The sequence below is a fragment of the Perna viridis genome, chromosome 7 (assembly GCF_037379345.1).
Source record: "Perna viridis isolate PV_CMFRI_1.1 ecotype Kerala chromosome 7, ASM3737934v1, whole genome shotgun sequence".
Taxonomy (NCBI): Eukaryota; Metazoa; Mollusca; class Bivalvia; order Mytilida; family Mytilidae; genus Perna; species Perna viridis.
In genome coordinates this window covers 44,717,385-44,789,473 of record NC_142451.1, presented here as the reverse complement: position 1 = coordinate 44,789,473, position 72,089 = coordinate 44,717,385, and the positions used below count along the sequence as shown (strand labels likewise).

The following is a 72,089-nucleotide window of genomic DNA, read 5'->3' as shown; positions in this document are numbered from 1 at the left end:
ATACACATCGGAATGTTACGTGAGCTTGTTTACATGATTAAGGTGGGCGATAATTTACACACACACACAAGCCACGCCCGATAAGTCGCTTAAGCCGCATATGACAATCGAAAATCGACCACAGTTGCGGTCCCAAAGCTTGTTTTTTTTTATTATTTTGACATATTTGTATCACCCCTTTTTGTTGACGCTTCGGTCTGTTTTGCAGAGTAATCTCCTCTACATTTCTTTTCTTTAAATATTTTCAAAAAAAAAATTAAAAAAAAAACAAACTAACACAACAAAAGAAAACAAAAAATAGTAAAACTCAATTATATTTTTGGATTTTAGATTTTTGCTATGATGTATTGAAAGTGAACAAAAATGAAAGATTCTGATACATTTAGGTCTAAACCAAACTTAAAACTGACAAGCGTCAGCACAAACACACACCGAAATCTTTTCCTAGAACTCGAGTTTAATTTAAATGTATTTTTCACGCCACATTTTAATATTTGATATCCATGAATTATATTTGTCATATCTATTATTATATCTAATGTTATTTCACAAATAGGCCATTGCCAACACTGTTTAATCTTGATAATAAGCTGTTTTATCTTTTAACCTCAAACATTGTTGTTTTATTTTTAATTCCAGACCAAAAAAAGCGGTCCATTCAGAGATAAGACCAATTAGAAAAAGCGGTCCTTTCAGAGATAAGACCAATTAGAAAAAAGCGGTCCATTCAGAGATAAAACCAATTATAAAACAAGTGGTTCATTTAGAGATAAGACCAATAAGATGCTATCCACAGACCCCAAAAAGGCGATCCATTCAGAGATAAGACCAATAAGATGCTATCCACTGATATCCTTTTTTATTTGTTTTCATTTGAAAAAGAAGAAACTTGTTTTGTTTTGCATTTTGTCTTTTGAATATAAATGAAAATGTAGATTTCTAAATTTAAAAATTAAAGATAAAAAAATGAAAAAAACATACATTTTTCCAGCTTCTTCTGTTTGATTTATTCATCATATGTTCATTATAAACACAAATATTTTGGTAATTGCATTTTGTTAGACTTAACAGATTTTTAATGCATTCAAATATTTTAAATTTCAAACTCTAAACTGGTAAAAAGATTTTTTTATGCTTAATGGTTTTCTCTGAATATTGGAATTAAAAGTGATAATAAAGATCTGTCCAGTAATACATACCATTATGTTTAAACTAAAATGGTCTAAAACGTATTTGAAAAAAGTTTCCGTTACTGATAAGAAGCTGATTTCATGAATATCATAAAAAAATTTTTTTAAATATTGAAAAAACAAATAAAACTAACCTTACAGAACTATACACTAGTTAAGTAAGTGACAATACCACAATTCACAAGGATTGCTTGTTACATGTCATCCTTCATAATTTTTGCCGATTAGATCAACGTCTCTGTTATGATGGTGAACCATTGACTTTTATACTAGTAATACCTGGGTTAAATGTCACATGAGAAATCAGCCAATTACATACAAGATTTCAAACCATGAAGGATTATTCGGAGAGATAATATAGGTATAATTCTATCTACTTTATAGCTTGGTTTTGCCAATAAGACCTTACCGTTTTATGTATTCCAGTCAAGAATGCACTTAACGGTGTTTAGTAACTACTTTTCTAAATCGGTTTGTGGGCCCAAGATAATTCTACTTATGACTACAAACCATTAATGCATATGTCCATCTTAATTATCCAACTGTTATGCAGCTAATCATGTTCCTGGTGGTTTTATCTTCTGTAAACTATAACGATCGGGTCATTCTATAAGAACCCAGGATTTGTTTGATTCACCAAACCCTCTCTCACTGAAATTCATGATTTGTCCGACAATGGGCGTAAAATTACAATCAATCAATGAACGTAAATTTCACAACAATATTTTTTTGAGATAAAGACAAAAATGCTTAAAAACGGAAACACAATGCATAACACTAAATTAAGTCTTAAATAAAACTTGTACAGGACATTGTGATAAAATGCAAAAAAAAAAATAAAAATAACTCTGATTTCTTAGTTCTAACGTATGCTACTAATAAACTCAAAAGAATAGATAATGTAGGATTGTTGCATTTTTAGTGTTGGATTCTCTTATTTAAAATTTAGAGATCAATTATGCTCTGCACGTGAGATTTATATTTCTCTTAGTGCGTCCTGTAAGCATAACTTAATTTAACATTGACTTGAAATTATGCTTCAATTATACTGTTGAATATTCGAATCTTCACAGCAGCAAATTACCACAAATCAAAATACAGCATTAGGTTTTCTTGCTCTTTGATATTAATGACAGCAACAAGTGTGAACCAATGTATGAAAGGTTCTAATTTTGTTTAGCGTATGTAATCAAGTAGTCCTTACTAAATAGCGGATCAATCAGGTTATTCATTTCAAGCCGCCTTTCAATTAGTAGACTTTTACTTTAAGTTACAGTTAAAGCAGGTCAATGAGTGTAATGCCATATCAGTTTTCACAGACCCCAATAAAGCAAAAATATTGTCTACGATACATGACAAATTTGTTGTCGTACCAGCATAAAAAGCCCAAAACAACATTGTTTTTTATATGCAAACAGTATTACATCCAATTAATTATTGCTATGATATGAAGACGAATAAAAACATTCACTAAGACCTATACTGCCACTACACGGTCCAAAGAAGAGACAATGGAAAACCATATATCTGGGCTTAAATCATGTCTGATTGTTTTTTGTTTTGTTTTGGCGGAAATATAAGAAGTGCAGGGTGGAACGGAAATGATAAGAACAAACTCCAGTTGGAGCGGATGGGCTCCTTGACAAAATGGTGGTATTCATGTAAAAAGGGTGGTTATGCTTGACAAAAGTGTGGTATTCACAAATTATGGGTAGTATACTAGAATATATCATGCTTTCTGCTGCTGATGAGAGGTTGCTCCTTGAAACATGTGTACATCATATCGACATTTACAATATATAAACTGGTATTTTTTTTATTTAAGAACGACTGGGTCGATACCACTGCTGGTGGACCTGAGGTCCCCGAGGGTATTCACCAATCCAGTAGTCAAACCTGTCTGACCCCGAATAATATTATATTTTATCTACCCTATTTATGAAATCTTCTCGCATTCCAAATTTTAAAATACGTAAAACACCGAAGCTTCATTCCTTTCATTGCACATGGTAGAACCTCTCGGTGATTGATTGGGTTTACCTCTTTCGATAGTTTTGGTTATGAGTAGTTCTTGTATACAACTAATATTTTGATTATAATCTTCCTACATATTTGATTTTAATTCTGCTGATGAGAGGTTACTCCTTGACACACGTGTACAGCAAATCGAAATTTACAATATATAAAACTGGTATTTTTTATATGAAAAACGACTGGGTCGATACCACTGCTGGTGGACCTGAGGTCCCCGAGGGTGTTCATCAATCCAGTAGTCAGACCTGTCTGACCCCGAATAATATATTTTATCTACCCTATTTATGAAATCTTCCAGCATTCCAAATTTTAAAATACATAAAACACCGAAGCTTCATTCCTTTCATTGCATATGGTAGACTCGGTGATGGATTTGGCTTCCTCTTTCGATAGTTTTGATTATGAGTACTTCTTGTATACAAGTAATATTTTGATTATGATCTTCCTACATATTTGATTTTAATGCTGCTGATGTGAGGTTACTCCTTGAAACATGTGTACAGCATATCGAAATTTACAACTGGTATTGTTTTTTTTTTTGTACAGGATAGTTTTTTAAAAACGCCAAATAATTAACAATATTCTATAAGTCAATTTTCTATAAATATTAACTATGGCCCGTAACGCCCTCATACCTGGGAAACTGTCTCTCTGCCTATTACTGGTAAAGAGTGTGTCTGACCACTTATCTTTCAGGTCATCAACCCTGAAAAACGTCTGAAAAGTTAGAAATGAGCATATACATATGGTACTTAGATAACAATATCTTACTTACGTGGATTAAATTTAATTTATATAGAAAGATAATTAAAAAAAAAACAAACAAAAAGTTCAAGGTTATTTACAAATCCCATTCTTTCTTACGAAGTGAACTCAATTTAAACTGTTTTTTAGTTTTGTTTGTTTGTCAACATAAAGGTAAAATATTTCAATGTAAAACAAAAAAGTACTGTTTCATTAACTTTTACGACACACCTAGAAATAATTTTATCACCAAAATACTGTATCAAGAGTTCATTGTTATTATCATATCTCATTTTTTCTTATGGAATGAACTCAATTTAAACTGTATTGTGGTATTATTTGCCAAGATAAAAGTGAAAAGTTCATTATAAAAGAACAAAATATCCTTTTCATTTAATTTAACGACATGCTAAGAAATAATTATATCATTAAAACTTTGTATTAAGAGCTGTACTGGGGAAACAAACGTTCTGCGTTCCGTTATATTTTATGAAGACATAAGCAAGGTTAGATGCAGAGATTAGAAAAGTAGAAGCGACATCCCAGTCTTATCATTCAAGAATAGGCAAGACAGAAACAACATCAAAGTCTCATCATTCATATAATAGGAAAGTTTGAAGCGACGGCCAATTCTAATCATTCAAAGGATAGGCAAGGTAGAAGTAACATCCAGGTCTCATCATTCAAAGGATAGACAAGGTAGAAACAACATCCAGGTCTCATCATTCAAAGGATAGACAAGGTAGAAACAACATCCAGGTCTCATCATTCAAATAATAGGCAATGTAGAAGCAACATCCAGGTCTCATCATTCAAAGGATAGACAAGGTAGAAGCAACATCCAGGTCTCATCATTCAAAGGATCGACAAGGTAGAAACAACATCCAGGTCTCATCATTCAAAGGATCGACAAGGTAGAAACAACATCCAGGTCTCACCATTCAAAGGATGGACAAGGTAGAAACAACATCCAGGTCTCATCATTCAAAGGATAGGCAAAGTAAAAACAACATCCAGGTCTCATCATTCAAAGGATAGGTAAGATAGAAACAACATCCAGGTCTCACCATTTAAAGGATAGGCAAGGTAGAAACAACATCCAGGTCGCATCATTCAAAGAATAGGCAAGGTAGAACCAACATCCAGGTCTCATCGTTCAAAGAATAGGCAAGGTAGAACCAACATCCAGGTCTCATCATTCAAAGGATAGACAAGGTAGAAGCAACATCTAAGTCTCATCATTCAAAGGATAGACAAGGTAGAAGCAACATCCAGGTCTCATCATTCAAAGGATAAACAAGGTAGAAACAACATCCAGGTCTCACCATTTAAATGATAGACAAGGTAGAAACAACATCCAGTCTCACCATTTAAAGGATAGGCAAGGTAGAAACAACATCCAGGTCTCATTATTCAAATGATAGGCAAGGTAGAAACAACATCCAGGTCTCATCATTCAAATGATAGGCAAGGTAGAAACAAAATCCAGGTCTCATCATTTAAAAGACGCGGATACTGCAACAATAGAGAATTTAGACGCCGTTCTGTTTTGTAAAAAAATATGTTTGTTAGGTATCATACAAAATTAAAAGAAGAAATAAATATGGACCGAATTTTATTTCCATTGTTGACAAAACTACATTTTTTCAAAAGAACAAAAAATGTTAAAATTTCTTTCTTTTTTTTATTTTCAGTGTATTTTAATAAAAATAAGGACTCAAGTTCACCTGAGTAATGCGGAAAATCTTGTTTTTTCCCTTGATTCTGATCGTGCAAATAGACAAATTAAAATCAAAACTGTAGGATTTTTTGTACCATGATTCATCCCCTGCCTTATTCGTACAACGACACTCAACCTAGGGTAATTTAATTTGACTTTGTAACAAGCTTTCTAATTGGTTGGTTCTCTCATTTTGTATAACCTGACTTGGTACTATAACGTCATTACCGTCGATTGGTCCGCACTCCGCAATTCAAATATTCACAAACAAAATCACAGTTTGGATTTTCACACACTAGAAATTAAATTATAAGGAATGTTTCAAATATTTGAATAGGTTATACTCAATAACCTAGTTTGGACCAGTTTACACCTTAGCGGTTTACAAGTATAAACTGCTGCAAGAAATAAGAATTAATCCTTAAATATATTCGTTAACATTATTCTTTAAAAATATTAATGTAAAGCATTTGCATTAGTCTGCATCTTTACAGAAAATAGTCGGTAATTCACTAATATCTATTGACCCAGATCTTCTCCATGTCTACATCAATTAATGATTTATCGTAATGATTACCAATTTTAATAAGTTGATATCCAGTATGAGATCAATAAAAATTATACAGATATAACTATTATGTAAAACAAATATTTGCATGCACGAATCAAATCGACGAGCATTCTTCGCTTTGTTTTGATATGTCTTTTGTATGTCGTTTTCGAAACTCAACTTCGCTTACAGACAAGGGACACATACAAGTATCATTTGCGCTGACACATTTACATTGAACGACTCTGTCATATCTGATAATATTAATATTGACAGTAAGGATATTTATTCCTACCATTCGTACTATTCACATTTTCCATTTTTAGAAGTGGGAGACAATCTTTACATGACTGAAGACGAAATAGTATTCATACTTTGTATTCTTATCAAAGGACTGATATGAACATTGCTATCTCCAATTATTGTCAGCATGTTGGTCTAACAGTATGTTATTAATAAGTCATGTTAGTACAGTATAAGACCAGTATGCTTAATTAATATCCTGTTAAAAGCATGTCATCCAAACGTGATAAGCTTTAATACTCATAGACAATAAAAATGCCCATAAGAATCATCTTATTGTGTGAATACTAATGTATACTTTTAAATACTTGATTAGACGCTCATTGGTGACTCGCTACAACAAAAAGTTATCGAATTGAAAAATGGTTTGAACGGAGGTAGATCAATCAATTTTTAATTTCTCAGTAATTATACTGTTGGAAATAATTTGTCAGAGGATTATGCTTTCATACATTGTTTAGGGAATTTATTCATCTATTATACTCGGCTTCAAATAATGTCCGACCTATTCATATTGGAAGTAAAATAGAGAATGATATGATAATTTATACCTATCGTTGTTCAAATTGTTTTGAACAACCGGCTAAATCGTATCATAAAACGACGTCTTTCTATAATTTAAGTAGTTAAAATTTGACCAATCGAATTTGTGAACAACGACACTTAGCAATAAAACATGGCGGAATCCGTAGGATTTGTCGTAAAGAATATACCCGTACGAACTGATGTTGAAATTCTATGCATAACTAATAAAATAAAAGATAACTCCGTCTCCAGGGAATATAATAATTGAACACATGTATAGATAAATCAATAACCGGCTCCAACTGACGTCGAATGTAGTGCTTATGTCTTTAACAGTTGTGATAAATAAATTAATAACATTATTCCAGCATCATTCAAAACATGTTCAATTCAACAGGTTCTGAAAGACGGAAAACATATTTATCACTAAAATATATTTAAAACAATCACAGAAGTCATATTTGAAAATATGGGGTGTTATAAAAGAGTTAATATATGCAAAGAAATTTTAAAAGTTTCTAAAAACTTCAAGTAATCATTCTTTACCAGACACGACCCTTATTTTGGTAGGAGGGCAGGCGTCTTACAAAAAGAAGGAACTATTTATTCTTCTACCTCTGATGTTTTAGGTAGAGTTCGTTGCATTTCGTCTTTGTAAGAAATTTATGTATCATTTTGTGTTAGAATCGGGCAGTGAGTGGGACATACTTTTTCTCAATTTATTCTTGTTTGCTTCAAATTCATCTAGAAAACGACTGAAAAACTTTTTAAAATCATAATGAAGCATCTGTGACGTTTTGATTCCTTATATAGGAAAAAAGTGGAAAACCTTTCCCACCATTTTGCATATTATTTTACAACTAAATTTGAGCTATCATATCTTTAAAACGCAAATTTTAAAAAGCACTTCAATGGATATTTCTGAAGGTTATGAGGTATAAATACCTAGATAATACCAAAACGATTATGTGTGTATGTTTGTTTTTATGTGCCACACCTTACACATATTTGCCTGATTTGTAGACAGAGTAGTACTTAATGTGTTTTTCCTTGTCAGTTTTGTGTTACAACAATAAGAAAGTTAAAAGTTAATGTACATGAATATTGATAGTCTAGTCATTCTCAGTGGTTACAAATAATGCTTACGCGGGCAGATATTGTATTTTCTTTTTTTCTTTCTATACGACATCTACAGAAGCATAAATAAAGACATGCTTTTAGCACACGTCTTAGACTTTTCTCCATAGTAAGATAAATTGTAAAGTTTAATTTAATTGTTAAATTTCGCCTTAAGCATATGAGCTTGAAAATAACGGTTATAGTACAGGTAAAAACTATTCCACAAAGAACAGAGAAAGGCAGACCAGTTATCTGTGTTCCGACAGCCGAGTCGTCATCAATGTAAGTTTTATGTTGGCAACAGTTTGCTTTCCTTTCATAGATAGAAGACCACATTTTCTCCGCGTGAAAAAAATAGGTTAAAACGGATAAAAAGAATGAAAAAATTACTGCAATATGTCAACTGAGAAGAGTTGTTGTCAATATCGACGTGATATGGAAAATTTGAGACGCTATTTGTAAAGAAAATGTGACAATGTAAGTAAAATAATTGACTGCAACGACTCCCGGATTGAACGACGGTATGTGCCCATTTAAAAGTATAACAGATATGCTCCTCCTGGCCATCAATATAGCGTATATCGTGTAACAAATTGCCAAGTAGCTTAAAAGTGCTCCAATGTCAGTATTATTTACTATACTCGGCGTCTCATGAATAACATACTGTTAAAATTTGAATAAAAATATTTTCTGCGACTTTATTGACACCTACCTCGTTTAAATTGTCTTAAATGACTTGCTCATTCGTTTAGCCAAACGGTTTCTCCCTAAACATTGAATCGTTAAATTCCGGTCAGATTTTAATTCTTGGTGCCAATATTTACATTGTAAAACGTCGGCCATGTTTACAGTGATTGGGTTGCTAGGAGATGTTGCTTACGTTTAAATGGTTTGTCCAAAAACCGAAGAACCCAGAATGCATTGTCACCGGAGTTCGACGGAAACTTACGAACTTCGTTTGTAAACAAATCGTCCCGTAGAAACCAACATGGCGGATATTAGTATGGGATTTTCCCTTAAGGATGATTTAAGCTAATAAGCGACTCGTTGGTACTAACACGTCATGCATATATGCGAACTATCTTCATATTAAATAAAAGAGAGACAATTCTAGCGGTAAGTCCCGACGGTTTAAAAAGTAGAGCTTCAATTCGAAAATGTGTTGTATGTGACGTCGAGTATCAGCAAAACGCAATCATAACAAATGTGTTGAAAAGAATACCTACAATCATTAGTCCAATTTGCAAATAACCAATCATTGAAGGTAGTAGAATTTCAACACATGGCAAATCGTTTGCACTACAGGAAGAAACAGATAAGCATTTGTATCTTTTTTGAAACTTGTTAATGTCAGGTAAAGTTAATAAGGATATACCATTGTCCTTTCCTCGATTCGAAAGGTCGATCCTTCTACCCATACAAAATGTGTTTTTAATACATGTGAGTATGTTAAAATGTGATTCAAGGTTGGGAAGAATACATATTTTTGTTTTTGATATATTTTCCAAATGTTATAGTTAACAGAAATAAACATATGACTTTTCATATATTCCTTGATTTTAGAAGATAAATATTATAAAGAAAGTACTGTACAATTCAAAATAAAGGGAGATAACTCTGTAAAGGACAATAAAATAAATAGAATCTATTTGATTATCTCTTAAGAGCAGACAGATTGGAAGTGAATAGTTATACCTTTCACGATAGAGACCTATAAAGACATACAAAGTAACTTAATAACAAAAATAAACATATGTGAAATATATGATGATCATATGGCTATCACGTGTTCAATATCATATAATTATCATCACATATTAAAGAATGTGTAGGTTCTTAGAAAGACTACTACTTCATAAATGAAATTTAATAATGGAATCTACACAAGATATTTATTTCTATAATTTTTATGATATGATATAATATTTAAAAGGCACACAGAACAAACCTATTATAATGAGTAATTACTGATGTGGTTGGAGATTGATGTCGTATCACCTTCTATCAACAATAATTATCTAGTTCTATGAAATTCAGGTTTTATTGTTCTCAGACAAAGACATAACAATGATTAAAAAAAGTGAATGATTATTATTACTCCTGAATGTATATTGTCGAATGTAGCTTGAACTATATAACAAAGGACAACAAATTCCTGTGTAAGTTTGCTGTAATTTGTTTTTTGGGTTTGTTTTTTTTTTTGGTTTTTTTTTTGTTCTGTTTTTGTTTTGTTTTGTTTTTTGTTTTTTTTTGTTTTTTTTTAAATTTCCTTGTCATTGAGTACCAACCCCGTTCGATTGGTCAGACTCAAAATATAAATGTCAATTGGATGAAAATATGGCTAGAGTAAAATAGAAATGAATTTACATTGTTGAAAAATATATCTCAATGCTTTCTTCCAGACATTATTTATTTTATTTTCAAACTCCTCTATGTATAACACGTCTTTACTTTTTAATCAATCTTTTATGCACTGAATTGAAAGTGTTTGAGGTCTAAAATTGATATTTTCGAGTTTAAGTAGGTCAATGAGTGCCAAGGATATATCAGTTTTCAAAGACCCCGATGTAGCAAAAACATTGTCTACTATACATGACAAATATGTTGTCGTACCAGCAGACAAAGCCCAAAACAACATTGTTTTTGTCTGCCGAACGTTTTATATCCAATGTTTATTATCAGAGGTAGACGTAGAAAATAATAGCAGTGATAAGACCTATACTGCTACCTCTGTCTCCAAAGAAGAGATTGTGGAAAAACATAAATCTGTGCTATCCTCTTTTGGTCTCTCTACCAAGAACGATGATTGTGATTTACCGTTTATGTACTGGATTCCTAAACTTCACAAGAATGCATACAAACAACGTTTCATAGCTGGATCTGCAAAATGTACCACCAAATCTCTTTCAAAACTTTTAACTTCTATACTCACAACTGTCAAAGAGGGTCTGCAGTCCTACCACAACACTTGTTACTCCCATAGTGGTATTAATTCAATGTGGATCCTGAAAAATTCGAAAGATCGTTTGGAGACAATCAGTTCATGACTATTATCTGAATATAATAGCATTAAAACCTATGATTTTACAACACTGTATACTTCTATTCCCCATACTCAGTTAAAATCCCGACTTAAAAACATTATACATCGTTGTTTTTCCAAAAAGATGGTACAAATATAAAAATATATAAAAGCCAGTGTAGCGAATAGAAACGTCACATTCTGAGACGTTTGTATAATATTGATTTGTTGTGACATGCATCATTAATTTGATCCTCTATCCTACATAATAACATCTAAATGAACTGTCTCGTACTACCATACATCGTGTACTAAGTTACAGCCCTAGATTAATCCTACGAGGAGGAATGATCCGGTCAGCGAAAGCTATATTTTTATATAGCCTAGCTGGTCGAGTGGTCTAGGGCGCTGGACTTTGTGCAGGCGGTGTTGCCATAGATGTCACAGCGGTACGAGTTCGAGTCCCGCGCGCGGAGGAAACGACCAAAAATTTGCATCGCAAATTTGAAGTTCTAACATCGTTGGGAACTTTTCAGACCTTTCTATACGTTTACATATCTTCCCTGTATCAATTTGATCCGATGGAGCAGTGTAGCGATTAGAGTCGTCACATTCTGAGACGTTTGTATATATATAAATAATCAAGCAACCAAGATTCAATTGAAAATCAAATGAATATATTCCAAGAATAAAGTCTAGACAGGGGAAAAACAAAAAAAGAGAACAAGGAAATAGAAGAAAATGACCAACCCGGATTTGACGAAAAACGAGACCATTAACAAGGTGTACCGGTCGGGTAAGTGTCCTCTTCTCATCTAGAATCTTCAGTACGATAACCCTGTTTTAAAGCCGAATTGTGAGAAGTCTAGCACGGTACAAAAAGTTTCTGTAGTTTTGGCAAGCTCTCGCGTAACGTATGAAATGTGATATAAACACTCCAATAGCAAGTTCTAACGGAATGATTCCACAGATGAAAGGAAAGCTGACAATATTGAATAAGAAGTCGTCGCGTTTGTCGTATAGTTTGATCGTTAGTTTTCCTTTTCCGTCTGTAAATGAGACTCGTACAAACGACTTAAAAGACAACACACAGAATCATATTTGACAAACATTCTAAAACCTTCCATTTAATCACTTATTTTTATCTTACATTAAATGGCTGACCTTCGATCATCGTTATGAATGACAAAATAAAACCGGCGCCATCCATTTCGATTTCGTTTTCCATTTCACTAAGACTTACATTGTAGAATAATGGGCGGTAGATAATATTTAGACAGATACAATGTAGTTAATAACTCACCGATCCTTGCAAAGACAGATTTTTAAGCGAGAATTCCAATTTAAAATATTATGAACTATTTATGACTTAAAGTCATAAAATGATAATTAACCGTCGCAGCCAACTTCAACCGTTTAAAACATCAGCTCAACAACAATTCGTCTGACGGATTGCCAAAAATATGAACGTTATATAGCCGATGTTTGACTACTTGTTTGATCTAAAACTTACTACATTTTTTTTATTCATTTTTACATATTTTGTAGATATCTCAAAAGAGTCTACTCAAAATGACGAGAAAATGTATTTCAACTATAACAATTCAGGTAATAATAGCAATAAATTGATTACCGATGAAGTGACCACATTGTTAATGGAACTTCCTCACTTGATTTCAACAACTGTACAAGATTTCACTTGGAGTAATGTATCTTTAAATCGTACGTCAGTTTTTCCGTTCTTCACCGGCATTGATATGTTCTTTACAAATGATGTTGAAAACTACTGCACATCGTCTATGGAAGAATATATACACTCTTTGGATAACAAAATTGCGGAATCAAATTTGAATGAATGGATGAGAAGAAATAGCAATTGCTCGAAGACAATAACTTATATTTCCATGGCTTCTTTTCAGTTAATTTGGGGTCCGCATTTTAAAAAAGGCTTTATTCACCATTATTTCTTTCTCAGAATGAAAAGTCTTAAAGATGTTTCCATTGTTACGATCAAGACAGAAAAGTGCGCAACATTGTTTTATGATATAACCAACAGAAAAAACTTATCATCACAAAATGAAATTCAAATCAGTTTCCTCGATTTAAACAATTTTAATGAAAAATATCATTGCCTTTCTATACATTATTGCTTTTCTAACGATATACCATGCATTTCAATTGTGTTACCCTCTTTTACTCTTATTTGGCAGTTGATTATTATGACTGAAATTATTACAGTTAATTTATTTGTGACGTCAATATTACGTCATGAAAAGAACTCTGCAATTTCTCTAATAATTTATTTGGCCGTGAGTGATTCGTTATCAGCAGTGTTGATGACCGGGAAAAATGTTGCATTAAGTATTTTGTATAAGTTCTACGACACATTCAACCTAGGTTCTTTTGTAGCCGATCAAATGTCGTTTTTCATCATAATGTCTTTTCAAATTACGTGACAAATATTCCACATGACGTCGATATGGATCACATGCCTGCTTAGTATTCAAAAGACATTAGCCATGTTTCTTCCAATATGGAGCAAAGTTAACCTGAAGAGGCTTTACTTCGATGTGTTAGCAATTTTGTCACTTTTGATATCTGTTTTGATTTACTCCTTCGAGTACCATAGTCCGTTCATGTCAATATATCAGCACAATCAAATATGTTGCTTAAAAAAGAACGTACTTTACAGTGACTTTAATGTCAATACAAAATTTGTTGACTTTGTTTCTATAATTCTTATTGCCATAGTTTTTGTCTGCACAGTTCTAATGGTATTTAAGTTAACAAACTCCGGGCGAACCCTGCCATGGAAAGAATCGTTGACCACAAGGAGCCGGAACCGGAAGTCATCAATAATAATTGTGTTCATTTGTATCATTTTAGTTTCTTCAGAGATCCTAAATATCATGCTTGAAATGATCGTTGCACAGAGAATTGAAGTCGGAATCGACACATTCAAGATTGTTGTTCAGTTTAGGGAAATTAATCTGATGGTTGGTTACGGTTTAAACTTTGTTGTGTATGTCGTTATGGGACAAAAGCTTAGGATTCGTCTTTGGAAAACAATAAAAAAATGCTTGTGATGATGCCGTAAATCCAAACTGAATAGCAGTCGCGATATGTATGGCGATGTTCAATCAAAATGTTCAACGAATACTAAAATTAAATAACCAAATGTTCAAAGTCAGATAGTATCTTTTTGGAATAAAAAAAAATATATAGTACGTTGTTTAAAATGAGGGAAAATTAAAATTCCGCCAGGGTGTTGATAGGAGAGATATATTTTGGTTTTGTCTTCTGTCCTCCTGCACAACGGAGACATGTTCAAATTAAATTTGAAACCTTCCTCGAGATTTCTACAAAATTGCTTGTGTGAACAGATGATCAAGTAAAATAGTTTGCATTCTATAACATTGCTATGCTGTGTATATGATGAACCCATAGCATTGCAGTATGGTGAAATTGTTATGTTTTATGGTAAAAAAAAATGTATGTAGTCATATCAATGTCACTGGAATACAACTTTTTTTACAAAATTTTGTGTTATTATTTTTAAACTAGTTTAATCCTTTTTTTATCTGTGAATGAAACAGCAATATGATTTGATCATTTCCCAATCCAAACCCTTAAGTATATATAAAGGTCTGAAAAATTCCCAACGATGGATGTTAGAACTGTCAAATATGCGATGCAAATTTGTGGTCGTTCTCTCCGTTCCCTTTAAACAACATCTAAATGAACTGTCCCGTACTTACCATACATCGTGTACTAAGTTACAAAAAGTTACAAAACCCAACACTATTTTATCTACGATTCTTAAGATCTAAGTTCCTCATGCGTTGTTATGAAACCAAATATAGATTTGTAATATATTCAATTGATTAATTGCACACATTAAAACATTTTTAAATAATATAAGAACTGTACATGTACGACCTTATAGTTAGTGCGTTACGTTATTTACATGGTACAATAAGATTGACAAAACTTCATCTGTTTTACAATTTTGATTTTAATGAGGTAATTAAAACCTAACAATTATATTGAAGATCGTCCTGGTTTGTTTACCTAACTGAAATACTAACATACATTTTGCTACATAATTACTTCCATTACTGGTTGTTTTTCTTGAATTTTTCAAAAACTCAATTGGGCCACGGAGTCGTATTTTTTTCACAATGTGCAAATTGTTTAATCAGAAAAAAGTCTTCGATTGAGGTGTCTATTCGTCCTGTATATGTAGATGCTCTGAAACATGAATGACACACAATCTGTCCGTTGGAAATGATGTATTTCGGAAGTGACTTTAGCAATTAGGAAGTAATTGTTCGAACTGTTACCGCATGTTTTTTTCAAGGAAATTTTATTTTTATTCAAATATACAGTATATAGTAACTACCGGTATAAGATTAATTTAGTTGTAACATCGGAATACATTTAAAGAGATAACCTGTCATAATATGATATAATGTTCGACTTTTGATTGGCTGAATCAACAAATTATTATATTTTTACAAGAAATTTGATGATGTAGATATATCGCTTCTGAATCAAAATCACGTACATATGTATGCCACCCATCCCGACATTTGTGGTTACTTGAAAACGTTATGAATACCAACACATACAGGCGTGCTAAACTAGAACAAATATGTCTTTGAAATAAGAGTTAGACAAAATTAATTATTCTAGAACAAAGCAACCAAATAATCCTAATAACCAGAGAAGCACAATAGATTAAAAAAGCTCTTTGATATCTCTTATAACGAGAAAGGATATGGTGATTATGTCAAAGAGACAACAACCTCACAGGGACGAAACATTTCAGCCCATGACCACCCATGGGTCTTAAATGAACGGAGAGGGAACACTGACACCATTGGGCAGATTACAGTTGTCCCAAAATAACATTATACACAAGTATAGTGAAATAGCTACCCCTATATACTCCAGCAATATAAAAGTAAACTGAAAGTGAAAATAAAACAAGATAGACAAGGCAGCTCATGAAACATCAAATACGAACCGTTCTCAATTTCATTTCATAAAACAAGCAATACATGCCGTTCTCAATTTTATCTAATAAAACATCCATAATAATCCTTTCTCAATCGTATCTCATAAAACACACATTACGAGCCGTCCTAATTTTTATTTTATATACAATCAATGCATGCACGGTCTCAATCTTACCTAATATAACACCAAAACAAGCCGTCCTCAGTTTTATTTCAATAAACAATTAATGCATGCGCGTTTTCAATCTTATCTCATTAAACACTAAATACAAGCCGTTCTCAATCTAAGCGGTTCCCAGTAACCCAATTCAAGCCGTTCTCAAATTTATTTCATAAAACACACAAAACGAGCCGTCCTCAATTTTATCTCATAAAACACACAATACGAGCCGTCCTCAATTGTATTTCAATAAACAATTAATACATGCGCGTGTTCAACCTTATCTCATAAAATCTAAATACAAGCCGTTCTCAATCTAAGCTGTTTCCCATGCCAAGCTCAAGCTAGCGAACAATAAGCCAGCGAATAATAAGCTAGATCATGCTAGCGAACAATAAAGCGAACATTAAGAAGCACGGGAAAACTTCAATGCTTAAAAACCGTAAAACATAACAAACAAAAAACCACAACGGACTGTGTCATTCACATGTGTCATTTGTATTGTTTTTGTTTTGTTTGTTGGGGTTTAACGTCCGAGCAGCAATATTTCAGCTATATTCAGACGATGAACATGAAATGGATGATAAAATGAACATGAAATGATGATGAAATGAAAAAAGGGATGGGACACAAGGACAATGGGGTCGACAAATTTTGATTGCCACTGGAAATAGGGAGAGGTGGGTAGGGTTGGGCAATTTAGCCTCCTGTGGCGGAGCCCTATGGTTCCTACTCCGGGAGAATACCACAGTAGGGTTCTTTAACGTGCGAGGAACGTGGCATCTTTCCCAACATGGTGCACCACTATGGTTTGCAGTCAGGTTTTCCGTATTATAGCCTGACAACCCCAGCATGTAACACACCAGGGGTACCCCATTCCAACACCTGGGGCACACATCCCAGTTGCTTTGTGGGCAGAGCGCCCTAGCCCCCGGCTAGGGTTCTGAGTACTATGTAGTCGCCTTTTACGACAAGCTTAGCGCTGCTGCAGGCCTATTCTTTTAATACCCGGACCTGCACGGAGACATGTGTCATTTGGATAACTTCGTAATAAATTTGTGACTATACTATTTTTTATACGCGTACTTCAAATGCATTTCAAATTGCTTTATTGAAATTGAGAATAAAAGCTTTTAAAATAAAATTGTGAATGCTATTTCTAGATTTATTATTGTCTGGATCTAAAGGCGACAGAATGTACTAATTACTATTTTTTTTTAAATGTTTTATTTTCCATGTAAAAGCAAAAAAAAATGAAAAATTGAATTCATTCGTTATTTAGCTTTCACTAGATAGGCGTTAGAAAGTATTTTTCATACTGATATATTTTATTTTGGACACTGTGTTAGTGCCCTCATTTGTAGATCTGAGATTGATAACTCCGTTAACTTTAATTTTGTAACGCAAATCAGTTACACAAAGAAAGAATAATATTGAAAATAAGCAATTCCACTTCTATATAGATACATAATATATAGATACAAAAATACACCCCCTATTTGTCAAAACACTTAAACAAAAAACATGTAAACAAAAAAACAAAAAATAGAAAAAAATAAACGACATAAAAACAAATAATTACCCGTCACTGTTAAATTTCACTCCTCAAAAACCATTTCTATAAATAGTTAATTCATGACAAGAATGAGAAAAATAAGGTGTGTGGGGGGGGGTCCCGTCTTTGGGAAACGATCTATATGCACATCCTAGAAACTGGGCGTTAACTAACCAAAAATATTGAAAACTCAGCCCTTTATTGTCCACAAAAGCTTAATTTTAAACGAAACTAACCTGTATGGTGACTAGCTAACCCTGAATGGTCTGTAAAAGCTTTGCCGTAGGAATTTTTTTATGACCCCTTGAAGAGGGATCCCCCTCACGATTTTTTTGCCAACTTTGAATTTTCAGTTTGGGAGAACGGTTACAGGCTGAGTTTTCAATGTATTGTTTAATTAACCATCAAATTTCTAGGAAGTGCATATGGATCATTCCCCAAATTCAGCACCCGCCAACACATTATTTTTTTTTCATTCTAGTAACGAATTAACTATTCATAGAATTTCTTTTTCGACGTGGAGTAAAGTTTAACAGTGGTGATTAATAAGTTTTTTGGTTTTTTTGGTTTTTTTTATGTTTTGTTTTGTTTTGTTTTGCTTTGTTTTGTTTTGTTTTTTGTTTTGTTTTGTTTGTATGTTTCCGTTTGTGTAGTTTTTTTTTCAAAAAGGGGATATAATTTATTTTTGTATCTATATAGAAGGATAATTGTTTATTTTTAACATTTCTATTTAACTGGATTGAGTTATACAACTAAAGTTGACAGAGTTATAAATGTCAGATCAGGATATTTACAAATCGGGCCCTAAACAAGGGTCCGAAATTAGTTAATTAATAATATCAGTATGCAAATTAATATTTTACGTCTATGAAGGCATTCAAAATTGTATTTCAAAAGTTTTGAATCTCAGTTTCAATTAGGCAATTTAAAATGCATCAGAAGTACGTTCATAAACACAATAGTATCAAAATTTTTATTACGAAATTATCCAATAATACATAAATAATATGAAATAAAATGGCAAAGTCCGTTGTGGGTTTGTTATGTTCTATGGTTTTTAGATATTGGAGTTTCCCGCGCTTTTTTATTGTTTGCTGCCCTGTTGTTCGCTAGCTTGCTCGGACTTATTGTTCGCTACCTTGAGCTTGGTGTTCCCAATCACCCAAATCAAGGCGTTCTCAATTTTATTTCATAAAACACACAATACAAGCCGTCTTCGTTATATGTTGATTCATCTTATTGTAAAAGTTAATATAACTTTAAACAAAACAGAAATAAAAATTTATTACTGTAATTTAGTTTTATTGATTAGAAATGATTCCGAAAGAAATATCAACATTGTGGCATCTAGAAATTTAATATTCAATAAATGCCATATTTGGCACTGCCATAGCACCCGTTCCTGACATATTAGCCACTATTAGTGGATATCTATTAGTGTTGTTGGCCTGCTACTAATGCTAACAAAGACAGACTTTCAAACTGTACAGTATTTACATTAACGCTAATAGCGGCTAACACAAGATTAATATTACCGTTATTAACAGTAACTACAGACAGGAGTTTTTTTTGTACATGGCATTTTATGTCTTTTATGAACTGGCCAATCAACTTTAAGTTATGCAAAGCATGATCTTTTTCGTCATTCGGAATATTGTCATCACAAGCGCCATATTTGTAGAACTTTTTATTTCGTTTTGTTTTAATTATGTTGATGTCATCATGGAATTTAAAATTCAAAATGGTATTAATCCGTAAACGTAAGGTGAAAACCATATCTGTTCACTACACTGGTAAAAGAAAGGCCACAACAAGAACAAGATCATTGACTTACCGATCCCTCAATGCTGAAAACGATTTAGTCGCGCCATTTGGACAACCGTCCACCTCTATTGTACAACAGTTAGCAGTAGATTTAGTCCGAATTTCCTCTGACCCTGCAACCCTCCCCTTTTTTATTTGGATATTGATATGTCGGGTTGGGGTCAGAACGATGTGCCATACAAAAAGTTGGAGATTCAGCGGTACCGCGGAGTATCGCCCTTCACGCGCTTCTTACGACTTTCATGTTGAAATCGTGTAGGTGGTGCATACCTATTTCGATTCGGAATGCATTTTTCTTTATGCTGATGTGTTTTATCGGCTATTTGTCATCAAATCTCGTTAAAAAGAAGTTTGAAAGCCTTAACCCAGAGTCAGCAGCCATTTACTTTCGATTTCTAACTTTGCGTGACGCAAGCGAGATTTGGTCGTATGCAAATGAGATTCCGTCATACACAGATGGTCACGTGAGATCAACAAACACCGCCTTCTTTGTGTGTCTAAACAAGCGTGTGTACTGGAACAACATGGAGTCGATAGGTCTGAATTGGGACACTGGTAGATTTGGAATCGAGGTGGTAAATGAAAATAGATCGTCGTATATTTGATGGACGCAAATTTCAATGTGAAAATTTTTAGTAAGTTTCACTTAATTTTTCATTATTTTTATCCCTTGTCCCCTGCTCTTTGTAATTCAGTTGCCGCAATTTTATTTTCAAAAAATTGAAACATTTAACCAAATTATGCGACATGCAAAAGTTTGGCTCAGGTCTTTATATTGTTCATTCCATTAGCGCACTACACCAGCTTATATATACCCCCAGTGGACATATATATCTTAACAAGCAGACGCGGATCCAAGGACTGGCGTACCGGGCGTACGCCCCCCCCCCCACCACCTAAATCGGTAGAAAAACAAATTTTACCACAAGTTTCGCCCCATAATATTTTTACCTTGCTTTGCACTGCATTTAATTCAATTAACGCCCCTCCCCTAAACTCAATCCTGGATCCGCCCCTGTCAAGGAACAGGTGCAGAAACTAAGAGCCATAAGATTTCTTCATATGAAATTTATGAAGGCACAACACAAAATAAATTGGATGGCGTATGTATTTGTCATAGAGTTAAAAATAATCTTGATTTTTTTTTCAGTATAACTATGAACAAATGAATTAGGAATGGGAAAAAGTGAGGGTGTCTTGTCAAAAATGCAATATATCCATGTATTGGAAATGTTATGCTCTACCTTTTTATTGAGATAATAAACATGTAGGTCCTGCATATTTTCTTCGGCGAAAAGCGCCAAAATTTTAAATATAATAGATTGTGTCTTTTTTTATTTTTTCGTTAGGCTTGTCCTGTTTTTTAATTTCTTGAAAGATTCAATCCTGACTTTTCATTTCAAATTAGATCCTAGCCCCACCCCCATCTAAAAGTCAAATGTCAGTTCTCCTAGGTCATATGAAGACATACCTAAAATGCCCAAAACAACAGTTTACATATAACTGTTAACACAAATTATCTTAAAATATAATTCATTGGTTTTGGATAACCTGGCTGCAAATTTGACATAAAATTCAAGAAACAATCGTATCATGACAATAAACACCCATGAAGTCTCTTTTTATTGTTCACGTAGTTTAAATGACAAAGTCTGTTACCGATCACTTCAAATGAATCCAAAACCGAAAGCGATACCTTAATCTTTATGGCTAGAGTATATTCAAGATCTCTGTTGTCTTCCAAATATCAGTAGTGTCAAAAGGCCGATTCTATCGCACATGCAGAAATCCTGCATAAAACCCCCAACCCCGACGGCCAAATGCAAACGGAAGGCATCCTTATTGAGCATAGGGTAAATACAAAAATTATGGCTTTCGTACAGAGCATACGTCAGGTCGACCCAGCTGAGGATAGTGGGGATGTGGATAAGGACACCTTAAAGAGAGATGTGCCACAGATTGAATGAATAAAGGGGTGGCATCCAATAGTGATAATATAAATCGCTACCAGGAATTCTTTCTGGAGAATGAAGAAGATTTGGAGGATACCACTCCAACTCCAAACCCCCAAAGGCAGCGGGAGTGCTGCGATATCCCCAACGTGACGCAGACGGATGAGCATACCCAGATGTGTCAAAATTGCGGTGCACAATCAACCAAGACGCGATTTGAGCATCAACCAGGGGAACAGAAGACCACTTGCGGCGTCCCACTCAAGAGAAAGAAGGGGAAGTTCTGCAAAAGCAAGCCCGGGAAGGATGGTCTCTACTGAAGGCATAGCAGGCAACCACGCCAGCAGGAGGAGGAGGAGGTCATCCCAGTCGAGGGTAAGATGGTGGTAAAAGAGACCATGACGACTCTCAGTCAAATAGCTAAGGATGAGGGTCTGAGGGGGGTCAGTAGGAAGAACAAGGAGGCCTTGGTGAAGCTCATCGAGAAGAAAACCACCCGTAAATTTGCCCGCCAGGAAGTCTTCAGCAAGAAGCAGCTCAAAGCGCTAGCAAAGAATTGTGGCCTCACCAAATATTCCCAGCTCAAGAGAGACGATCTACTCCATTTGGTGGAAGAGGACATCAAAAGCGCCCCAGTCGAAGATGAGAACAAGGTCACCCATAGGCGGGAAGATCTGAATGGTGTATTTGGTACGGTCGTCAACGAACCCGCGAAGCCGCACGACGTGACCACATTTCTCAAAGTAGTCGGAGCACCATCACCACCGCCATCTCGAACGCGCTCACTCAAAAGAAGGGATTGAAAGTTCACTTAGTGATCTTTGCAGAGATGGTGAAAACCAACCCCGCGACTGGGGAGAATACCTACTGGCTACTTCACCCCCTACTTCCGATCACGCACGACAATGGTCGCGGAATCTGACGACCTCGAATTGGAGATCGTTCATGATGGAGAAGGTCAAGGAAAATATGGCAAGATGCATGTGGGAAGGGAGCGGGTGGACATTCAGCAGCATCGATAAGCTAGAAATCCATCTCAACTAATTCAAGCCAATCAAGGGGGGTTCCTTCATAGCAACCCCATCGGCACTCGCGAAAAAAATGGCGATCGTCAATGTGAAAAATGAGGATGATCGTTGCTTCCAGTGGGCGGTGCTGGCAGCCCTACACTACGATGAGATTGGCCAGAAGTCAGCAAACCGCGTAGCTCAATACAAGAGATGGAAGGGTGAGCTAAAATTCGAAGGCGTCGACTTCATGGTCTCCTTCAAGGCGATCGATAAATTCGAGAGGCAGAACCCCAACATCAACGTCAACGTTTTTGGCTTCGATGGCGTAAAGAAGGGTGAAGATGAAGAAGAGAATCTCCAGGTTTACCCCCTCAGGATATCAAAGAATACGAGCCCCACCCACGTAGATCTCCTCTTCCTGACCCGCGAAGGCAAGCAGCATTACTGCTGGATCAGGAGCTTATCACGCCTTTTGAGTTCCCAAATCTCAGAGCATGGTCATGGGCTCTTCTTCTGCCGCAGATGCCTTTACCACATCGCCAGACAGGACCTTCTCGAGGACCATATGGAATATTGCAGCCAGAAGGATGCGATCAGGATCGAGATGCCGGAAGAAGGATCCACCATAGCCTTCCATAATCACAAGAGGCAGATGACAGTCCCATTCGCGATCTACGCGGACTTTGAGTGCTTCACGGAGAAGATCGATACCTGCCGGCCCGACCCGACCAAGTCCTACACGAAGCAGTATCAGTAGCACCGGCCGTTAGGTTTCTGCTATCGCCTGAAGTATGCCTGCGGCGACTACAAGGAATCGGTCGTCTACTGCGGGGAGGAGGCGGCCAAGATATTTGTGCAATGCATCGAAGAGGAAGTACAGGCGATCAGCAAGATATGCAAGGAGAAGAAGCCGATGGAGATGAGCGACGAGGATAAGGAGGGATTTGAAGAAAGCACGCACTGCCACATCCACATTCGCATTGAATGGGGATCAGGTCCGGGACCACGACCACCTCACCGGTAAGTATCGGGGCGCGGCACACAACCAGTGCAACCTAGATTTTCAGCTTCCGAAGCACGTGCCCATCATACCCCACAACCTGAGTGGGTACGATGCCCATCTTTTCGTGAAGGAATTCAACGGGGGAAAGATCACCTGCATCCCGAATACGAACGAGAAACATATAAGCTTCTCGAAGCAGATAAAAGATGGTCTGGAGATGAGATTCATCGATTCGTGCAGATTCATGCTCAGCTACCTCGAAAATCTGGCGAAGAATCTCACGCCCGATAAATTCAATGCGGTTCGGGAATGCTTTAGCGATAAGTACGAGCTAATGATTAGGAAGGGGGTCCCTACATGGCCGACTACGATCACTCCCAACCAACCAAATATCTCACCTACCTCGACGCCAATAACCTCTACGGTTGGGCGATGGTACAGCCCCTTCCCACGGGAGACTTCGAGTGGATGGAGCCGGAGGAGATCGAGAAGGTCTTGGAGTATCCAGACGATCACGAATACGGAACCAGAGTGGAATGCAATCTGGAATATCTGCAAGATCTTCACGACGCCCACAACGACCACACTCTCGCGCCGGAAAACGTGGAAATCGACAAGGTGCGCAAGCTCGTGCCTCATCTAGGCAAGCGCGAAAAAATATGCCCTTCACTATCGAAATCTCAAGCTCTACTTATCGATGGGCTTGAAGCTCGTCAAAGTCCATCGCATCATAGGGTTCAGGCAATCCCCCTGGCTCAAGTCGTATATCGAGCTGAATACGAAGCTTCGAGGCGCGGTTAAGACCGACTCCGAGAACGCGTTTTTCAAGCTCATGAATAATTCGGTCTTCGGCAAAACGATGGAAAATATCCCGAAGCGCGTCGACGTCAAACTAGTTACCACCGCGAAGCAGGCCCTGAAGCTCGTGGCCAAACCCAACTTTGAGCGGAGGGTCGTCTTCACCGAGAATCTTGTAGCCGTGCATATGAAGAAGACCGAGCTGAAGTTCGATAAGCCGATCTACTTGGGAGCCTGCATCTTGGATATCTCGAAGCTCCTGATGTACGACTTCCACTACGGATTCGTGAGAAAGACGTACGGCGATAAGGTTCGGCTGCTCTTTACCGACACAGACAGCTTGGCCTACGAAATCCAGACCGCCGACTTCTACAAAGACATCGCGCCACACATCCCGGAAAAATTCGATACGCCCAACATCCCCATTGACGTTAATAAGATCATCGGGATGTTCAAGGACGAGTGCGGCGGTAAGACCATGACCGAGTTCGTGGGGCTACAGGCGAAGCTATATGCCTTCAAGGTAGGGGATGACGAGACCATCAAGAAGGCAAAGGGAGTCACCAAGCGCAGCATCGCCTTCGAGGACTACAAGCGATGCCTTGACACCCAGCAGGAGATTCATCGTCCGATGAATATCATCCGGAGCCATCTCCATCAGATCTACACGGAGGAGATCAAGATCGCTCTCTCCGCCAAAGATGACAAGCGCCACATCCTCCCGGACGGCATTATCACCCTCGCCCTCGGACACTATCGAATCGCCCACGCCTGAGGTCATCCACCACCCCTCCGCACTTAGCATTCTCTGACGGGTGCGGATGCCCATCCCGCATTTAGCAGGTTCTGACGGGTGTGGATGCCCATCCCACACTTGGCGAATGCTCATACCTAGATAAATGAGCAGCATACGCGTGCAAGGTATCCTCCTCCCCCACAAGCCCCTCTCCAACATAGAGCTCGAGGAAGCCGCCACGGCCCTAGGCATCCCTCGATTCAGAGGAGTATTCATGCGCGGTGCCCTACCATCCAACCCCCAACCCAACGAGTGCGGCGTCCTGAATCACGACGATCGCGATGGCTTCGGCACGCACTGGACGTGCTGGTATAAGCGTGGAGGACTCAAAGTCTACTTCGACTCCTACGGCCTGCCTCCACCCGACAAGATGGTCGACTATCTGCAGCCGGAAATTCGATATAATACCGATGAGCTCCAGCGGCGCGGCGACGTGGTCTGCGGGCACTTTTGCCTGCACGTACTGAAGCTCTTATCGGAAGGTCGGACGCTGGAAGAGGTGATCTTCGGACTATAGATAAATGGATAAGTTTGGATCTCACTCGAGAAAGCGCATGCCCGTCTGGCGGATGCTTCAGGATATGAAAGATCATCAGATCACCAGCCTCGGTTTGCCCCGAGACAGCTCGGACGCCGTGACGAAGCGAGGGGTCACCCAACAATTGAAAGACGGCATGAAAGACATCGACGAGCTAGATTTGGAATGTAAGCAGATCCAGGTGACCATCAAGCGGAAGCAGAGGGAGTATGACGCATCGATCAAAGATCTTACCAAAAAGCTGATCGCCGTAGAAGATGGCAAAGTCGATAAGTCAGATTGCGTCTCGACCAATGGCGGCAAGGTGAATGTGGATCTAGACATGCAAAAATATCACCTGCTAAATCTCCCACTTCCTCGGACCGACAACTAACCTATCACCAAAGCCCTTCACGATCGCCTGCAGGCGGATCTGGACGCATTAAGGGTCTTCGTCGAGCTGAAGCATGCGTAAATCAAGACTTTCTGACTTTCTGACTTTCAAGATTTTCTTTCTCTTTCTCGATGCGATAGATATCCTCATCGGTGCGCTGAAGCTCGGGCTCGTAGAAGGATCCTTTGATCTCCTCACCCTCGTAGTCTTTGAGGCGGTAGGTGGGTGGCTGCGTCGCTAGGGCCTGGGCGATGGTAAAGACCTCCGTCCATCGCGCAGTATATCCATTCTCGAAGGTGCTCTTTTTCTTGGTGATTCGGACCTTATCGCTCACGTCGAATCGCCGCGGCTGCATGGGTGGGAGGTCTCCGTAAAGATTCCAGAAGACCTTGGTCTCGTGCTCTTTCTCGCTGGCGGCGGTGGGAGTCATCTTGATGGATCGATGCTTGGTGGTATTATACTGGTGGACGAGATGGTCCAAGACGGGAAGGTAGGTGCGCGTGGAATTGGCCCAGAAATATTTGAACATCTTCTCCTTCATGGTACGATTCCAACGCTCCACCACGCTTGATTTCTCTTCGTTCTCTGTGTAGTAGAGATCTATGCCGTGCTTCTTGAGCAGATCCTTCATCTCGCGATTATAAAATTCCGTCCCCTTATCGGTCCATAGCTTCTCGGGCGTGCGATCCTTGAAGACGGTCCGTAAGGCATCTCGCACCGTGGCGCCTCTCTTATTCTTGAGCGGCACCAGCCAGTCGTACTTGGAGAAGACGTCGATGATGCTCAAGAGATACTTGAAGCCTCGGTTATCGCGGGAGAAGGCGCTCATATCTACGAGATCGGCAACCCAGGTCTCGTCCACCCCACCTACCACCACGCGATCTTCTGAAAGTTACGTTGGACTGGCTTATGCAGCTCTTCGGCTAGCTCGTCCGTACTTTTTTTCCTCCCACGACCAGCCCAAATCGCGCTTTAGTGCCGATGATGGGTTTGACGATGCCACGCTCGAAGCGCTCGTGTGCGGTGGGATTGGGGATGGCATCGAGGGAGGCTAGCATCGTCTTATCGCAGATCGAATTGTGTGCGGCCGTATCCTTGTGCTTGGCATAACAAATATCGTGGCGATAGGCGGCCTCATCGATTCGATTGATGGGCCTCGACCAAGGTTTGGGGGTGCCGTCGGCATCGAGTTGCATGCTGAGTCTTGTCCCCGGACCGGTGAAATTATGCCCAGGCAGATGCATTTCGACGGGCATCCGATTGATCAGCTTATTCACGAGTCCGGCGCCCTCCTTCGTCTTGATGAATTGCGACTTCCGCGTACCGCACTCGGCGCAGGTCCCCACCTTCCGCTGCCGCCATCCGACATTGCTCGTGATCACGGCGTGACTATTCGTCTCCGTCTTCCTCTTGCATTTCAAGCAGTACATTGCCATTTTATATAGATAAATGGACGTTGAAGACCTTACCTACGATGAGCCCACCGCGAGTCGTCTGCATAACCACTTTCTCCTCCCGCAGCGATCTATCCGAGGTCTGATCATCGGGAAATCGGACTGCGGCAAGACAACGCTGCTGAATAACCTCCTCCTGCCCGATGGATGGCTCGACTACGATCGATTCTACGTCTTCGGAAAATCACTCCACCAGCCCATCTACTAGCTACTGCGGCGGGCGTTTGGGAAGGGGTTTTCGAAAGACGATATCCGCGATCTTCTCACCATCAAGGATCGCTATCCCCACTCTGTTTGGTAGACGTGGTGGAGGTGATGAAGCCACCGTCCAAGCCTAGCGGTATCGAACCTTTCTTCTTTGAGCAGGCGAGCGACGTGCCCGATCCTTTAGAGCTCGATTCCACCCGCAAGAATCTCATGGTCTACGACGATTTGATGCTGAGCAAGCAGAGCAAGTATGAAGACTACTACGTGCGCGGCCGCCATAATAACGTGGACTGCTTTTATCTCTGCCAAAATTACTTCAAGCTCCCGCGGCAATCGATCCGGGAGAATGCCAACTTCATCTGCCTCTTCGAGCAGGATGCCAAGAATAGCGATCATATCCGCTGGGACCATTGCGGCGATCTCACCCCGGCTCAATTCGATTCCCTATGCGACCACTGCTGGTCCAAGTCTCATGGATTCTGACCATCGATCTCACGAGCCCCAAGACGGCAGCGAAATATCGATACAATCTAGATGAGTTCTATCGAGTCTATGATAAAGAATGGATTACTGCGGGACTTGGATCTGGAGAATGCTTTCAAGCCCTCACGACCACCCCCTGAATGCGGTGGGAGCGTGTGCTTATTCATGGCGAAATCCGAGGATATAACTGCAGTGGATGCGCCGCCGAAAGGTACGCCAACCGCTTCAATGAGCAGGATTTCGAAGAAAGGACCTATAATTCCCACTCCCGTCGCAAACCTAAGCAGCCGCAGGGACCACCGTGCTGCATCAAGACCGTCCGTGGCCATCTGTGCACGTACCCATCCATATCGGGCAGTGATAAATGCAAGAGGCACAATGGGAGCATCATATGCGATGTATCAAGGAAATTCTATCCTCTCGCGCACTCCAAAGTACAATCGAAGCCGCAAATGGAAGGAGATCGTATCCTACTTTTATAAGCAAGATAAATATGGCAGCGGGGTGCCGACCGTCTTCCTCCCCACATGCTTCGACCAGCTGCTGGATCGTCTCGATCTTTGCGCTGCCGCCTACCAGGCTGGAAATAATGGGGTGCGCAACGAAATCGTGGCCATCCTCGACGCCATGAGATAGTCTGACCATATCAGCAGGGAGGAATACGAGAAGCTACATCGGAAGGTCCTCTAAATAAATTTACGATGCCTTTAGTAGTGAATCACGGTTATCGCCGGAGATATGCCGTCGGCGGACGAGGACTATTCGATACCATCACCAATCTAGCCGGACGCGTGCTTACCTCCTCTGCCGCCAAGACGTTGGGTAGTAAGGCCGTGAGCGCCGCTTCCAATGCAGCCCTGAAAGGTGGACCACGTCGTCCATCGAGTGACTTGCAAGAAAAATCCTCCCCCAACACCACCCACCAAGTCCAAGAGGACCTCGCAGCAGCAGGCCCGTCTCAATAATCTTATCTCGGGCGGGGGCATCGCCACCATCCACCACTTCGTCCAGGGCTATAGATAAATATTTGATGGCCGATATGCTCACTATCACCGAAGGACTGACTTTCGATGAAAGTGTCCAGGAGTATCAGGTTCACGAATACGAACCTCAAGCCGGGACGTAGCTAAATAATGCCGGCGCAGAGATACGCATCAATATCGAGACCCAGGATCTCTTCCTCCACCCCGCCGAAAGCTATCTCTTGATTGAAGCCCGAGATCAGAAGAACGATGGCACTGCGTATGGCGACGGCGATCTGGTATCGCTCTTCCATAATGGTGCCACGTATCTCTTTCGTAGCATCAGCTACCGACTCTCCGGGCAGCAGATCGAGCACCTAAACGACCCCGGCATTGCCACAACCATGCCAGGAATGCTGACGTACCCCGCCGATTTCTCCAAATCACAAGGCCTCAACCAACTATGGTTCAAAGACTCCACGACCAATGCCGAGGCAGAAAACTTTGGATTCGTAATACGTCACGGGTATATCATCACCAAGCCAACCAATAAGGGATCATTTTCCTTCTCCATCCCGCTCAAGCACGTCTTTGGCTTTGCCGAGGACTACGATAAGATTGTCTACGGATTCAAGCACGAGATCTCCCTGGTGCGAGATTCGGATGCAAATGCCATACTCCGAGGCGCCGCCGTCAACGACGTGGCCAAAGTAGTACTGAGCAAGGTTTCCTGGTTCGTCCCCCACGTCATCCCCTCCGACGAAAAGAAGCTGCGGCTCTATAGGACTATCCAGAGCCAAACCAAGATCAATTGCGGATTTCGCATGAGGCAGTGCGACTCAATCGCCGTGCCCAATACTTTGCTATTTCACTGGCGTCTAGCCGCTAAAAGCGGGCGATAAAAACCGCGATGGATCATCGTCCCTTCCAGACCGATAGGGATAATGATCAGCTGCATAATGCCCTGTCTTCGACCACTGCCGATTGCGAAATATCCATGTGACCCTCAATGCGGAGTGCTATCCCGCCGTGGACTTCAATGTCGGCTTCACCCAATGCAGGGTCGCCAGGCTCTACAAGGAAGCTGCCGAATTCCACAAGAAATTCTATAGCATAGAAAGTCTGCTGAGCAATGGCGGCATCAATCCCTCCGACTTCATCGATCTCTATCCCCTATTCGTCATCGACGTGAGCAATCAGTCCGAGCGGTTGAAAGAGTCGACGGTGGATATCCAGATCCGAGCCGACTTCGAGCGCAACGTCCCTGCCAATACCCAAGCCTTCGCCCTGGTCATCTCCGATCGAATTCTCCAATTCGAATCCGATGGCCAGAAGATGAGCGTCGTCTTCTGAGGAGGGTAAGATAAATGGACGCTTCACTTTTGCGGGAAATCGCCACCAATACCGAACCCAAGCATGGGTTCTCCTTCATCGTCTCTGGGAACGATAGCCAGATGTTGACTCGCTTCAACCCACCCCTCCAACTGCGCGAGGAGAAATCCTACGAGATGGTCCTCGTGAATCTGGAGACCAACTATTCCATCCCCAATATTCATGCAGGTAATAATTCCTTCCGCTACTCTCCCGATGATTCGGCTAACTGGTTTCCCGTCGAGCTGGGCACCGGCTCCTACGGCATCGACGATATCAACGATGAGATCCAGCGGCAACTGCGGCTCCATAAGCACAAGGCTAAGGTCCTTCTCGATGCCAACCGCGCGATTCTGATAGCAACCCTCATCCTCGCCAGAAATTATCAAGTGGATTTCGACGAGCCTAATAGCCTAAATACGGTGCTTGGATTCGACCGTAGCACTAATGGTTATGCAGAGGGTGAGAATATTGTCAATATCATCAGCATCAATAGCATCCTGGTGAATGGTGATATCATCCACGAAAGCTACGTCAACGACACCCAGCAGTCCACCATATATATAGCTTCTTTCCCGTGGTCGATCCTGGTATGAAGATCATCCAGACCCCCAAGAAACTAGTCTACTTACCCGTGACCCTGAGAACCATCGACCGCATGCAGACGTATCTGACCGATCAAGACGGTCGCCCCATCGATCTGCGAGGAGAGCATCTCACCATCTGCTTCCATCTGCGTGAGGTATAAATAAATGGATTATCAAGAGTACGGTCTCAACTTGACGATGGGTCAGGCAGAGAAGATCCAGCGTGCAGCAATGAAGGGTTGCCCCGTGAGCGTTCGATTGCTGCACGCAAACCTATCCGGTGAGCATAAGATGCTCCTCACTCAGTGCCAGATCCAGCGCATCACCAAGCTTTTGCAGAGTGGGAAGGGTGCTATGGTCTTGGAGATGAGTCCGAAGCAGGTGAGGCATAACGTGCAGAAAAAAGGTGGATTGGTTGTACGTGAAAAGCGGGAGTCAGGTGTACGACGGTAGCGAATTGATCCTTGGTCCTAATAGCCCCTTCAAAAGTATTCCCCTGCTGGGCATGCTCCTCTAGATATAGATAAATGGACAACGTAGGCTCTGAGAGGCAATCCTACCGAAAAGCTAGGATCGAGTCGATTGAGAGAGAGCTTGAATTCGAAAAACATAAGTATGCCCGACTGTCGAGGACCTATAAGCGAGTGGATAAAGCGGTATCTTTTTCTCTGGGTGCGTGTGCCGTACTCAACGTCATTTGCACCACCGGCACACTCAGCACCGCCGCCACAGGGATATGCGCCGTGGCATGCATTCCGTTGAGCTCACTAGCCGTCGTGAATTTCATCGCGATGATGGTGTTGACGGTGATAGTCAAGCGCATCCGCAAAAAGCGTAAAAAGCATGAAGATACCGTGCGTATCGCCAGATCCTACCAATCCAAGATCGAAGATGCAGTGAGCAAAGCGCTGGAGGATGATGATATCGATGAATCTGAATTTGCAGGGGTTGTGAAATGTCTTGGCTTCTACTACGACGAAAAGCAGCAGCTGCGAAACCTTCCACCACCACCACTTTTAGTGAAGACCTTACTACGCATGGCCATAGGGAGGATTCTTCCAACGCTCTCCTCGCTCGGTTACGCCTCGCTCCCTGCGCTTATTCCAGAATCCTCCAGATCAAAGTCTCAAGTGACCAAAAAAAAATTTTCAATTCCAGTAATTTGGATTGGGAAATTTCGAACCCCTAGGCCTCGGTTATTTTTATTTTTTTTTCCTCGCCAGATCGTAGGAGAGGTATTCCTATTTGGACTTTTTGCTCACTTTGAATCCCGTGCTCCGGACGTATGCTCCTTGAAAGGGATCTTTTTCTTTGTTGAGCGTAGGGCAACCCCATACTTTGGTGCTCTCTCCTTGTCTATCCTTCAAGGTGAGGATCTTAGACTTACCGAACTTTCCATCCACCTCTATCACCTCGTGATCTTGTAGATTACCTCGATGGGTAAGTCCTTCCATTTCAGAGCTTCCTGACTCTGCTCTTCAACCTTTTCCTGGAAGAAATCTTCACTGATGAAGTCTTCTCCGATCGAAACGAAAGCCATAATTCTTGTATTTACCTTATGCTCAATAGGGATACCGTCCGTTTGCATTTGGCCGTCGGGGTTGGGGGTTTTATGCAGGATTTCTGCATGTGCGGTAGAATCGGCCTTTTGACACTACTAATATACCGTAAGTGTCAATTACCGCCCCTTAATTGGTCATTGGTTGATTGATTGATTGTTGGGGTTTAACGTCCGAGCAGCAATATTTCAGCTATTTTCAGACAATGAACATGAAATGGATGATAAAATGGACATGAAATAATGATGAGATGAAAAAAGGGGATGGGACACAAGGATAATAGGGTCGAAAATTTTTGATTGCCACTAGAAAAAGGGAGGGATGGGTAAGGTTGGGCAATTTAGCCCCCTGTGGCGGAGCGCAAAGGTTCCTACTCCTATCGAATACACACCCAAATAAAACTGATCTAAAGCGATATCGTAGGACAAGAAAGAAAACTCTAGTGAGTCCATCATATCAAATCTAGTTCATTCGAAGGAAGAATTTTTCCAAAGGAGAGACGGCGGGCCTGTTAAATTTCAGCTTTGCCATCGTTTCAGTAACCTTGTTAAATTATATATATATATATATATATATATATATATATATATATATATATATATATATATATATATATATATATATATATATATATATATATATATATATATATATATATATATATATATATTTTTTTTCCCAGGAGCAAAAAGTAAATAAAATATAAATTTACCTACAGAATTGAGAATTATTTGTCTTTGTTATTAACTATTAGGGGTAAAGCCACTTATTTCAAGGTATATCTCAAAAACTCTGACTGATAGAGAAAAATGAAGTGCACTTTCCTCCTTTGTCTTGAAAATCCTACAAAAATCCATCCCCAGTTGATCGAAGTTGTAGGATTACTTCTAGATAGAGTCATTGCCCTTGAAATGCGAAAAGAGATTTTTTTTCGACGCTCTTCTATGAGAACGCAAGTCACCTGATCGCAATTCTGTTTACCGATTGGCCAAATACCTGTAACTTAGTGGGGTTAAAAAAAACGGTATCGAAAACTTGAAATAGCGTTCAAAAACTGTATCGAAAATTTGAATTGCGTGCCATGTGTTATTTTCTTGAAAGAAATGTAGAAACTTAAAAGTAAAATTTTACTGCGTTGGGTATATTTTTTTAAAGATGGTACTTGTTTAATTTTTGCTAATATCTTGAAACTATAATAGATAGAAAAATAATTCGATTGATGAAATGATATCTACAATAAGACCTACAAAAATCTCCATGAGTGGAAGTTGTAGGACGACAACTTGTCAGTGTTCTTGACCTTGAAAGGCAACGAATGAAACAAGTGATCGATTCAGACTCCTGGGAGCCTCTGGTCTGTTGTCTATGTCTCTTTTTCTCTTTAAGTTGTTTTTGATCAATGTAGAACAATCACGGTTCTATTAAGAGTAGATGAATCTAATAGTAGGATTTCAATATGTATGCTCTAAAATGTATTTGTTCATGCAATATCATTTAAAGAAAGGTTTGTCTGAGAAATGTAGAGGATAATAAAAAGACTACGTAATAGAGTATATATAAAAAAAACTGAATAGAACAACTGAAAAAAAAAACCTAAACGAATCAAGTTGCAGACTTTATAAATAAAATTAAGGTTGAGGTAATTCATGTACTGCAAAAGCTACTTTCGTTTTCAGAAATCGACCACACGACTAGTCTTAGTATTTATTCAATTGATAGTTGCACTTTTGAGATAGTTTGTACTTGAAAATCGCATTTTGCAAGAGTTATCGTTCTGGTTTGGTTGATTAAGTGGGTGATGAACGTAAGTTTTTTTTTTTTTTTCAAAAATACAAATCTGCATACAGATACAGAATACAGTATATTATATATATTATAATTATCAAAATAAACACAGTCATCAAACTATTACCTAAAATCAGGCTGGGTCTAACCGATATTGGGAAACCGATGTAGGCCCCCTTTTCTAAATCTCTATGTATGTCACGCTGATCAAGTTCTTTTCTAACTATAACAGCAGAAGTCAACATTTTGATTTTCTGCTTCTTCCTGTTTTTGTCTTTATAGTTTTTGTACTTGTATGCAATTTATTTTTGGATTTCGATCTTTCTAAGTATTTTCTTCTAATATTGCAAATGGAAGGTTACTTTTTGAAACACGTGTTCAGCAGAACAACATATACACCATTCAGCAGAATAATATATATAAATGTATCTAATGAAAAGTTGTCGTAAAATTTGTGCTTGTAGACTTTTATAGGCGAGCGGAAGACAAGATAAGTCATAAGATTTTAATAATGATTTTTTTTTTGCCGATATGTGCAATTTTAGCCTCATAAAGACTTTTATAGCATCTTTCATTAAATGTTACGTTCTTTCTATGTATTTTGATTGACCTATGTGTTGAAGATAGAAACCAAATCCATAGCAATTATCATAGTTGGCCTTTGCAGAATATTTATTCATAAAGGAACTGTCGTACATCTCCAACATGATGGGGTCTCTTTTGTATGCAATTTCCTTAAGATCTTTATTAAAACTAAAAAACGATAATGTTAAAATATTAACTCGCTAGAACATGTTCTCTGTACAAAGATCGCCAGAATAGGTAATTTAAAACGCTTCTGAATCATTACACAAAAGAAGTGTAGTCTAAAAACAAATTTTAAGGAATTTTATGACAGTTTAGGGTTATGATCCATAATTTTTTTTATTCCCGCTCTACAATATCAAGTACTTAAATTCCAATTTATATCAAGACGGCCATTTTTTTCTTTAATTCTTAACAGTTTACAATGCAGTTAGAGCACCTGGATGTTTATTGACAAAACATACTGACGAAACCTACGCAGTTATATTTTTTATTTTATTTTTATTTTATTTTTTTATGTATTTATTAATGTTGTTTTTAATGTGGTAAAAGGGAGACAATCGTGGTGTACTACATGTTTTATATGAATAACGAAGGGTACTTCAATAAATGGTTATTTTCTATTACATCAAATTGGATTATTAAAGTTATGACTGTTATGTTTTCTAGACTATGAGGAAATAACCTCTATCATGTGGTGCACACTGAAGTAGCCGTCTTTATAGACAATAGACAATTTTATTTGCACAAACTCATTTACAGTACATGGTTATGGCATGAACAAAAACAGAACAATGTGATATACATTACATATAAACTAAATTTATTACCATGGTGCAACAGTGGTGTAAATCTGATCAAAACAGATTAATCTTTAGTTTTAAAGTTATATATATTAATATAACTTCTGTTAAATTAAATTGACCTTCGATTCCAACATTCATTCATGAATTTGATACTTATTTTTAGTATTTCTATAGGGCTACTGTTTAATATATATGCTATGTCTCTTTGTGTGAGGTGAGGTTTTGATGAAGAAATTAAATTATGGTTGTCTAATTTCATTCTGTATTGATTTCTTTGCGGTGTGTAGTGGGTGCACGCCGAGAAGAAATGATATTCATCCTCTATGTTCCCACTATCACATGATTTACAAATACGACTTTTTCTCTCAATGTTTTTGTACCGACCCCTTTCTGTTTCTAGTGCATGTGCACTTAAAGGAATTTTACTAATGATAGATCTTTCTATTCTAGATTTACATAAATCAATATATGGGGTCTTTCAGACGAAATAAATATTTTACGGAAAAAGACAGTTTGTCACTAATAGCTAGTGAGCCTACTAAATTTTGCTTAAACTGATCGTGTAGTCTTTGGTCGATTCTTTTGATGTAAAATTGAAGGTTATAAAGTTGTAAGTTAAGATGACAGAATCCTAATTTATTTAGTATATTTTTACATGGGACATCCACAAGTTGTTGTGTTTAATTTCTCTGAACATTTCGTAGACTAGTGTATCAGGGGAGTTAAGGATATGGTTTTAAAAAATTAATCGTATTCAATTGAACTTTTAGATGTAGAGATGTTCTGTTCAGTTCTGCTAAGCATGCAATGTTTGTAGTTTTACTATTTACTCCAAGGATTTCTTTTATGAATTTCAAATGTAAGTGTTCATATGGGTCAGAGTCACTGAAAGTTTTTCCAGCTCCCCAGACCTCACTTCCATAAAGAATAACAGGTATTACCAAAGTGTCAAATAACTTTTCAAGTAAATTACAAGGAACATCTATAGATAGGACTTTTTTAATTTTAAACCAAGCCTTTCTTCCCTTCTCCATTAGGCTATTTTTTTTTTTTTTTTTTTTTTTTTTTGATAGATTCAAATTACTGTTGTAGTTAAATGTAATGCCCAGGTAGCAGTAAGATTTTACTGTATCTAACATATTTTTATCAATACTGAAGTGGTTGAGAAAACTTTTACCATCTGAATTGAATATTATTATTTTTGATTTTTTTGTGTTTGCTTCGAGTTTCCATAATTTCAAAAATCATTAAGAATGTTAACTGCATTTTGCAGGCCTTTTTCTGTTTCTGACAGCAGAATAATATCATCTGCATACATCAGTGATGTAATTTTTAAATCACCAATTAATATTGCTTCAGTGTTCCCATTTTTAAGCTGATCAAAAATACCATTTATAAACAAATTAATAAGGGCTGGACTGAGGACATCACCTTGTTTAACTCAACAACTGGAGGGAAAATATTGACTTAAACCGTTTGGGAATTTAATTCGACATTTTGTGTTTTGATACACAGAATAAATGATATTAAATATTTTATTCGGGACTTTATGTTTTGGTAATATATAGAAGAGGCCCTCTCGCCAAACCATATCAAACGCCTTTTTAACGTCTATAAAGTCGACAAAGACTTTCTTTTTTCTTTCTTTTGTAGTTATCTATTATTGATTTTAAGGTAAAAATGTGATCAGTTGTTCTTGATTTTGGTTTGAATCCAATTTGATTTTTATCGATCAGTTTATTGGATTCAAAAAATTGATACAATCTTTCCTGAATAATTCTATTAAAAAGTTTACCCAGATTAGAGGTAATTGATATCCCTTTCTAGTTTGATGGGTCTACTTTATCTCCTTTTTTAAATATTAAAGAAATATAACTCTCGTTCCATATTTTAACGAATGATCCTGTTTTGAATATTAGGTTTCAGTTAGACTTGTGTACCACACTTGATCATTTCATTTGAAATTAAATCAGCTCCTGCTGATTTGCCATTTTTTTAGTGTCTTTATTGCTTTTAATATTTCATTTGAGTCTATTCTGTTGAGAGTGTGTTCATTATTGAGATTATTTTCTGCAAGATTATTCTGAAGGTTTGAAATTATCATTTTATGAAAATTGTTATTTTTGAATGACCAGAATTCATGTCCTTAAAAAAATAATAAATTCTTCTTCATAAAACTTTTCATCTTTATTGCTTTCCGATAACCTGTTTAATTTATTTATAAGGTTCCAAAAAGATTTAGGATCCTTATTGAAGTTGTTTGATATCTTATCATGGATTCGTGCTTTGTATATTTTCTCTTCTTTACACCGCCTTCTATATTTATAACGGAGAGAGTAAAAGATTTTTCTGTACTCACCATTTTTGAGATTTTTTACAAAGGAACAATATTTGTGTACAGTTACACGAAGATCATGGCCAGATTCTGTGAACCATGGTTTGGGGAATTTCTTTTATTTTTTTATTTTGTGGGAAGCTTTTAATAAGATTAGTAGAGTTTAAGGCTCTATCATATAAAATTGTATTTATGTTTTCAACAGCTGTTTCACAGTCAGTGTGTAAAGTTGTCATGAAATCATTTAACTTTTGTTTTACATGAGGGCTTTGAATATTATTTGAGTATTTAACCAGTGTTTCTTCATTCTTCATGAACTTGCCCGGAAGGGGTTCAAGGTTAGCTTTTTGTCAAATTTTTAAGTTATTAAAGCAAGTGAACAGTGAGCAACTTGTTGCGCAATGATCTGAAGTAGTTGTAAAATCATGAACATTAAAAGTTCCAATATTATTGAAGAGGTCATGAGATGCTATTGAATAATCAACAACACTACATTCCTTATATGTTATACAGGTGTAATTACCAAGTAAATCACCTGGTTTTCTTCTATTTAGTGTTCTTATACCTCCTTCTCTACATAATTCAAAAAAGAGTTTACCACTTTTATTTGTTTTTTTATCGAGATTTTTTCTATAAAGCTGAGAATCACAAACATATTTTGGATCATTCATTTTTGGGAATTGTGTATCATCAGTTAGAACAAAATCATGAATATTACTGGTGTATGCATTTAAGTCCCCTTGGATAAAAATATCTCCTAGTTGACTATAATATTTAATATTTCTAAGTAAATGAAAATATCTTTCATTCAAGTTATCTATGTTATTAAGATAGTTTCCAGGAGTGAAAATAAGCTATTTCAAGATATATGTCTTTCTACAGATTAAAAAACATTTATTATAAATCAGACAAAAGGTGATTCATGCATGTCAAAAACCCGTCGAATTCAGTTTTATTTCTTCTTCAGAAACTATTATAGATCACATAACCAGTCTAAGTTTTCATCTGGGGTTTGTACTTATGAGATAAAATTCATATAGATTGTACATAACATTAGCACTTTGCAAGAGTTATCGTTCTTGATTGGGTTGAGTTGGTTGATTATAGTGGGAGATTAAACTGTAGTTTTCTCAAAAGTACAGATATAGATTTATTTATTTCAAATAGTCAGAAAAAATATATCGGTCATTTCTTATAACTTAAGCACTGATTTAAACTATTTCTAGATGGATATGAAAATATAAAATTTAAAAGTTGTATCTTACTTTTTGTGTTTTGAAAAATAAAACCAATACGGTTCTCGAATGATATAACGTCCAGATTACACCATACGCCATTCCAATTGTCCAAAGAGAAAATTAGAACTTTCGATTTCTCAAATTCTTCACCCTTCATAACCAATCATTCCACATTTTCAATTCCCCTATTCCATAGAATGGAAATTTACCCCCCCCCCCCCCCAACCACCACACACACAATGACTGTACATGTAAATACTAGATTTTTTAAAGCAATACTAACTCATGCCTAATAACCAAACTATTGACCGAAATTTGCAGTATAAAACAAATCAAAACTTTCCAAAAATAAACATTCTTGACAGGCGGGTAGCTGCCGTTAGGCAAAAAAGCCTTTGTCTGCACTTAATTTTGCCAATTTTTTTTTAGTTTTTTTTTTTAGATAAAATACATCCAGGAGAGGCATAAATGATGCTCTAAAACGCTATCTCCGAGGAGCTTCAGGGGGGGCTTCGCCCCCCTGGACCCCCTACCAGGGCTCCGTCCTGGACCTGCTGGGGGCCTTAAGCGGGCTCCAGACCCCCTGCCGTAATTTTGCCTACACTTCAATTTGGCCTCAGCTACGCGCCTGCTTGAGCTGGTTCCGTAGATTGCCAAACCTGATACGGTTCGGGAAGTTCTACAAGAAGAAGGAAAACATGTTACCATTCGGGATCAATAAATAAACATAAAAAAGCGTCAATTTTATCATTGTTCCAATGGCTCTTCAAGAACCTTACCAGTCTTGGAAAAATATGTATTTATTTTACTCCGATTGTATCATTCAAATTCAAAATTCAAAGCACAGCTTTTCTAATATATGAAAGGCGGTAATTTTTTTGCATCAGTTTGATGTGAATATGTTTGCGTCACATGTTATGTGTAAAATAAATGTATATTCACTATATGAAACTGTAACAGTTACACTTCTGGAATGTGAACAAATTCTGAACCACACTAAATGATACTGCTCGAATGGTCCAACTATTAATTTACTGACGTTAAACATCATGGTGCTATGCCTACTTCCTTGAACGTATCAGTGCTGTATTTGGCTTCATACATGTATTTCAATATTTTGGGCTTTGAGTATTTCTCCTTCGTAATTTACTTTCAAATACTGATGTAATGTATTTGGTTATAATGCTGATGAGATGTTACTAATATAAACACGTGTACATGTAACTTAAACTATTATAAATGTAACAATAAGAATTGTTTAATTATCCAATCTTTTTATTTTGAGAAAAGTTGAATGTATCTAAGGCTTCTGTTTTCAAGTACTCCTTTAAGAACTGTTTTTTTTTTCATCACGTTAGCTTATTCAAGTCATGTACATGTACAATGTACCCAAGGTTTTTATCAAGTGTCAGTCTCTGTAAGAATCAGGTAGTGAGTAAAACTTGGTATGAAAAAACCCACTATTTATGCACTGACAATGAGCATTTCAAGAGTAGATAATTCTGTTAAAAACCTGAACTTTCTACCATTCTATTGAGTGAAATTTAATTGTCAGATCGGTTTGATTTTGACATGCATGTTTCTGATCTTTCCCAGTTTTCGTTTGACTGATTCTTACAAAAACTTACACTGAATTCAAATTGCATTAATAAGTCAATAATGAGCACAACAGCAGAAAACATATAAATGTGTAAGGAAAAAACAGGCGAATCCCACAGGCTATGATCATACCAAATCCGCTTGTAGCCTAATGTTTTCTCTAGAACATAGTTCTTCTATTTTTTCACTTATATTGAAAACATTGAAAGAAATAAAACAAATTTGTTCCACGAGGGTCAATAATCACGTTATTTAGTCTTCATTCCATAAGAGAATGAAATATTCATCAGAAATGTCTAATTCAACCACATCACTACAGACCTATTCTAACAATGAAAGGACATCAATAATAGAATATGAATTATACACCAAAAAAATCAATGCTCTTTTCTGATATTTGATTGAGGAATATTGAAAATCCAAATGAAAATAAAATTACCTTAAATGTTCTTTTTGCAAAATGTTGTCTCTTCGGGAGGGCCGAAGAAAGTATAGATCAGTTAAGCGTTTGTTTAATATTGGAATTAAATCGATGCATGGAAGAATTAACTCTGCTTGGATGATCTATTCAGCTTGATTATTGGTAACTTGTAACTGTACCGCATTGATCAAAACCTACAGATTCAGTTTTTCAATACATGCTGCGAAGGATCGAAATTTATTGCTTATTCAGTATCTTTCTGTGCGATTAAACGAACCAGTTGTCTAATTAGAAAAAAAGATTACAGATAGAAAATTTTGTGGCATTCACGGGATTGGCAAAAAAACACTGTGTTCAGCATATATCGATCACATGTGTAAACTATCCGATAAGTAATTGTTTTGCTTTCTGGCTACAGGAAGACTTATTCTGGAATTCAAATGGATGGAGTTCTATGTTGATTGACACTTAGAAGTGCTCTCGTGAGTATTGTCATAGGGACATGCCACTGCTATAGCGAATGTGATATAATATAGATTGTTAAAGGGACTTGGATGACCTTAACTTTTTTTTAATTTCAGTGTTCAGGTAGGATTTATTACATCTAGAAATGGAACTAAAGGGAATATTTCAAGTGGTTAGCTAATGATTTTTTTATTATAGGATATTTTTGGTGCTAATTGTACATATGCAAATTTGAATAACATCATGGCACTGGAATTTGATTCAGATGAAAGTGATGCAGAGGGAAGATCGCCATCAAGAGGTAGTAGGAAGTACACGGTTCATTCAATGGATTCGGGGTATAATAAGCAACAACCTAAACGAGATTTGATTGACACACTTTTCACATATATAAATAGAGACCTCCTAATATGTAAATTATTTTATTTCTTCTTTTTCGCGGCTTTCGGGTCTTTGTTTCCACTGCTAGCTATATATTTTAAGCAACTTGGTATGAACCCAACGCAGAGTGGTATTTTAATTGGATTTCGACCTTTCATAGAATTTTGCAGTGCTCCCTTTTGGGGTAGTCTGGCAGATCGTTATAAAAAAGCCAAACAACTGTTGCTGTTTTCTTTGCTTTGCTGGATTGTCTTTACGTTGGCTATTGCATTTGTTAAACCTCCTCATGATCACTGTGTGACCGGAAATGCAACACATGTGCCATCTGGATATGTAGTTAGGTACAAGCGAGAAGTAGAAGTTCCTGAATACAAAATACCTCCAAGTTCCACGACTATTTCCTCCATCCATTCCGTTAGAATAGAACCAATTTCAAATCTCAAAGATAAAATCAGTGGTGAAGATCAGCCGTATCATTACATCCATAATGTACATAAGGGTGATTATATAAATCTTACTAAAACGACATTACAACCAGTAACTGACAAACCGTCGGTAGTTAAAGGCCAAACGACACTTCATCCAGTTCATCATGTTCTTAAAGGATTTCTAAAGCATGTGAACGCAACTACACCGAAGCCAGCGAAATTTCAAACAACAAGTGGAAACCATATAAAACCGATATACAGTTCAATTTACTACGATAAGAAGGACGTGCAAGATACGTTTTTCACTCTGTTGTTGCTTGTGGTAATAGGGGAGTTTTTCAGTGCCCCTGCAATTACTTTTGTGGATTCGGTCACCCTCGAAAACCTTGGCGAAGACATTGATAATTATGGTAGGCAACGTATGTTTGGGTCTTTAGGATGGGGTTTGGCAATGTTTTTCGTTGGCCTGGCACTAGATCATTCTTCAACATTCCCAGATCATCCGTGTGGCATCAAACATATTGCAGAAAAAAACTATACAATTTGTTTTGCTGTATTTTCTGTTCTTATGAGTTGTGCACTAATAACAGCAACTCAGCTACAATTCAAGCACCAACATGGAGGAAGAGAAATTCAGTTCATAGAACTAGTGGTCCGGGTAAAGGACAGAGTTATAGAGAAAATAACAGGGGAAAAACGCCCTGATACAGGACGTTTGTATGATGATGCTGATAGTGATATCAATTACTTGGAATCAAAGGTCGCAGATCAGAAGCAAATTTCTGAGCAACAAGATGGCAACGAATGTCAAATATCCCTCGATAAGAGACCAGACATGGTCACTGATGCCGTCTCCAAACCCACTGATGAAGAAGAAGAACCGTTTTTGGGAAAGTGGATAGCTGTTATGAAGATGCTAGCAACTTTTAAGTACATTTCAGTCCTATTTGTGTCCTGGTTCATGGGGTTCGGTATAGGTTTGATTTTTACCTTCTTGTTCTGGCATCTGCAAGATATAGGTGGAAGTCCAACGCTATTTGGTGTGGCATCCATATTGAATCACGTGTCCGAACTGTTGGCATTTTTCTTCAGCAAGAAAGTTATAACTACAATTGGTAAGTACAAATTATTTAATAATACCACCACATTTCACACAATACTGAACTGGACGTGATTACCCATAACTTTTGAGTACCCTTAAACTTTAAGTGTACATAAAGGCTTACAATATCCCTAGAGGTACGATCTTTGGTCGCTTTGACAAACAAGCATGACACATGCCATACTGATCCACAATCTGAGCTAAGTTAAGATTTTTCGTCTTAAACCTTTATCGGCTTTTCACATTACACTGGTACACTTAGTAGCGTAAGATTTCTATCCAACCTGACGATTTTGTGCGTCGCGCATCGTGTACATTTTAAAAATACATAAAATTATATCCGATACAATCAACCATTTGGGCATTGAAAGTAACCATTTGACTGGTTATGATCAAATATAACAATAATAAAAACTATGGAATTCAGTGTTATATTCTATCTAGCTGCGATAAATCTCAAAAGATCCTTGATAAAAAGTCAGGACATGATTGAAAACTAAAACAATCTTAACCCACCCCCACCCCCAAAAAATTAACTGTTTGCTTCTCTGGTTTTGACTTTCAAGTGACATTTAATCTCGCCTATACTAGCGAGTAAAGTACTCAAGGGGGCGTATAATTAAAACTATAAATCATTGGTTAATTCCATCTTCAACGTCAGTTTTGGTACTTACTATCAACATAATACATTTGATATTTGATGTATGTAGGGACTACAATTGATAAACAATAAACAGGATGTGAAGTCATAAAGATAGCACATACTTACCTATTGGTCTGTATTGATTGTAGCATCGTATATAAATGAATTTAAATGAAAATATTTCTTTGGTTTGTTTGTTTGTTTTTGGTTTTGTTTTCTGTATTCGGTTTTTTCTTTTTTTACATTGTCACGAGACTTTGAAATACTTTCGGCGTGAATGTAAAAACGAACGTTCACTGTCTGAAGTAAGAGTGTTGCAAAAAATGATTTGTCAGCCATAATTCACGCAATGTTCATGAGAATCGCTGTTTGTAAGTATAATCGACTTAATTTAATTCAAACGTTTATTTTGTTTTTTGCGAATTTTTGGCGAACTCATTGACGATCATTTCTAAAAATGGCTTACATTATTAATTCCCTTCATGAAACATTGAGGTATAATTCAAGAAACAGAATTGAAGTATTGTGAAATTGAATTCACTATCTATCCAGTAGTTCTGATTCAGGTCTCTACAAGAATGTTTTTTTGTCCTGATAGTGGTAATATTGGAGTTTACAGGAATCGATGCAATTCCCTTTACTAGAATCTAGTCTTAGCTAGGAATCAATGGTTCTGTTCCAAAGTAATCATTAAATACGACTAATTGGTAAGATTTTAAGGCACTGCAATCAATACAAGTACGTTTCAGTCAGTTTAAAGACGTTCTACAAAATAACTTTATTTTGTTCGTGATACAATCTACCATAACTGTAAATACATCGCAGTGTTAATTGTGACTAAATTATTCTAATTAGCCTAGCGTTATTCCCATATTTGCAATTGATATACCTTAACTGACTCGTTTTATTTCTTTTTGAGTTGTACCGTCAAAATGAATTTTGTTTTGAATATTTAAAATTAGTGTTGCCGTAATAAACATTCATATACTTTTATACATATCTTTAACCACAAAATATTTGATATCGGTTTTATATCAGTGAGTTATTCTTTACTGTACAGTTGTAGCCAGTATTAATATAACTATAATCTGTTCACATTTGCTTCCTTTTTTTATTTGCAACCTTAGCTTCGCGTTTAAGCGAGTGTTTTTGCAACAACTGAAGAAATAACCTTCTAATTTAAATCCCCGTTTACGCGTAAGTACACAAGATGAGTCATGATTTTAACTGTGTTTTGATATTGAGATTAAGAAATTGCATTATCTAATATTACAAAAATTGTAACAAGAACATTTTTTGTAAACTCTTTAGTCAATATAGATGATATAGTGATATGGAATAAAATGGAACTGATTATGATGAAGTTATAAACCATCGATCAATTAAACCTCTTCTCATTAACTGTTGATGAATTGATAAATATCATTTGATGATACTTGTGAATCATTGGAGAATACTGATTAGAACTACTACAAACTGGTAAGATCCAGTCATTAAATAAAGAATTAACTATTGCATTGTTAGCGGAGGATTAAATTTGGAATACACGTCTTGAAATTGTGCTATATTGGAAGATATTTAATAATGAGCTCCTCGAGACAGATAGACAAATATTGCCAAATAATTACAATGCTTTTACTAAATGAATGAAAAGTTACTAATTTTGAAACCATAAAAGATAAGTTCAAATCGTCTCACTACAGCTATTTCCTTACATTGATTCAAATTTAAATGCGGCAGTCTTATTTTATTTTTTTTTGTTATTCAATTGCCTTTTTTAATCAATTTCACCACCCAATTTAGTCTGAGGTCCGGTCGACAAGTTAATAACTTGCCTTGTACTGTAACTACATTTTATTTCTGGTCATCATTAGCCTTTGTTGGTAACTTTGTACCAGTATATATTCATCAATTAGCTACATTTTTAGAAAAAAGAATAAAATGGAACTCATTATGACGAAGTAATAAACCATCGATCAATTTAACAAGGACAATTAAACAAGACAGTACTTAAAATCAAATTAAAAAACAAAGTGACCATATTTGCTAACATAACGGGCTAGTCACTTCCTTATCAACCAAATCATCTTGTCAAGCTCAAAATAAACTAGGTGTAACACCTTCGGTTTTTACATTCATATACCGAGAGCGTAACAAAAGTTCATTCTAGAGATAGATTTTCAGAATGACTACAAAATAAGTTAATGTTTTTTTTATAGATAGTGACAATGATTGATTATAGAGAAATAGCTCATTAAATAAAGACTTGCATTAAAAATAACAAACTGATAAGAAACTTTGCCTCAACAAAATTTGGCGCTGTCCTTATCTTTTGGGTTTTATTTCCAGTTAATGCTGTGTGAAGTAATGCTTACTTGTTGCCAAATCAATAAAATACCGAAGCACTAAGTTCCGGTATAATGATCTATGTTATATAATGGTAATCTATTTGAGTGCCCGTAGATTTGATGAAACGGAACATGTCCCATCTGTTACATATCTACAAAACCAAACCAAACAGAAGTTGTATGCACACAAAGATCTTTAAAAAACCTGAAAATTTTGTAGACACTATTTACATTTGGCAGGTTTTGAGTCGTCTAACGACCTCTTGATCACAATCCATGTCTCATGCCTAGAAATTGAAAATAAAAATATTGTGAATTTCCCCCATCGTTGTCTATTCTAAAAGGAGACTGTCTTTAGAATGAAGGCCGATTAATCATCAGGAAATGTCCATTAGTACAGAAATACATAGATGTAGAAGTTGCCTAACTTGCAATTAATCAATTCTCAAAAGTTTTCTAAGGATAATATCCTTTCATCTTAGGTAATATTGGAGTTATGTATAAATCAATGATAACTATTTCTTGCCGCATCAGCATCTTCAAACACGTTAATTTCAGATTTCTATTTCGCTGTCTTAATCAAGGAAGTAAAGCTCTGTTACAGAATTCGGTTTTTTAGTAGTCAATGGTCTTGTCACACTATCAAGCTTAAATATTCTATATCTAATCTTGTAACTTCTAATTGGCAATCAATAGTAAAGAATCCCTTCAAAGTTCACTAAATTTCATTTTAGATATTTGATTCAGTTGTTGGTAAGAAGGGATGAAAAAAGTTTTTTTTTACTTACTTGGTGGATTTATTATTAATATAATTTGTAGAAAGTAGAAGTTGTAGTAATGATGGTGGTTGTAATTATAGTATCAACATTTTAAGTAGCTGTCTTTGTAAGAATCATGCAAAATCTGAAAAATGTGCCACACCCCCAAAAAGGCGACACATTTTTATTTTTGTTATTGAGTTGTTTTACAGGTCTATATGATGAAATGTATAATTATTCATTCCAATCTGTCTGGTCTTAGAAGATAATCCACATTAATCATCCAACAGTTTCTATTGTATTTTAGTGTCATTTACAGAGTTATCTTCCTTAATTTTGAATCCTACAGTGCATTCTATAAAATTTTTATCTCCTAAGAACACAGGTTATTTGATTGATTGTTGGGGTTTAACGCCCGAGCAGCAGTATTTCAGCTATATTCAGGCGATGAACATGAAAGGGATGATAAAATGAACATGAAATGATGATGATGATGATGAAAAAAGGGATGGGACTCAAAGATAATAAGGTCGACAAATTTTGATTGCCACAAGGTAAAAGGGAGGGATGGGTAGGGTCGGGCAATTTAGCCTCCTGTGGTGAAGCGCAAGGTTCCTACTCCTATCGAATACCACAGCAGGATTCTTTAACGTGCGAGGAACGTGGCATCTTTCCCAATACGGTGCACCACTATGGTTTGCCGTCAGGTTTTCCGTATTATAGCCTGACAACCCCAGCATGTAACACGCCAGGGGTACCCCATTCCACCACCTGGGGCACACATCCCAATTGCTCCGTGGGCAGAGCGTCTAGACCCCGGCTAGGTTTCTTAGCACTAATTAGTCGCCTTTTACGACAAGCTTAGCGCAGTTGCAAGCCTTTTCATTTGACACCCGTACCTGCACACAGGTTATATGAAAAACTGAATGTTAATTTCTGTTTATTCTGGTCATTCAAACAAAATATCAAAAATAAAAATATGTAGGCTTTTCACCCATGAATCACATTTTGCATGATTCTTAGCTTGAGTGTTACTTAATTACTTCTCTGTCTAAGAATCAGACAAAATGTGAATAAGGTGTGGCACATGCAGGAAAAGACACGAAGATTTTGTTTGCATGATCCAAGTATTGTTACCTCGTAACCTCCAGCAATATACATCAAAGTGTTTGTAGAGTTTGCCTTTTAAAGATAATGATAAGTCAAATTAAGTTAAAATACTCTTTGGAAGAATGGCGGGAAAGTTTCTCACACTTTTTCCCTATTAAAGCAGTCAAAATTATCTACGTTGCAGATGCTAAATTTAATTAGTTTTTCGGTTGTTTTCTAGATGTGCTGAATATGTTTTAGGCAAAACCGACTGAATTTGAAAAAAAAATGATGCGCCACCCATTGCATGATTCTTAAAAAGAGTGGTATTTAAATTGTAGGTTACAGAGGATTAATGTCGCGGTCAAATGATTTACTTGCAAAGATATTGACAAGATCTATCAAGGATTTTGATAACAGTTTTTATTTTTTTTACAAGCATTGATAATCTATTTTGCGTGATTCCAGCCCCTTAGTACAATAATTGAAGTTGGTTTTATTCACAGACTTTTGAGAAAGAAATGAATTAAAAATAAACGATAAGTAAGTAATAAACCCCGATTCTATCAAGACTTTTAATATCAGTGTACTGATATAAGGGACTGTCTTTTTTTTTTCAAGCGAAGTGTGAATTCGTTGCTGGTATTATCTATTTAGAATTTTAGTTTTTGGATAAAATATCATCTAAATACCAATCACTCCAAACATACGTTATATCAGAATCTCCAATGATGCATGTTTAGAAATTATATAAGATATAATTCATCAGACAGCATTGGGTGCAATTCAATGAATTTATTCTCCACAACTGTCAAAACTATCGGATTATACTCCACTCCTCTTCGTGCGGGTTTCAGACATTTCAAAGTCACATATTCTTTTAACGAATTAGCATAAAAATATTTGCTTCAGTTTTACTTTTATGGTAGTATCAGAGCACATTAAAACTTTTATTATTTGAATACAGATAGTGGTAGTCTGTTCATCATGATTTTCAGCATCTGTTGTTTTGCCGTTGATGCTTAACTGTGTGCTTAAACGAGACGTCGTGTAGAACAATTCTTGGCATGATAGTCTTCTCCTATCCCCATGCCATTGTGCAAAAACATTTGACGATGGACGTTTGTCGTCCTCTGCTAATCAAGATTTCTATTCAAGAATCTTATAGAACCTTTGAGTATTGATATTAATATTTATTTGACAAATAAGCTTCCTTTTTGAGCAGCTTACAAATTTCTATTAGCTCCTACAGAACATCCTTAATCAGCAAGGAAATAAAACGACGAGAGACCTCTATTCTTTATTAAATATCGATCTCGAGGAAATATATGAAATTAATTCATAAACAACGCCATTAGGTATCACCATAAAGTTTCATAATGCATAATACAAACGAATACCTTATTGTGCTAATTGAAGACGTGAGATGCACTTACTACATTTATTTGTATGAGACTTCATTATAAAATTCAAAGGGTAGCATGCGAAACTTCTTTTTCTTCTGTATTGCTGGCTGTCCCAGTGATATTTCCCATGTATTATCTAGTTTTCTCTTACCTTCCAGTTATCTTCCCCTGTCCCTTTTACCACTTAATCGGTTCACTCATTGCTATAGGCAGAAAGGTACTATTTCTCATTATTTTATGTTGGCCTTTTGTTTAAGTAAGTACTTCCAGACACTGTGATTGGACAAGTTGTGCTGATACCCAAAATGTTTTATTAATTCCAGGCTCAAACATTATTATACTTTTAAAAATTGCCTTATATATTTTGAAAACCATTTTATATAAATATTATGAATTTTTAAAATTTATGTGCCATTCGCAGAAAAAGGGGGGACCTTTGACCCCAAACATCATCTGCTTAACATACCAAAGAATCGAGATGGTTTTGCTATGACTTTGATCGCAATTTTTATTAGGGAAATGTAGATATTACTGGAAAAAAGTCAGTTTATAGCTCCGTTATTGTTTTAAAGATGTGAATTTTTCATAAGAGTCACTATGGTCGCCCATGGGAAATAAATAGTACTGTTCTACCTATACCAGTTTTACTTAGTTCATTGATAATGCCTACAATTTACAATGATCGTAAACCTATTGGTTGCATAGCTAAACATTGCAAGAATATAGAACCCTTTTTCAATTTTTATTTTTAAGAAGAATTGTCAGGATTTTACAATATCCTATACAAAAACCACCTGACCGGGGATTGTTATGTTATATACATGTGACTATTTACAACAATTTGGTATATATATATTCTTAATTTTTAATGTAGACAAACAAATTAAGATTACATTATGATAAGCTAGCATACACTTACATACACGCATTCATCCATGTGTTTCATATTGTGTTTTCCAATTTTTGTGAGGTAAAAATACATAGATATAACTTATCTATGGATTTTTTCCCTTACAACACACATATCATACCATCTACAAATGTCAGAAATATAGGACCTACTGTAACAATATTGAACTAGAAATAACAGCACTATCAATAAAATACTACACTCCTTGAGACGTTTAAGTTTCCCCCACGCACGATACCCAAATGCACGCTAAACGCTCACCAAACGCACGACGCTTCTATCGTGCTTTTAAACGCACGATAAACGAACGCTCCCAGCGTGCGTTTAAACGCATGATAAACGAACGACCCCAACGTGCGTTTAAACGCACGATAGACGAACTAGAAATAACAGCAATATCAATAAAATATTAATTATATACAACATGTATAATGTTACTTTTAACTCAAAGGTTGTTACGTGCATTTATGTTAATATACTATTATGTTAGTGAGTTTTAAAAAATCGCAATCAAGGAGTATCAAACTTTCACATTGCATATTCGAATGATCGTGATTGCAATAAATCCGCAATAAATGTTTGCAATATAAAAACAAATTGCAATACATTACTTTACAGTATACTTGATTCTAAGACGAGTTCGGACGTCGACTTAAGTCAAGGGTAGATTTTAACTTGTTAAAGTGTCAACATGAAGCCCCCGTGATATCGTATCATAGGATCGAAGTAAACATACCCTTTCCAAATTTATACACCCACTCATGTGTTGCCTGAATAGATCATTGTTGAATGTATTAAGGAGATAGACCTAGGGTAACGGACATAACTCTTAAAAATCATTAGAATGTTTGTATTCAGCATTTTACATCAATATTATGTAAGCATCTAATTGACTTGGATTGATTTTATTCTTCTTCAAAAGAAAGCTTGATAGGCTTTGGTGAAATTGAATATGATACAAACATATCACTGATGTCAAGAGTTATATCCCTTACGATAGGTCTACCACCTTAATTCAAAACTTTAAAAAGCTTATAACATAACAAGAATAAGAAACAACTGACTTCAAAATTTTGCTAATGCCTAAACTGTTTATACTGTGAAGCTGTCTATATTTGTGGTTATCAAGTTTCGCAAAATTCCGTTTGTTCTTTGAATTTTGAATTCTTTGAACCGTTAAGGTTCCAGAATACTTTGTGTAGAATAGCACGAATTTGTTGCCCCCGATACTAGTATCAGGTTACTATGACTACCAGGAAATCACTTATTAGATCATTTAAGTTTTTCATGGTTTGGATTTAATGAATATTTGTCGATCTTACACATTGCTCAAAAAACGTAACTACTTGAAATCATGTTGCATTCTACTCTTATGGTCAGTGAAAAAAATAGACATAACATTATTTTTATACCAGTATAGTTTGCCACTTTTAAATATTTTTGTTTTAGATTATACTTGAAATATACTATAGAAACTATTTTGCAAACCATCATTATGCAAATCATTCAACCTCTAGCATTCATTTTAAATATTTGATTAAGTTGCAGAATTTCTGAATAGTTCAATGTTCACTCAGCTGATTTATGCCGTCATAAAACATCTTAAAGCTCTGGAATGAGAGTCTTAATTATTCATTCAGTGCTAACGGATAAAATCAAATTACCTACTATGAAATATTATAACCGAGCATTCAATCGGTACTATATTTCATATCCAATAATATGTTCGATATGGGAAGTTTAAAAAGGTCAATTTCTTTTTTTAGTCTAATGTATTAAAAAGCAGTCTTTATAAAAATCATAAAAAAGGCAAAAAACCCACCGAATTCAGTCAAACTTCTTGTTCAGAAACAGTTAATGATTATACGTGAAATTCGATTTGGTTTCATTCGGTTGATTTTAGAGGTAGAAAAATGTATGGTTTTCTGAAAAGTGCAGATCTGAATGTAGAAATGTTCACCGTTATGAGAAGGTATAGCATATACAGATTGAAAAAGCATCGTTTGTTTGGTGAGTTTTTCTATACCATGAATTACCATTTGCAGTATCTGAATTTTATATGGACCTGTACTTAAAACGGGAAAAAATTCTGATTGATTCAACTTGGTTTGAAACCGTTGACATTCGTAGCTTATCGCTCAGCATTATGGTTCAAAGCAAATATTTTCATCAATAGAAATCTTTTACATCTTTCGAACTACATCCTAAGTAAAATAGCAAGATTGACATTTAGAATTTTAAACGAAGTTTGCTATCAGATTTATGGATTATTATGGGTTATGCACTTGTGAAAATTCCAAAAGCGCTGGCTTGAAAATGTTATACTGCAAATCGAAAAACTAAGATCAGCTTGATATGCAGTTTGCTGGCTATTGGGGCCTATTATTTATGACATGTAAAACTGTAATTAATCTAGGCAATAAACCAGAAAAAAAAAATCGTTGAAGTGTTACATAGGATACGTCTTCATACAGTCCGTCACTGTCATTTGGTTAATCTCTTTCCGTAGTTCCAGTGTTATCGTTAGCATATGTGAATCTTGTCACCTTTATCAAGAAACCCATTAATACCAAGCATCGCATGCGAGGCTAACGATATAAGTCCAGACAAATAGGTCCTCAGAAATGGACCAAAGATGTCAATTCAAAGTAAGGGTATCCTTTATATTGACTTGAATTAAAATATGATGTTCATTAAAAATGTAATAATAAAGTTTTATTAACGTTACAGTAGCCAGAAATCTCTTTGAACTAAAGTCTACTAAAGCAATAGATAGCTAAATGAGGCTTAAGACTTTCTTGAACCAGGTCAAACTTCTTAAATCTCTAAACAGTGATTGATACAAAGAAGTCTTCTCTTATGAAAGTCAATGGACGACTTTAGGAAAAACGTGATTAAGGAGAGTGTTTGGCATTGCTGTTCTTTATTGTTTAGTTGCAGTGAATGAACGTCAATTAAATAAAAATAAAATATCTTACAATCATGTACACATTGTGGCACGATGTATGCTTATGTCATTAACAACCTCTCATCAGCAGCATTAGAACCAAATATGTATTAAGTTCAAGATTCATTGGCTTATTGTGTATAAGAGGTATTCAAAACCTTAAAAAAATACTCAATGATTAGAAATAACACAAACAAACTGATAGAACCCAGACTCTATAAGGGATAAGGACATTTGCAGACACGTTTCTGTTATTGCTAGAGAATGGTTTGAACGTTTTTTTGTAATATCTAAAGTCAACATTTCCCTGATATCTTTAAAACTGTTATTGTTTTAGTGCTATAAAGGAGAAATGGTAAGTTACACTCAGGTATATGGCCTAGCAACACTCGGGTATATGCATTTTGTAAAGAAATGTGCCTGACCAATACAATTTACTAGTCTGGGGATAGCAAACAACAATGCGAAAATCAAAATTTCGTTTTTCAATAACTGCTTTTTCTATCGATCGTGTACGAGAACAGTATATCAATTAAATACAGGCGATTTACGATATGAAACAACAAAATTATGATAATGAATTAATGTACAAACATTCGAATTATTTACTTGTGTAATATAGATAACAAAACAAAGTTTATCATGATGTTGATATCTAAACAAAATTATTCTTATTTTTATAGAAAAAAAATACTATTAAATATCAAGGGAAATTAAGTGTAGAGATATCTAATTTTAATATTGATGCACATTTAAAGATAAAAATCGACTTTTTCTTTCTTCTTTTTAAATCATATAACCGTAATTGGAAAATGGAAAACGGTTGGCTTCAACTGTCTTATCAATTTGAACAATGGCATCAGAAAATTCAAAATAAAATCAATGTTTTGGTGATTAAAACAGTAAATTTATTCGTTTAATCACTTATCACTACATAATTCGACGTAGGTTTTGTCATCAGAGATGTAATAATATGGCACAAAATCATAAAGTGTCATCTAGTGGGTGATGATTGCCAAAAGTGTAGGCTTTTAGAAACTTTATATGTTTAATTAAGCGACAAGTAATGATAGAAGACGGTTAATACTTTGAAAAGGATGGAGATGGGGAATTACCTACAATTTACAACACAACTAGCCGATAGAACAAGTCAGTGGGCGTTTGTAATATATCAAAGGTAGTTGTATTTTAAAAAGCGCCTGCTATTAGCTTTAAGGTTTCTTAGTTTTCTCTTTGTGTTTCTTTGTTTGTTTTCAGTTCAGTTTTACTTGTTTCTGCTATTCTGACTTTTCTAAACCATTGTCATTGATAGTTTTGTGACCACGGCTGCAGTTGGTCTTAAAAGAACAAGGACTATGTTATGGAAGTTCATAATCTAGTCTGTAACAAATGGATGGACGCTAAACATTATATTGGCCATTGTACACCAACCCACCAAATCCTTATTTACAACTCCATCTTGCCCATTGTAATATTGCTAGCCAGTATGAAAAATGCAATTGTTATACAGGAGTAATGAAAGGAACCAAGATTCTAGCGGAAATTAAAAGAATGTAATCCAGGAACAAAGATCAGACATGGAAAACAGACAAACACAACAAAGAGCATAAGGTATCTAAAATAATACATACAAAGTAACATAAGTAAATTAGCAACTCGGACCCCAATAAAAACTGGGAGCATGGACCAGGTGCACCGGTAGAGTGAGCGTCCTCTGCTTTTCTAGAAACACCCGCCGAGTTGCTCTTAAAAAATCAAGTCCGGGGTAGACGAAAGAGAAAATGAAAACTATGACATGTTGAACAAATCAGTTTTCATGGTGCAGATAGATACACCGTACCACGAGTTTATGATGACGACCATAAAACTCCAGTAGTGATGACTTCAATCTTGTAGCAGTATAACCATGTTCCATAAGCCTAATTGTAAGAAGTCTAGCGCGATACGAAAAGTCTGCGTAGTTATGGCAAGCTCTGGCATAACGTATGAGTTGGGATATGAAAAGTCCATATGCAGGTGCTGAAGGGATGTTGCCATAGATGAAAGGAAATTTGACAATTCTGAATGAAGTCATCACGTTTGTCATAAAGTTTGGTCACAGTTTTTCTTTACCATTGATCTCTAAGTGTATGTCAAGATATGAGGCTGACTTCACAGTGTTTGTAGTATCTTTTGTCGCAAGTTTTTAGTGTAAGATGCGATGTATCAAATCCCCGAAACTAGTATTGTATAATTAACGTTCATACGTCATCTGTATAGCGGAAACTGAGGTTAAAGGATCTAGCTAAACAATGTTCTTTAGTTATAAAGTCAGCTTCATAAGAGTGAAGAAATAGGCAAGTAGAGAAGCACAATTTGTTCACAGTAGAATGCCGACCGTTTGTTGAAAAAGGCATCCACCACGCTGAACAAATATGATGTCGATCAAAAATTCCAGCGGTTTGAAAACATATTCTTCTGTATATTTGGATGATGATTTGGTTTTTGATTATTTTCACAAAGTATGAGGAATCTCTTCCAAGAACTATATATTTGTATCTAGGTGTACCATCTTTTTTGGAGAAACAACGATGTGCTATGTTTTTGAGTCAGGATTTTAACTGAGTATAGGGAGTAAAAGTATATAGTGTTGAAAAATCATAGGTTTTAATGCTACTATATTCTGATAATAATCTTGAACTGGGATTCTCCAAAAAAATTAATACCACTACGGTAGTAACAAGTGTTGTAGTTAGACTAGAGACCCTCTTTGATAGCTGTGAGTATTCAGGGAATACTTTCATCTATTTTCTAACTACAAATCAGATTTGAAATGAGTACGTTTGTTAGAACTGTAATATGTCAAATAACGAGTATGAAAATTGTTGTATAAAGCATATGGGAATCGTCAATATAGGCATATTTGAAATGTATTTGTTCATTCTATCAGAGAGATCTTCGTTACCAGATTGTAGAAACTGAATACTTTCTTCAAATGGATGTTTTAAGACTTCAAGTGATTGAAAGATATGTTTCTAGGAAATTCAGAAATACATTCCAATACATTCAGATAATGATGGTAATTTAAAAAAAGTTGACAAGACACTACGCAAAATAGCAAGATATTGATCCATATAATTCAAATTCATCGCTGTCATCTCCTAAACTTTCTCCGTAATTCTGGACATGCTGTAGGCGTTAATATGAATTGATGTACTTTTATCGTGAAAAGTCGTTATAATGATTCTATGATTCATTGTCAGACCTATCTTGAATGCTAGACGTAGAAAATAATTCAAATATTAGATTGCGGACACTTATAAGTGTATCTTATATTTCACTGAGTCAGGCGTCGATTTCACGAAGAATGAAGAAGTCGTGAGTGTAAAGTTGATTGTAATGGCGTCACAACTTTAAATAGCATTGTGACGACGTAATTACGATCAATTTCACACTTACGACATTTAGTGAAATCGACGCTAGAAGTAGACTATAGATAGACTGCCTATGAAACACATATTTTGAGAAATTAAGAAGTATGTGGTTTAATTAAAAGTAAGTATCATTTTTTAGAAGTAAACTAGTGCTCGATGACCGTACTTTAGTGAATGAAATAACAGTTTGAAAGCTTAAATGTTTTGTATGTTAGAACAGTTATAAGTTAATGGAACTCTTACTAGTTTTGGTCTTGTAAATATATCTTGAAATGTACATGTTTAAAATCGTTTTTCGGAAATCATTTTGTTTTTTTGGTTTTTTTTTATTTTGTTTTGTCTTGTAACATAATTAAAGTAGTAGTATAAATTTGTACCCTACAAATTTTTTATTATTTCGGTAACAAAATGCACTCTCATGCTTAGATTGTAAGAAAGAGTACTGTTTACCTATCAAACACTATTTTCATTCAATTCAAGTCATTTACTTGAGAGAATGTTCGAAAAGTTTAATTATCTATTTGACTTGTACTGCATTGGAGAATCGGTATGGCTCCGATTGTACATGTAAGAAAACACTTTTAATGTTTTGCATTCATTTAAAAAAATTACGAATTTGAGCCTACCCTTACCAAATGTCTTGAGGAACAATGAAAAAAACTATATTGGGTGTATCAGATTGATTGTAAGTAGTGCTTCAGCTAAGAATCATTGAAAATGTGATTCATGGTTCGGAAGTATAGATATTTTTATTTTTGATATTTTGTTTAAAATTTTACTGTAAACCGAAATTAACATGTTACTTTTTATACATCCCTGTTCATAGGAGATATAATTTATAAAGAATGTGCTATAAAACTCAACATAAAGGGAGATAAGTCTGAAAATGGCACTTAAACACAATAGAAACTATTGATTTTTCAGTGTGAATTATTTCTTAAGAGCAGACAGATTGGAATGAATTATCATACATTTCATCATATCGACCCACAAAACAGCTTAATAACAAAAATGAAAATGCGTAGCTTTGTTCGAGTGTATCAAATATTATAGAATTTGCATGCATTTTACAACGACTGATACTTAAATGCACTTGAATAATGAAACACGCTATGAATCAAACAGTACTTTTTTTAAATCATTTTTTAAGTACATTTATATATAGTTTAATTAGGAAATGTATAAACGTTTTTTGTACATTTTTTTTCAATCGAAAAGTGCAGTTACATCAGTATAGTCATTTCATTTGAAACTACCGAGAGAAATGAAATTGGAAACGTGAATCGAGGAAACAAATTTTCTTTTACTTTAATAATAGCCTTCTCAATCCAATAACTTGTGAGAATGATTGGTTCATTATTAAATTGCATCGAAATGGATACATGTTGTGGGAGTTCCTCGTTTATATGGACACTTCATCGTAATCAATGCTTATCAGTGAATCCATTGTTGTCTTAATTGTTATTTTGACAAGCATATTTTGGTAGCACTTTAAAGGAAATAAAACGCCTTGTTCGTCAAAAAGAAAGTTCGCGATTTGAAATTGAGATAGACTACATACGTGTGTTGTTCATTTTGCATTTTTTTAATCGTTTTTGGTTAAGATATTTTTTAAGCATGGCTAGCTAACGATTTAATGTAACATTTTTCTTTCACTGAAATACCTTGTATACAAATGTTACACCAATCCCATTTTTATTACGTTCATTTCAATTCTGGGTTAAAGGTTATCTTATTTTTAATCACCAATTTCATGAATTAGTTATTATCACTATCTTTAGAAAGACATCCTCTGTAGGTTGGTAATTGATTACATGTTGTTATTCAATAGTTACAAATTAAAGTAACATTCTTTAAGGTTACTAACGTTTCATGACTTTACTATGTCTTCTTTAATTTTCAAGCTATAACTTTTATCCTTTACTCAAAATAAACAAGAATGCTACGCGTAGCCATATGTCCCCCGCCACTGTAGAAAGAGTTGAATTACAAATGTTTGACACTTGTATAAATAGCAGATTCAAAACTTATGTGCTTTCATAAGTCCATGTGGCGATTCAAGGTTAATGTATCTTAATGAATCAAATTAAGTTAGGTTAAGAATTCTTCATACAACAAAAACAAATCTGCAAAAAAAAGAACGTGAAAAATGAACAAAGTCCCATAACTCCCTTACAAAGCGTCAACATAGCAGTTAAGTATGATCAACTACATATGGTGACAAACAATCCTCCAAAATTTGGTCAAATTCTGTTCAGCGGTTTCTGAGGAGTTGAGTCCACAAGGTGTTCCTATTGTGAATAATGTGAAAATGAACAAAGTCCCATAACTCCCATAAAAATTGTCGAATCAAAATAGCAGTTAATTATAATCAACTACATATGGTGACAAGCAATCCTACAAAATTTGGTCAAATTCCGTTTAGTGGTTTCTGAGGAGTTGCGTCCACAAGGTGTTCCTATGCGAATAATGTGAAAAATGAAGAAAGTCCCATAACTCCAATACGAATTCACGAATCAAAATACCAGTTAAGTATGATCAACTACATATGGTGACAAACAATCCTCCAAAATTTGGTCAAATTCTGTTTAGTGTTTCTGAGGAGTTGCGTCCACAAGGTGTTCCTATTGCGAATAATGTGAAAAATGAACAAAGTCCCATAACTCCCATAAAAATTGTCGTAACAAAATAGCGGTTAAGTATGATCAACTACATATGGTGACAAAAAATCCTTCAGAATTTGGTCAAATTCTGTGCAGCGGTTTCTGAGGAGTTGCGTCCACATGGTGTTCCTGTGCGAATAATGTGAAAAATGAACAAAGTCTTATAACTCCCATAAAAATTGTCGAAACAAAATAGCGGTTAAGTATGATCAACTACATATGGTGACAAACAATTCTACAAAATTTGGTCAAATTCCATTCAGTGGTTTTTGAGGAGTTTCGTCCACATGCTTCGGACGCACGGACGCTAGGACGGACACCAGCATTTCTATGTCCCCGCTCCGCGTTGCGGCGAGGGGCAATAAGCATTAGAGTATTGCGTAGCATTACAAAGTCCCCTACCGGAAATAAAACCTGTTGATGAGAACAGAATGCAAACTGCATGATATTTGCCGAAAACTGAGTCTGCATTAGTTTTCAAAGACAAAGGACCACGACTCAGTAAAAAAATCTGCGGAACGAACTTGATCTATAACTTGCAATTGTTAAGCAATGCGCCAAATATCAGATGTACATCTCCAAACAAGACAAAAAATAAAATGCGGAAAACCAATTTGCCAGGTAAGCTTTCTGACGGAAGAACGGACTGACGGGCGGAGCACAAACCTAAAGTCCCCTTCGGCGAAAGTGGTCAATAGGAGAATATTATATGTGGCCCTTTAGTGGACTTACTTAACATGCAAACTTCTATAGTATAGGAGGTAAATACATGTTTATCATTCATTATTTCATGTCAAGTATATATGTCTTATATACTTTAGCATATGAAGTCAAGTCACCATTTAAATCTTGATTTTGTTTCCTGTAAATGTCATGCAATTTTATGGTGTTGTTTATGTATGGAGTGTCTTTTTGGAAAAGCAAATCTAGCTAAAACAAAATTGGAGGACAGAACAACACAAAAGATCCAAAGTATTCGAGGAAATTAATTAATATTGATGTCAAGGTCTTGAGTAAAAACAAACGTGCGCATGTCATCCATAAGGACAGATATACTTATCAAGGTTCCTTAACTACAGATAACAGGACCTAGTCATCAGTTCAGGTTATTTTTTATTATTTATTTTTGACAACAGACGAAGCTTACCCTACCGTTGTATAAAGTTCATATACCCTGTTCATGGTCTACTTTGAAATGCATAGCTGAGTTTATTCTCGATGTTTCAATTTTTGTCCTAGACTTTCGAGCTTTGAATCTTGCAATAACCATATCATTTCAAGATATTGCACACTCGGAGCAAACACGCGGAATTCAATTAGCAAGAAAGATTTAATGCACTAATAGGACGAGCGATCTTTATCTTCTTCAGATTCTGATAGTGCGTTTAAATCAATGTCCTTTTTTAAGTATTTCCTGCATAGCGTAAAAATGTTATTATAGATATAGCATTATAATTATCATGTTTATGAATATATGTATGGTATACATTTATTGTCTAGTCGGTTTACTCCTATGGGTCATAGAAATAGCTTATAACCGTTCAAATCATTAATATTGCAAGCATAAATAGTTTTATGGCAGTTTGGCTAATTTTTTAAAATAATCTCCTGAAATCTTCCACTAACAATGTCCATATTCATAATTCTTTTTTACCGTTTTTGTTAATTTTTGTGAGAAGAAAGACGAACACAGATTGACCAAGATCTTAGCCATTCATATTTTCTAAGGTAATAATCATTTTCTGATGAATGGAAAATCGATCTATATGACTGCCTTCATCTAAATACAATCCATACAATCACGATTTGTTTGGTTTTATCAACGGTATCCATTCAGGCAAAATGATAAGAAACAATTACTTTATAAGGTCTGATGATGTTAATGTTTAAAATGCGTTCCCATGAGATTAACGATTTTTCTATACAGGATCCGGTTGTATGAAAAGCAAAAAATCATTTTTTACCTCCAATTCTTGATTTCTTCTTCAAACATTCGAAATGTTGGTTGTGTAAATATATGAGGAAAACGCTGTTCAAGCCTGTATTAATGAAATAGCGGTTAATTTCATAAAAAAAAAATGGTAAGTTTAAAATAAGTCGTACTGGATCGAATTATTGTGACGTCACAACTTATGACTAATTTCACTTTTACGATTTTTTGTTAAAAAGGCTGCTGGGTCCTAAATATGTAACTATATTGCATAACAAAAAGATAGAAAGTAAATAGCATAACTGTGTATTTTACTAGAATCTAAATATGAAAGATAAGTGTAAAAAAAATAAGATTTTATGGAATGTTTGCATATTATGTAATATGGAAAAAAATAATAAAGGAACAAACCTAAATTAAAATTAACTTAAAATTAGAGGACGCTTACCCTACCGGTGCACCTGGTCTATACTCCCAGTTTTTAGTGGAGTCCGAGTTGCTCATTTGCTTTTGTTACTTTGTATGTATGATTTTAGTTACTCTATGTTATTTGTTGTGTATGTCTGTTTCCATGTCTGGTCCTTGTCCCTGGATTACATTCTTTTGATTCCGCTATAACATTGGTTCCCTTGATTACTCTTTGATTCCGCTATAACATTGGTTCCCTTGATTACTCTCTCAACAAATTGCTATTGCCAACGAACGACCGCATATCAAAGTACAACCGAGATAACAGAGAAATGCTTATGACAAATAAATCAAAGTAGCATTTAGAAATTCATAAATCAATCAACCACAGCCATGAAGTTTCGTCATTCGCATGGGTTGAAGAAGTAGCTTATGATTTAAACATACCTTGGATATGAAGTAGTCATGTGGTTGTGTTCAATATTTCTCCTAGTAGAATACATTGGTAGGGGATTTCCCGTTTTGAAATATTACCATCTCTGCGTGGTACCTTTATTAATTATTCTTTGTGATATAATGATGCATTTCATCATCCTTTTTTTAGGACACGTGCGAGTATTGTATGCAGGTCTCCTTGGTAACGTCGTGCGATTTATTTATATCTCCTTGCTGAAGAGTCCTTGGTGGGTGTTACCGTTCGAGCTGGTGCAAGGTATGGGAGATGGCTATAATGTTTACATATTATATGTTAATCGGTTTCAAGGAATTATCTTAAATTTTAAAGCAATCTCACCTTTACATTTAGGCAAAGTCTTTTATTCCCTCGATTGAACTCACATAGATTTATATTCTAGTGCTTCTTTCTGTCGTACTACCATATTAGCAGTGAATACGAGTCAGCTTCAGTTGTAGAAATTTTCGAATTCAACTCGTGGGCGTCAGTGGGAAATGTTGCCCACAGATAGTTGTAATTCAATACGAATTTTCACGTTAGATTTTCAGGTTTCAAATACAAAGAATACCAATCATACATATATATAAGAAGATCTTAATTCAATATCAATTGTATACAAGAAGCTTATGTAAGTTTATGAAGTTTCCTTATCACATTCGACAAAAAATATAAAGCAATGTTGACCATTGTACAATATGACCATTCTCAAAGTCTGTATTATACAGAATGCTTCACATAAATTTCTAAATACAGCACTTCAATTGCGGTACGTTGCGCATTGGATTAAACAGCAACTTCTTTCTTACTTGGAGTATATTCCAGAATCTTTTCTTAGTAGCGTAATAAGAGTGCATGATTTGACTCATAAAATCATACCGAGGATCGAATCCTAGAACGCTGGCGATGACATGCCTGCGATAATCAATTGCTTACCAAAATCAATTGACTGGTTATTTAAATGTCACTACTTAGCTACTACGACACGGTAAGGCCGTTCTATCACAGTAAATACAACAGGTTGACGCGATATGTTATTGGAACAAATATAATAAAAATGGTTAAAATCAAAAAAAGTAAACTTCAAGAATACAAACGGAAATCATAGATAGAAGTAACATTGCCGACAATACCTGTTACGCGTTATTTATACACAATATCCTACCACAAGCCATTTTATTATGTATACCTTTTTCAGGATTGACACATGCCGCAGTCTGGGCTGCTTGTTGCTCCTACATTACACATGCCATTCCATCTGAGCTGCGGTCGTCAGCCCAAGGAATACTGCAGGGCCTCCATCATGGACTAGGTAGAGGTTGTGGTGCTGTTTTTGGTGGTATTATGGTTTACAGCTACGGTATGTTGTGTTTTATTGAACAGTCTTTTAGAATAATGTGAACTTTTGTAGAAGTATCGTTTACATACATTTGAGAACCATACAACACTCTATTGCCAACGACATATCATACGCGAACAAACACAAAGAAAAAAATAACTATCCATATAAAACAAAATCAAAATATTGAAAAATTTAAAGGCCCCACTTGGATAAGAAACTTCTACAAGTTTTACTTATTCTAATGCACCAACTGAGTAGGTGCAATTATACTAAGAATAATCAAGGGAACCAAGGTTATACCGGTAATCCGGGGACAAAGCCCAGACATGGAAAACAGACATACAAAACAAAGAACATAAAGTAACTAAAATTATACATACAAGGTAACAAAACCAAAACCTAAAGTGCTATAAACAGATGTAAACGTGAAGCATTCGGCACAATTCCGGCTTTGATTATGATCGTTCTGTACAATCTTTATATCTATTTATATCTTTTTTTTTCTTTTGTTGAATGTTGTAAGGAATTTTAAAAGTCAATTACTATATCATAGAATTGTTGAATTTTATGTTGCGTTCCAGAAAATTTACTTGCAAATATAGTAGGGTTATTCCATAAAGCTTGATTGGGTGTATTGCGTGCTTTTTATGCCAGCTTTCATGTACATTGGTTCTGGCATTTTTAGTCTATCTGTTTTATGCTTGGTAATATGGCAAACACATTCACATTCCTTCGTCTTATTTGCACTTTAAAGCTGATGGCATTATCGAACGGTTGTTGGGTACATGTTTTTCTTAGAATTAAGAAGGGTTGTACTCATTTTCGGAACCTTTTTATTCCTGAAAAGCTCTCAATACACATGAACATAATTATTAGTTATTATTAAGAGAGGTTATTTTAACTGATTATTAAGGAAGTGAATATGTGTTGAATTTTAGTACACTTTAACAAATTTTCATGTGGTAAATCTTTCTTCACCATCTTAACTCTGTACTATTAGAAAGGTGAGGCGCAATAATTGCACAAATACAAAAAAGTATATATTGTCAGTGATTACCAAAATGTCTTCAACAAGTATATTAAGTAAACTCTGAAAGACCCCGACAATAAGTTTGAAATAATAAAATCCACTTTATTTAATACACGTTGACACTTCTTCAAAACAAACTAAAAAGCAAAATAACGATACAAAGACATTAATGGCAATATATGACTGGGGCAGGCGGGTGTCCGCTTTGGGTTTAAACTAGTTTAATAAGGCCCAAATCATCTCCTTTACTGTAAGACAAAATATGAAATGAATCAACAAAGACGTCATAAAATTTATTAAATAATACATCAATTCTCTCCATGATATACCTTAACTTACACATATAGGCAAAATGAGATATCTACCTCTTAAAGAATTCTTGATATTCCTGAAAAATAACTCAGAACGTACGACTAACCAATGACAATACCATCACCTCTACAAGTATTAGAAGTACTCGGTCGCTACGATTCCAGTGGACTGGATTTAGTGTACACATAGAAACGTCACGTACTGGAGAGACAAGATTTTTGATGTACTGCAATACTAAAAACATGACTTAGATTTTACGTAGGAATACAATTAGAGTGTTTTAATATCTTTTTTTGTAAAACAAGGTTAAAAAATAATGTGAAAATCGGATAATATAAGGAGAATGGATATGGAGAATATGTCAAAGAGACAACAACCCCATCGGATGAAAAATGTCAGCTCAAGGCCGCCTATGGGTCTTCAATGAACATATTGAGAGTGAGCATATAATGAAAAAGGACAGTTGATAAGTCCATCAGATTCTGTTTGAAACAATGTGCTTTAAAATAATGTTAAGCAACACCATTTTTAATTAAGTACCTGCAAGAGCTATTATATTTTCTTATCAAAGATTTGAAAGAATTTTTGGGCAAACAGATTTCGTTTCAGATTTTAAAAGTTTAACAATTTTAAAAACATATGTGTATATGTATTATTTTTACCTGATACTTGAGAATATGACTGATTCCTATATGGATCTGTAATAACGGCATTTGCAGTTGATCAAAAAGCACATTACATAATGCTTCAAATCGTAATTATGTAAATATAGGCAATGGTCCCAACATATTTAACATGTCGAACTCTTTATTAAGATATATAGAATTGTAACCTATCAATCTGTCTCGACACAAAGCAGTCTCTTTACGCATGACATTTTATTTGAATGCGAATTGCAATTGAATAGAAAAGAATAATAGATGGAAGTGTTTAACCATATTTTGTAAGGAATTGCTGTATATCGCATGCCATGCAAATTACAAGACCATGCAAATATAAAAGGTCAGAAGTTAATCTTGACAGATCTTCTGCTGAGTAAAAAGATTGTTTTGCGACTTCTATGTAGACATAGTTGAAAAATTCAATACATCGTAGCTGAAGTAACTCTCAGCAGGTCTTCAGAAGTGTATCAAAATATAAACTATATGATATTTTTAATGTGATTCGTGGTAACTTGGCGGCATCATAATTCAAAGATCAGATCTATCAAACAATATTTTTAGATAAACTACAATAAAATGTTGATGTGAGTTTTACCACATGTATTTTTGGACTTTGAAATTTGCTCCTTTCAGGAAGTGTTGTTACCTTCAGAGCATATGGAATAACATGTTTACTAATCTTGCTGCTGTACATCGGTCTGAACAGAGTCTTCGGTAATCGAGCAAGCTTCTCCTATGGAAGCACTACCAGTATGAAACACCAACGTTTAGAAGAAGAATCACCTACTCTACATTTGGCACCACATGGTGTCCCATCTGGTATAGCACGTGATCTGTCCAGTAGCAGATTAAAAGACGAAGGTATGTTGCAATAAAAATGGTTGTCACTAAAGTATTTTTTAACAGTTTACATAATATTTATCTTTACATAACTATGACGTCATAGTTTATTGCGTGGCATGTGTAAGAAAACGCTATCTACAAATCACTTGTTTTCCATTTCAGAGGAAGAATAAGCGAATACATTTTAATCATGTGTAGTAAACGTCTTTTAAGAGAACATATACAATTCTTTAAATTACTTAGTGCTTTTGTTTTAGTTTACAATTTTGTTATGCATTCTGACAATATCTTTGAACATACTGAATGCGATGATTGATGTATGCTTCGTTTTATCAACAGGTGCTCAAGCAACCTATGGATCTACATATAATGACTATAATGGTAATTATAATCAAATATCATCAATATATACATGTAATATTTATGAGCTACATTATACATGTCACATCCGTGTTTAACTCCCGAAGCGTCCTGGTGTACGGTCGTCATGATTCGCCTTTGTTTCACTAATAAGGCCATTTAATAGTCACTTTTCGATTGAAGACGTTTATTTGAACCTTTGATTCGTCTTTTCAAGCAGAATATTGTTTTTAACCTGTTTGACCACGGAAGATGTATTTTGACGCCAATCTATCAATTATTCCCATAATATGACAGAAAATCAGCCTAACTAAAGTTTGTGTGAGCTTCGTCAATACATCATGTAATGTCATTTGGTTCTTCGTCAAAGTAATTTTTTTTCAATAGTCACATCCGGGAGATGCTGAAATAATTGGACAGTAGCTGAACCAATTGTTAATAGTATTGAACTTTGCTTTACAGATACCGGAAATGATGTCAACACTGACGTAAGTAGAGATTAGAGGTTAACTTAAGAGCCACTCAACACCTTTAATGAAGGCTGCTGCATAAATAATTATCTTTTTTTCAATTTTAACATGATTACGGAAATTGGAAAGCATGGTAATACAAAAAGGTGATAAAATCTTTGATGTCATTTTGAGTAACACATTTAAGTAAAACGTAAGATGTTTTAAGATTCGGCGATCAAATTATCAAGCTGGTAAATTCATTTCAACTTAATATAGGGCTGTCTTTTAGCAGTTTAAAAAGACACCTATTTTAAATCATGAAAGTTGCAACTATATGGTTACTGAAATAATAATCAAGGGAACCAAGGTTATAGCAGTAATCCAAAGAATGTAATCCAGGGACAAAGACCAGACATGGAAAACAGACATACACAACAAAGAACATAAAGTAACTAAAATCATTCATACAAAGTAACAAATTAGAAATTAGACTTCAAATTTCACGTTTAAAGTTAACCACCATCTTTAAGTTATACTCACAAATTGGACTTGTTTACATGTAAACCAATTGGAAAGGCAGTTGGGTTGCATTCTTTGTAAAGTATTTTGTGTTGTTAAAATCTAAAAAAGTTATTCATCATAACGGTACAATTCTTGGTCTAATAATGGGGTATGTAAGTCTCGTCATGTGACCCCGTGATTTCCCGAGAATGGGTCCTAGTCTACCATTTGAAAGCATGGAGATTTGTCATTTAGAGAGCGTTGAGTTCAGTGTTAAGGGCAAAAATCTTTCTGTGTAAAAAATCCCGATAAAAAATGATAAATAACTATTTCTACATGATAAATGTAGTAAGAAAAAACATTAACTAGAACATTTTGCATTGTTATATAGTTTCGAGTACCCAGAAGTAAAGAATAAAATACAGATCGGTCTTCGGTTTTCAATACGTTCTACATCGGAAATTCCAGCAATTTAGAAAATAAAACTAGAACGAGACTTACATACTCTATTCAGGGTACCTCATTTATAAACTGAATTGTTTTATTTTTAATGTTTCATTGGAGTGTAAAAGCATTGGCAGTAGCACACTTTAACACGCCAATGAAACATAAAAAATGAAACATTCAGTTTATACTGAAATATAAAAATGTGGATTGCAGTTATAATTTTGTATTTTCAGATGTACAACTCCGGTACTAATAGGATATATATGGAGGGACCACCAGGACTGTCAACCCAGATCTATCAACAACAACCTTATAATAGAAACGACCATCAATATGGGCCGTAATTCTTGCATAAAGAGATAAATCAACATATAAGAAATATTCGTTATTATAAGGGCTTAAACTCCAGTACTGAAGGGACTACCCAGACTTATTATTTTTAATTTCCAAACTAAATCCATGCATTAGAAATTAGCTAACTTCAATTTGGTTGTAACCTTAGCATATTTAGTGAATAATTGTTGGCAAAGTATGTATATATGGTGTTTAGACCTACAGAAAATGTTTTGAGTTATTATATAGTAAGTTTTAGCGTTTTAGGCAATCAGTTATATGAACTGTCAGTAGTGCACTAAATATCATGAATATATAAAGAGAGAAAGACGGATTTAATTATTTATTATTTATCTGGTCTCAGCATTACCGGTCAGATGGGAATACGCTGTACTACACCCATTCCACTAGAATCAGTTGCTATGACTATAACTGTGCAGTCTTGTTTATAAATATAATTAATCAAAGAAAGCATTCTAAAGTAATTAAATTTCAATCTTGCGTCGCTGGGGCTTGAGTTTACGAAAATGTTTTGACTTTTTTTTTCTAATTTCATTATCCATGACCATGTTCAAAACACAAAATCGCAAGAAAAAATTAATGTTGCTTTAACTATTTATTTTACTATCACATCCATACTTATTTTCGTGTATGGATTTGAATAGTAAAATATACGAAATCATAAAGTAAAATAAAATAATCATTTATTAATGTCAATATATCAGATGGGAATTTTAAAGACATAGGCTGGTATTCTTAAACCTTAACCTTTGAACTCAAGGTCAAGTACTTGATTTGTAAGCCAATTTCTTATCGGTGTCATATAACTTTTATAACTTTTAACATAGTCTTTTGTAGTTTGGTATGTAGGTAGATCATGTCAAGGTGATGGGATCTGTGCCAAATTTGGTGACCTTGACCTTCGATCTTAGGGTCAAATAATGGATTTCAAGCCATCATAACATTTTTTTATGTTTTTGCAAAGGCTTTTGATATTTGTTATGTAGGAAGACCATATAAAGACAATGTGTCGCGTACCAGAGTTGGTTGTCTTTAACCTTGATTTGACCTCAAGGTTAAAGATAGATTTTTTAAAGCAAATTTCTTGTCCGGATTGTAACTTTTTTCATCTTTTGACATATGCTTATGATATCTACTTTCGGGGTATATCATGAGAGGATAATGTGTTGCTTGCTAATTCTAGTACCTTTTACTTTGACCTTTTACGTGAATGTCAATTGATCATGATAGATATTGATTTTTTGGTAATTGGGTGTATCATGTACATGCACTTGAGCATAACCTTGTACATGAATGTCTTAGTAATACATAGTTAGAAATAATCATTAACAAAATGTAACCATTCACGTGGTTGTCTCATTATGAATGTTTAAAATTCTTATTTTATGAAAAATGGAACCTTGGAGAGAGACAACAGTTTTAGTGCCAAAACAGTTCTTTTTATTTAACTTTTTAAAATTGTTAATTATTGTAATATTTAATTATTGCTAAAATGACTGACTAGCACTATCTCAATGAACTCAATGAACTGCATCTCACATTTTGGACTTAATACATTTTAAGCAGTAGAACATTTAAATTTTTCCAAAAAGTTATAGTTACATTTAGATCTATAATAAAAAAAAAATAAATAGGATACTCTAAAGTATTCTAATAAAAAGAAGGGGAAAATAACAGATTGTTTCAAAATACTCATGAGGCAAATTACAGTACTCAACAATTCAATACAATAAATTACAGTTCTATGGTTGTTACGATATGCACCAAATTTTAGAACAAGGCCACAATAATGGTCAATACCTTACAATACAATTAGGGGGTAATTGCATTGTATCTGGATGCAGTAGTCGTTGATTTAATAACCGCAAATTGAGTTAATTGACGACCAAGTATCTTCAATACAATACAGCTACATGTATCTCCATTATATCAGGAATTACTGATATATTTTTTTATTCTATGAAGAAATAACCTCGATCACCTGGTGCACTCAAAATTGTCTGAGTAGCAGGTTATTTTAAAGTGTGCACTACGGGTATCGAGGTTATTTCAAATAGACAAAAAAAAATATAACCGTCATTTCTTATAATTTAATTTAAGTACCAAAATTCAATGCATAAATCATTAAAAAAGTATGATGTCGTCACAAGTCATTATAAAAATTGGTCTATGAGATGATAAACCAAATTTTTGATACAATCAGAAACCGTGTCACTTCTGAAATTAAATTATAATGTAATAGACCAATATCTGAGAAAAAGACATTAAGAAATCTAAAATATAATACACATGTGTGAATAAAAATAAATTCAAAGTGTCAAATGTGGAATAGATACCCTGAGTTAATGACATTTGTCATTGAAATATGACATTTCAACCAATGTCGCTTTCGAAACAAATGAATTTGCACACAATTCTTTCATAGAAATAATTAGGCCATAACATTATAATATGTGTTAAGAAAAAAATTAAAACAACAAAACTAGGATTAATTGATTGATTGGTTTTTAACGCCTACGTAGCAATATTTCAGGTATAGCCGGGCGGTTAAGTTGAAATTGGGGATGAAACGAACATGAAAAGATGATAAAATAAAAAATGGGATGGGACTCAAGGATGATAAAGTCGACAAAATTTCGATTGGAATTAAGTAGAGTCTGTAGTCTCCTGTAGCGAAGTGGAGGCTCCTAATCCTGTCGAATAACACAGCCGAGTTCTTTAATGTGCGAGGAACACGGCATTCTTCCCAAACACGGTGCGCCACTATGGTTTGCGGTCAAGTTTTCCTTATTAAAGCCTGACAACCCACGCATGT

At 35.7% G+C, this 72,089-nt stretch overlaps 1 protein-coding gene across 1 annotated transcript; it reads left to right on the top strand.

Annotated features, from left to right (window-relative positions):
• The first annotated feature begins 41,620 nt into the window (after nt 1-41,620).
• Nucleotides 41,621-69,587, top strand: LOC148612878 (major facilitator superfamily domain-containing protein 6-like). The gene is made up of 7 exons (XM_088594745.1): nt 41,621-44,018; nt 63,125-63,232; nt 64,170-64,331; nt 66,951-67,178; nt 67,500-67,541; nt 67,983-68,008; nt 69,154-69,587. Exons 1-7 carry the CDS (start codon nt 42,338-42,340, stop codon nt 69,262-69,264), a joined length of 2,358 nt encoding a protein of 785 aa, XP_088450871.1. The 5' UTR covers nt 41,621-42,337; the 3' UTR covers nt 69,265-69,587.
• The last annotated feature ends 2,502 nt before the right edge of the window (nt 69,588-72,089 follow it).

What these genes read in the sequence shown, in the direction of transcription:
- LOC148612878 (XM_088594745.1), top strand. Translation starts at nt 42,338, where the DNA reads ATGGCACTGGAATTTGATTCAGATGAAAGTGATGCAGAGGGAAGATCG. An exon ending in ACCGTTCGAGCTGGTGCAAG is followed by an intron (nt 63,233 to 64,169) that starts GTATGGGAGATG and finishes TACCTTTTTCAG; the next exon opens with GATTGACACATGCCGCAGTC. An exon ending in TATTATGGTTTACAGCTACG is followed by an intron (nt 64,332 to 66,950) that starts GTATGTTGTGTT and finishes TGCTCCTTTCAG; the next exon opens with GAAGTGTTGTTACCTTCAGA.